The 65761-nt window shown below is 33.2% G+C and overlaps 2 protein-coding genes across 2 annotated transcripts; both read right to left on the minus strand.

Annotated features, from left to right (window-relative positions):
* Positions 1–27460: 27460 nt before the first annotated feature.
* LOC126889735 (calphotin-like) lies at positions 27461–40206 on the minus strand. Its single transcript, XM_050658284.1, has 2 exons — positions 40093–40206; positions 27461–27921 (listed from the first exon to the last, which is right to left on the minus strand). Exons 1-2 carry the CDS (start codon positions 40165–40167, stop codon positions 27574–27576), a joined length of 423 nt encoding a protein of 140 aa, XP_050514241.1. The 5' UTR covers positions 40168–40206; the 3' UTR covers positions 27461–27573.
* A 16889-nt stretch (positions 40207–57095) lies between these two features.
* LOC126889364 (calphotin-like) lies at positions 57096–59966 on the minus strand. The gene is made up of 2 exons (XM_050657608.1): positions 59819–59966; positions 57096–57586 (listed from the first exon to the last, which is right to left on the minus strand). The coding sequence occupies exons 1-2, from the start codon at positions 59828–59830 to the stop codon at positions 57161–57163; spliced, it is 438 nt and encodes a 145-aa protein (XP_050513565.1). The 5' UTR covers positions 59831–59966; the 3' UTR covers positions 57096–57160.
* Between the last annotated feature and the right edge of the window lie 5795 nt (positions 59967–65761).

The raw sequence follows: 65761 nt of genomic DNA on the forward strand, positions 1-65761 counted from the left end.
TGGGTTTTGAATGAGACATATGTATACCAAATATCAAAAAATATACAGGGTGGTTCTAAAGTTATGGCTTAGGGAAGAAATGGGCAAAATCGATAAAACACCCTGTAACTCGGTGATAAAAGTCGGTAGGGCAAAACATGTAGTATATCTAGAACCGGCTCGGTGACCTCTATTCACCGTTAAAGTATTTCTGTTTCCTAAAGTTAATGAATAAATACTCATTTTAAAAATAATCAATACTTATTTACCACATTGGAACGACCCAATCACTAATCACAAGAAAAATCCAGGTCCGGATTAACAAAAAAAAATATAAAGTAATTGTGACCTTGAAACAACACTCTGTATATTAAAATTTTGAAAATTTGTTTGCGTATTTTAAAAGAGCATAACAACTGCGTTAAAAGGTGCATGTCAAATTTTTGCGCAGATAATTATTTAATTACGGCAATTTTGAAATCATATTGATTAATTCTGTCAAGGTGACAAGAAGCTGCCAGAAAAATTAAGAACAATCCCAATATAATTAGAAAATCGATTCGAAATCTTTTAAAACGAGCAAGGAAATGGATCGAACAGAATGGCGGACATTTTGAGCAACTGTTATAGTTCAAATATTTTTAATTTATGTTAAATTGTTTAAACGAATTTTTTTAATAGTAATAGCTGTTTTTTTTTAATTATTTACTAAATCATTAAAATATCCCAATTCTCGCAATTCTAATGTCTAATGATGTGCAATCAGCTACAATTCCAGAGAATCTATGAAGCCAGCGTAGTAAATAAGTATTAAGTATTTTTAAAATAAGTATAGATTCATTAACATTAAATTATTAAAAGTTAATAATACAGTCGAACCCGCTTATTAGAATAGCCTTCGTGCCAAGCAAAAATATTCTTATAAGCGGGATATTCTAATAACCGATCATTGGCGGATGGTGAAATAAATGTACCTACCAAATATACGTTATAATAGTACATACTATGTCAATATGTATATGCATATGGTTTTAGGTCTATTTATATCAATAAAAATTTATAATTTATTTACAAAAATCATTACGAAACGATTAGACAATATATAAGGATCCCGCGTATGAAAAAAGTTGATTAATAGAAAGCTGAAAATTTGTTAATAGCTTAAGGGTGTCTAGTCGGACAAACTTTGATATATGGGAACACTGGAACAGGGGAAGTTTTAATTGTGGAACAGGTTAAAAATTTGGAACGGTCAGACCACAAAAACGGCACATGTATTTTTCCTACAGAACAGACTTAAACTCTCCGAACAGAGATTGAACTCTCATGCAAAAATCAGACTGCTATTTATCACCAAATGGGCGTTTTAATGAGTGGAACATGTAGAACATGTCAAATGACAGGAATTATGACAGGTGATAAATAGCAGTCTGAGTTTTGGATGAGAGTTTAATCTTTGTTCGGAGAGTTTAAGTCTGTTCTGTCGGACAAAATAAATGTGCCGTTTTCGTGGTCTGACCATTAAAAAATTTTTAACCTGTTCTACAATTAAAACTGCCCCTGTTCCAGTGTTCCCATATATCAAAGTTTATCCGACTAGACACCCTTAACCTATTAACAAATTTTCAGCTTGCTATTAATCAACTTTTTTTTCATACGCGGGATCCAGACCTAATAAATTGGAATTGGGTTTTAGAAAAGACCCCCAAACAAACAATCAACTATTGGTAATAAATAATCTTATAGAAAAATGCTGTTTCTAAAAACATCCAAGTGTGTGGCAATGTACCTATAGAAATTTGTAGACAAATGAAATTATTTTATGACCTTGTCGGCATACGATTGAATTTTCTGTGGGAGAGAAGCGTTTACTCATCATAACACAGTAATAAAGTGTTTATTAGGTAGGTACCTGAGAAACCGTAATAATATACAAAACGACAAACCATTAGATCAGGCAAATTTAAAATTTCTAGGAAATTGTACATAAAAAGTTATTTGTTGACTTGAAACATTTATTCGAAAAAGCGGTATTAGGTTACTAAACCATATTACAATAAACGGATAAATTTATTAAAGGGTAAATGGAAACGTTCTGGGACCTCGAATTTATATTACATAAACCGGGATATTCCTATAACCGGTACTCTAATAAGCGGGTTCGACTGTACCTGGTTTTTAATCTCAGACTTTAAAATTTCAATATAATTTCAAAATTGATGTAATTAAATCAACGGCACAAAAAATTAAAATGATCCTTTAATCACAGTTTTTATGCTCTTTTAAAATGCGCAGACAAATTTTCAAAATTTCAATATACAGGGTGTTGGTTCAAGGTCACAATTACTTTATATTTTTTTGTTAATCCGGAACTGGATATTTCTTGTTATTAGTAATTAAGTCGTTCCAATGTGGTAAATAAGTATTGATTATTTTTAAAATGAGTATTTATTCGTTTGAAGCTATTAATGCAAGAAGGTGTTAACCAGCAAATTACATAATGTGAGATAATTAAGTTCAAAGTTTATTGACTAGAACTTTTTGCTAATAATTCAATTTGCATTTTACAAAAACAAGTGTTAAGTAAATGAAACCACAATTTTTTGAGGATACATATAGTCCTATAAATCAATAAGACTAAGAGAGTTTTTATAAAAATTACGAAAAAAATGTAAGTTAACACCTTTTTGTACAAACATATTTTTACATTTGAGAATCAAATAACACATAAAAAGGAGTTCAAAAAAGTTTATTGTTAAAAAAACTAGAAAATTTGTGTAACTTATAGTTAATAAAACAAGGATTTAATTATCGTCTTCTTTTCTGAGGCCATGGTAAAAAGCCCGGAAGTTTTCTGGAATGTATGGCATTTGCTGTTGAATATTTTCATATTTTTTAGATGCTATTGGCCTACTTTTATTCACTGGCCATAAGATTTCACCTGTACTTGAAGTTGACTGGCGCGTTGCAGTTCCTTTACTTTTTAAAATGGAAACTTCTTTCCAATTGTCATCATCATTTAGAGAATATCTGTACTTTGTTTTACCAAATTCCGTAATTTTTATCCACTTTACATTCTTTAAATGATATTTTTTCACCATTGTCAGCTTTTTTTATTTATTAGTTTCAATTTATTAGGAATTGTTTTACATCCACAAACTTATCTTCCATTCTAATAATATGAAAAGGAGTTTTTCTCCTGCACTGTACCATGGTGTTTACATACTCATCCACTGTGTAAATATTCTGATGCTTTCTTACTTTTTCGAAAGCAAACAAAATCCCGATTGGAATCCATAAATGTATAGCCCACTTCAGGGAATTTTTATGTTCTATTGTATCAAAAACACCTTGTTTTATCAAGTAATGCCAAACACATATAATAAACCAGTTTTTGTTTTGACCACCTGCTGAGTCACTCCAGACTACAAGATGTTTTTGCTATGGTTTCAGAGTGGTTAAGAATGCTAGCAGGCAACTTCCAACTTCCTCAGGTCCACGACCTCCCTTGTCTTCTGTCCAAAGATGAAAATACCCCTTGCCGTTTGGCTGGTTTTTGTTAATAACGTACACTCCTAAGTTATAGAGCCATACCTACCTTAAATAAAAAGCAGTCTAGTGGAGATTTTAGGTAATGGAAGAGTTTTTTGCATGTCAAAAGTAATGTATAGGTATAACATCAGTTTTAGCCAACTCCATATCTTTTTTTTTTTGTTCTTCAAAGGCTTTCTTAAATTTCTCAGAATGTCCATCTGTTGCTTTACCAGAGTCGCAGACTTTGCGAGTATCCGATCGGGGAGTACCAAATCCCAAGTTAAAATCTTTAACACATATTCTCCTGTACATTGCTTCTGACACAACATTCTCCAGTTTCCTCCTGACACAATACGCTTCGTATAACTCGAACATCTTATTTATTGATAAGGTGGGTGATAAATACAGCCGAGAAGGGTTCTTATTACGAGCATAGTGGGACATTTCTGCTGAGAAAGACTTAATATGTTCATGAACAATCATTTTGGTTTCTTCTGGTATTGCTTTTGGCCGATTGTGATGACGACCTCTTTCGTCCTTTTTTGCAGTTAATTTATCAGCTGTTATTTGATTTCGAATTAAATCAAATTTTTTAGACCAATATCAAGCATAGATAAAACTGCGTCTTTACAAACCTTCCAAGATTCTCCATCTATTTAAAAAAATATTCGTAAGAATTTGTGCAAACAGCATGTAAAGTAGGCCTCTTTACTCCAATAGGTTTCATCAAACTAAACAAGTACAGATTTTTGTCGTCATTTTGTAATAAATAGTAGTGGTTAAATAGTAAGCTTCTATCTTCATCCGTAAAACGTGAATCACATTTTAGTCGACATTTTTCTTTACACAACAGCTTACCTACACTTGACTTTTTAGCTGACTGCACCTGACCTTTATAGTTTATTTATGATTTTCCAGCAGCCTTGTTGTTCTTTTTTTTTCATTTCTCATCTCTCACAACAAAATAATTGCACCGAAAACAAACACAACGGCATGTAATAACACCTGATAAACAATTAATGCTTGATTTACCGCGCAAAAATAGGCAGATGTTCTTCTGCATATTCTGCAAAAAGGTGTTAACTGCTCTGTTGACACCTTCTTGCAGATACGTCGAGAGTTATCACCTTTATGCACTTCAGGTCCTTTGATAATGGGATATTAACTCCTTTTTTATATACATTTTTAGGGCTATTAATGCCATCTTTTAACAAAAGGCTTTACTACTTAATAGAAATGGATGTTAACACCTATTTGCATTTGATAAGATCAAATTTACAAAAATGTAAGTTAACACCTTCTTGCATTAATGGCTTCAACTGTAATAATTTATGACTAAAAGTTAATAATACCTGCTTTTTAATGTGTTCTTAAAAAATTCAAATATAATTTCAAAATTTAAGTCATAAAATTGTCTGGCCGAAAAATTGAAGCGAACCATTAAACTTATTTTTTGTGCCCTTTTCAAATATGCGAACATATTTTCAAAATTTGAATATACAGGATGTAGTTTTAAGGTCCCAATTACTTTATAATTTTTGATTAATCCGGACCTGGATTTTTCTTATGGCTAGTATGTCGGTCGTTTGGGTTTTGAATGATACATATGCGTACCAAATATCAAAAAATATACAGGGTGGTTCTAGAGTTATGGCTTAGGAAAGAAATGGGCAAAATCGATAAAACACTCTGTAACTCGGTGATAAAAGTCGGTAAGGCAAAACATGTAGTATATGTAGAACCGGCTCGGTGACCTCTATTCACCGTTAAAGTATTTCCGTTTCCCAATGAAACACCCTGTATAAAATAAGTAAAATAAAAAACGACTGACTTCTTCTTCTTCTTCTTCTTCTTCTTCTTCTTCTTCTTCTTCTTCTTCTTCGTTAGTAATTCTGCTTGTTCATTGGAGGATTGATAAATATGTCTATGAAAGGTCTACTCTATTTTTGCGCAGTCGTCCGATAATTCTTCTGCCCATTGGTAATTTCTTCTTCTTCTTAGTCGTTAACCTTCCGTCGGGTGTAGCTGTTCCAGCAGATACAGCCGTCTTTATTTTGTGTTGTGTGCGACAACCTTTATAGTTACAATTTTCCATCTCTATATAGCTTCCGGTTTTTGTACTAGTAATTGATACGTCCGAGACAGTTTGTGTCAAATGGTCACATAAGCAGGTGACAAACAGTTTGATCTCATAGATACACTACGCTCCATTACGTAATATTCTAGAAATTGCAAATATTGTGTTTTGTATAAATTTTAAGTATTGTAATATCGTTATTATTATGCGTGTTTACATATAAGTTTAAAAATAAAGTATATTTGGCAATATTTTTATTAGAAAATTTGACTAAAAGAGGTCAAATTAGTGGAGGACTTATTTAATTTGATCTACAGGAAATGCTAAAGAGTTTAACCGCCTCAGAAAAAAGATGTGCCTCTGCACCACAAAAACTGGTATTAGACGATTATCTAGGCATGAGTGTAAAAAATGTCAAAAATCACTTTGTCTGCAACACGCAAATTTTGTGTGTGCGACTTGTTTGATTCATCATCCAGCCTCAAAAGTCCACAGTTGAACATAGGCCTCCTACCCTCGTTTCCAACCCCATCTATCCTGCGCCGCTCTCATCCAGTTTTTATTTACCTTTCTTAAGTCGCAGTCCATCTTGTAGGCAGTCGACCGACGCTTCCCTTGTCTTCTCTTGGCCTCCATTCCAATAACATCTTCGTCCATTGCCCATCTGTCATTCTGGCTATGTGTCCTGCCCATCTCCACTTCAACCTGGCTATCCTCTGGATGACGTCAGTCACCTATGTTCTTCTCCTGATTTCTTCGTTTCTGATTTTGTCTCGCAGAGTTATTTCTAACATTGGCCGCTCCATTCTTCTCTGCGTGACTCTTAGTTTGGTAGCCGAGGCTTTAGTTAAGGTAAGTGTTTCTGATCCATACGTCAAGACTGGGAGGACGCACTGATCAAATACCTTTCTCTTTCGGTATGTGGGCAACTCACTTTTAAAAGTTTCTCTCAGTTTTCCAAATGCTGCTCATCCAAGACCTTCTTTTCATGAGCTGAAGAGAAGAATAGGTCTTGGATGTTTGATTAATCCTATTCAAACTAACGAACAACAGCAATTACTTGTAATTAGTTTTTTGCTTCTTAACTCTTTCGAATGTATCATACGTGCTAATTTCGTGTGTGGAATAAAAAATATGTTTAAAAGCGTTGCCGCAAAATTTCGGACCTATACTTTTTCGTTTTATAACATTTTTTCGAATCCTGAGGTAACTAATAAATATTTTTGAAAAATTTAAACGCAGAATGAAATATTACATTTTTACCGAGGACGGAAACTCCCTTAGAATAAACAAAAAGGTTCTTTTGAATGAGACATTTGAAACTAAAAGTCACACTAAATTTTTCCTTTTTTTTCCAATGCGTGTAATTTAACTAACTAAAATAAACATTATAGAAGTCTTCAGGGACTTTCGGCCCTCGTTAATAATGTAGTCTTTCGTTCTGCGTTTAAATTGTTCAAAAATGCTTATTAGTTTTCTAATAAAAAAATAAATGCATTTCAATGATATTGTAAACCCACAAATACAGAGTCGGCCAAAGGAAACAGTCCACCTCGATATTTGGCAGTATTTATTAGATTTCAAGGAAATGACGAAACAGGTCGATTTTTGACCTAAGGGGGACACATTCTTACAGTACATATATCTGTCATTTGTCAACCCCTCCCTTCCACTTCCTTCACCCCTTATTTTTAAATAGGAAATAGGGGTCGTGTGCTACCTCATTTAACCTTTGTGGAGTGGTATAATTTTACACCGTTAACAAACGGCATAGGTACAATTTTACCTAGGTATTACATATTATTTTCTTAAAAATTCCTTAATCTAAAGGGAAATATGTGTTAGTTTTAAGATAATATTATTATTGCTAGTATAGCTGGTAAAAAATTGTTTAATATTGCAATAAATAAATAATAATATTCGGTAATTTGTTCGGGTATGAATTTACAAACAAAGATTGGAGCCACTTTTAAATGATCCCTGTTCTCTATCGTAAATTATTGAAATTACTGCAACAATAAACTTTTGGAAATAATGGTCGTAAACAAATTCTAGGAAGAGTAACATCGTATTGTATTTCAACTGGAAACATTAAGAGGTATAAATAGAATAAACGACGAAAATTTGTGTGAGATGGGGAATATGGAGTCTCTGCGACTCATACGTGCAGCTATGGTGCAGCTATATCTCGTGATCATCTCAAGACTATGCTAACATTTATAAGATTTGACAACGAAAATACCCGTCAATATCGCAAAAAAATCGGTAAGGCTGCACTCATACGACATATGTGGACAATGCTGAATAAAAATGTGCAACAAAACTACAAACCATCCCAATGCATAACCCTAGATGAACAATTGTTTCCGTTTAGGGGCCATACCTGCAAAATGTAAACAATTTATCTCTGTTTTCTGTCAGTAGTAGAATGTATTTTGAGTTAAATAAATTCAATACATTCTTCTTTTTGTGTCAATTAATTTAATGCAAAATAATTTTCTTGGACACCCTGTATAAGTGATTATGTCAATGTTAATTTTACTGAATAGAGAATTGAATAACCTCTCAAATGAGGTAGCACACGACCCCTATTCCCTATTTAAAAATAATGGGTGGGGGAAATGGAAGGGAGGGGGTTGATAAATGACAGATGTATGTACCGTAAAAATGTGTCCCCCTTAGATCAAAAATCGACCTGTTTCTTCATTTCCTTAAAATCTAATAAATACTGCCAAATATCGAGGTGGATTGTCCTCTTTGGCCCACTGTATATCTACAACACCGATATTGATGATCATCGTTAAATGGTTTTGATTGTTGTAGTTAGTCCTGTCAATCTCTGTTTATTTTAAGACCCATCGGTAAGCTTACTTCTTCAATTTATTGTAGCAGGTGAATCAGTTCCTTGGAACCTTGGAACTAGCGAGGATCAACGAGTAAAATCCTTTTCATGAGCATTTTTCAGTGCGTCACAAATAATAGAAAAAAGGTAAGTCCGTGATAATACACATTTATAACATTTATTCTAACATGACATTTTAGTGAAATCTGACAGTTGTTACATTTTATTTACCATTTGGCATACAAACAAATCAATTGTGTTTATTGCATTTATAAAATGGTATTTTCTTTGACTTGTATAGTCTTATAAATTGTACAGATTTTTTTCCATTATAGCGCCATCTATGGACAACTAGAATAAATGTTATAAATATCTCTACAATTTAATGCGTTAGAAAGAAATCGAAAAACTGTGACGCACTGAAAGATGCTCATGAGGAAAAAAATATCATCGGCATATTTCAAGTTGCAAATCTTCTTCCCGCCGATAGTGACGCTACATTTCCAGTCCTAAGTAGTTCCGAATTATCCACCCTCTTGAATTCTCTAGATTTGTCTATAATCTGTCGTATTTTTAACACTTGTTGTCTTGTACCACGTCCGGGGACGAAACCTGATTATTACTCCGCAGTTTTAGGAAGTAACTGGGCTTTATCCTCTCTAGAATTATAGTATGGTATAACTAGACCCAAACCCAGACATCCAAAGTGAAAGTTATCCTCCAACACCAAATTGTTCTATCTGGTCCTCATAATGTTCAGAAAAAAGTCACACCATTTTGAGCGTCGGGTTTGAGGGGAGAGGGGGGAGAAATCGGTAAATTCGTAGTTTTTATGTTTTTCGTAAATATTTCTAAAACTATACGATTTAGCATAAACAACCTTTTATACAAAAATGTTCTACATTAAAATTGAAATAAAAAAGGCCCTATTTATAATCCTTCTAATATGTACGGTTCAAAAGTTACTGAGGTAGTACATAATATAATTGGTCCAAAAAAAGGCCTAACCTAAACATCCAAAATAGAAGTTTTCCTCTAACAGCAAATTGTTCTATATGGTCCACATATTGTTCAGTAAAAAGTTACACCATTTTGAGTGTCCGGTTTGGGGTGGAGATGGGGGAGAAGTCAGTAAATTAGTAGTTTTTTATGTTTTTCGTCAATATTTCTAAAACTATGCTTTAGCGTAAACAATGTTCTATACAAAAATGTTCTACATAAAATTTAAAATAAGAAAAGTCGTGCACATAATTGTTATAAAATCAACAGTTCCAGAGTTACGGAGGGTGAAAAGTGGAGGTTTTCGATACTTCTTATATTTTTTGGGCAATTTCCTACTTATTTTCTTTAACAAGATAGCGTTTTATAAATAAAATTTGCTATTTCAGTGGCCGATGGTATGTTAGTGATAAGCCCTTGAAGAAACGTCGACCTCACCACCCAAAATCATCATCAATTGCCCAAAATATACAAAAAGTATCGAAAACCTCCACTTTTCACCCTCCGTAACTCTGGAACCGTTGATTGTATAACAATTATGTATAGGACCTTTTTTGTTTTAAATTTTATGTAGAACATTTTTGTATAGAACATTGTTTACGCTAAAATATAGTTTTAGAAATATTAACGAAAAACAAAAAAAAAAAGAATGTGTGTGTACTTTGTACGCACGTAAGATGTTATACTTCTATTATAATATAATTTCAACGAAATAAATATACCTACTTAACAGTTACAATACAAAAAATTAACAATAATTACCAAAAATTAACCAAAACTTAACAATGCCAAATATTAAAAAAAAAAGAAAAAAATGTGAATCGTCCGGGATTTGAAACCGCAATCTCGCGATTTTTTGATCTCTGGTCCAATGCTCTACCAACAAGGCCATCAAGCCGCATGCTACTTACCTTTCAGATATACATAATTATACGTCACGGTGACAAGTAAAATATAAAAATGTTTTATTATTTTACGCCCAAGGAAGACAAATCCACAGACACAAAATTATAATAAAAAACCTTTTAAACCACCTTTTTAAAATTGCGCAAGTTGTATTATTAATATTAATGTTAATAAATGAAATATAAATATATTGACGTTTCACAATTTGACAATTCACTTTTAACTGCAGTGCCTTAAATTTTTTAAAGCACTAGTGCCTTAAAGTAGCATTTTTAACGCTCCTATGGAGTCCTAAAAATTGCATTTTTAACACGTTTGTAGAAAAATATATTTAAAAACACTAATATATTCTTTCCACACCTTTTCTGTACTGATACATACATAAATTAAAACATTTTGAAGTATAACTTTAAAAATATATGAAAACTATTTAAAAAGGCAGTATAACTATTAACTAACCTTTGTTGTTTCTCTTCCCATAAATTTTAAAACGCAACAACCATACATAACCAAACCGTCAACCGTCCAAACCGCAGCTGCGCTACAGCTGCCATATTGGATAATTTTTGACATGTCATTTGAACATCCAATCAGAACAAAGTTATAATTCGCATGCGCCGGGATCGTAGGTTTTAACATATAAAAATTCACCCTCATATCGCGCGTAAAGAAGTATAACTTCAAAAAACTACTAATTTACCGACATCTCCTCCATCTCAATGGACAATGGACAATGGTGTAACTTTTTACTGAACCATATGTGGACCATATAGAACAATTTGGTGTAGGAGGAAAACTCTTTTATTTTGGATGTCTGGGTTAGGCCTTTTGGATTATGCATAGAACCTTTTTTATTTCAAATTTAATGTAGAACATTCTTGTATAGAAGGTTGTTCATGCTGAACCGCACAGTTTTAGAAATATTGACGAAAAACCTAAAAAACTACGAATTTACCGATTTCCTCCCCCTCTCCCCCACAAACCCGACGCTCAAAATGGTGTGACTTTTTCTGAACATTATGTGGACCATATAAAACAATTTGGTGTGGGAGGATAACTTTCACTTTGGGTGTCTGGGTTATGCCATCTTTTGGATAAATTCTATCATACTATTAGGTATAAAACTATCTTACTGTAGTACAAAATTAGAGCAATCATTGTGCGATAGTTGCTGCATAAATTTTCGCTTTCTTTTTATATAGTGATTTTGTTCAATGTTCTGCCATTTACCTATCACCCACACTATTTAACAAATTTAATGTTTTATATCCACTCCAACGTCATCTAGGGCCCAAATCATTTTAACAGGTATGTCATCTGGACCAGCAGCTTTATGACTTTTTTGCATTATAATTACTGCTTCAACTTCACCTATGATTACGTTAAATTCCGTTCCAAAACTGGTATCTTCTTGCTGTGATGAAGCATCTGTTCTTTCCTTCAGGTCCACAATATTGTTTCGTCATCATCAACAGCTATTCCATCCATCGTCAGATGTAAGCCTCCCTTAGGTGTGTCCATTCATATCTGTTTACTCTTATTTGCATCAATTCCTGGCCAGCCATTCGCTTGATGTCATCAGTCCATTTTGTTTGAGGTCTGCCTCTACTTCTTTTGCTTGCCTTTGGTCGCCACTCGAGAATTCGCTTTGTCCAGCGGTTGTCTTCCATTCTTCCGATGTGTCCTGCTCAGTTCCATTTTAACATGGCAACCTTCTGGATCACATCTGTTACTTTTGATCACCTTCTTATCTCGTCATTGGACTTGCGATCCCTGAGCATAATGTTGAGTATTCTCCGTTCCATAGCTCTCTGAGTCACTCTAGGTTTGTGGACTATGCTGTTGTGAAATGCGCAAGTTTCGGTTCCGTATGTCAGAACTAACAACACGTACTGATCCAACGTTTTTGCCTTTAAAGTGTTTGACAAGTGTGATTTAAATACTGTTTGTAATCGACCAAATGCTGCCCATGCTAAGGAACATCTTCTATTTAATTCAACCTTTAGGTTAAGCTTTGACAGTTTTATTTTTTTTCCCAAGTATATATACGACTCAACTTATTTCTATATTATTGTTGTCCAGAGTTATATTTCCATTTATATTTAGAGAGTCGTTGGTAAGATATTTAGTTTTTGCTTGATTTAATAATTTTAATCCTATTTCTTTTGATTTAGTATTTACGTCCAATAGCGCTTCCTGCAATTCTTCTCTGTCTTTTGCTATTAGCCTAACATCATCGGCAAATCTCAGATGGTTTAGGTTTTCGCCGTTTATCGTCACTCCTTTATTTGCCCATTCTAAAGTTCGAAACAATATCTTCTAGAGCTAAGGTAAATAAACTAAAAGGAAAGTTCCCTAAGTTGGCTGTATACCATATAGTTAAAAAACTCTAACAAGAAGTAAAACCAGTTCTATGTAAATTGGTATATTTATTAAAACTTAAAAAATCCCAATGGATTGAATAAAATATGTCCAATTCAGAACGTTTTCAGACCTATCGGTCCATCATCAGTGAATCTACAATAAAATAAGTAATCCCACTATTAGAATTGAAAGATGGTTGAAATTTTTAAAAAGCTAAAAAAGTGTGGTTAGATTACTTACGTGCATACTTGCTAAATAGCCCCAGAACCACACAATGGTTGAATTTAAAATTAAATTAAATTATTTAAAAACAATATTAAACAGGCTAAACGCCGATGTTAAAGGATATAGCCTATGGGAACATGGTGAAACCCTACCAAAACCTCAATCAACCATCTTAGGCCAACTTTGACTATAAAGTGTCACAAGTGTGTAAGGAACTGTTTGAAGTGACATTGACAGTAGAGAAAAAGGTAGTCGATTTTAAAAGTTAATTAACCAAAAGGTCATGACCCACAACAAATGATAAAGATTTTAATATCTGAAAATGTCTAACATTTTAAATCTATTGGTTTTTGAAAAGAAATTGTGATATACAAAATTAATTTAGAATATAAGATTATTTATATTGACTGTATACTATAACATTAGATTGATCAAATTGATAGAAAGAAAGTTAAGCTGCTGTCAGTAATGATAAAAAGATAAAAATAGATGAAGGTGAGAGAAGAGAAAGAATAAGTATTAGTTGGAATGTTATTGTACAAAATGAATAAATTGGTAGGCAAGTTAATCAAGTCTATATTGTATTGGTGGTTGTATATGTAAAAGGAAAATATTGTTATTTAAAAATAAATGCAAATTTTTGTAAATAATGGATTTGAGTTAGGATACAGTCAAATACTTAAAAGTGTGTAATGTGTGAATGAAAAGGAGTGTAATTATTATGAGATGTTTTATTTTTTAATTTTATTTTAAGAGTTTTGAGAGAATTCTTGTGACAAAGTGAGGGTATGTGAAGTTAGAGATAAAGAAAAGTATGATTATAGCTCTTGAGTCCAGTTGATACAAGAATGAAATTAAAATGAAAATAATATTGAAAGTGTACTGAATAAAATAAAACCAAAGTAAGAAAAAGAATATTGATATAATTTAATTGTAATGATAATGGATCTGAATGTGAGAACTGAAATTAAGTGATGGGATGTTAGTTGGAGAGGTAAAAATTTACTTGGAAAAAAGTCAAAAACAAAAAGTAGAGGGCTGTGGTGTAAGGTATAAAGACAAGAATTTTAAGGGAAAGAGAGGGATAAAGAAAAGACGAGGTGTGGAATTAAACTGAATGAAGTAATGAAATGAAAAAGAAGTGAAAAGATAGTAGGGTGAATTAATGAGGTGATGGTTAATAGGGTTCAGTAGTTAATAATGTTAGTTGGGTAAAGGAGTTTAGAAGCAGTGAAGGAAAGAGGAAATTTTGAAAAAAGAAGGGAGAGTAAGTTAAAAGAGAAAGAATAGTATAAAAAGAGGAAGTTGAAAAAATAGGAATTATGAGAATAATTGGCGGTGAATGGGGACAAAATTGCGGTTAAGGGATGTTTGTCTATTGACACAGTTGGGACTCTTCTTCAGGTCCTTGAAAATCTCCAAATCTTCGTATAAGTCTAAACGGAGTGTATTGTTTTGTTGAATATTGTATATCAACTGGACACCTTCAGGAATCTTAAGTTCATGTTTATTGACTTTTAAATGGTGTGAAAAGGCAGAAGTGGTATCTCTCTTGCTGTGTTCTGCAGATCGGGTAGAAAGGGATCTGTAAGTTCTGCCGATGTAGGTGGCATCACAATCTGAACAAGAGAGTCTGTATACCCCACTCCGGTTCATATAATGGATAGGATCTTTGGTATTAGTTAAACTTTTGCTGAGAGTGTTATTAACTTTGAAAGATATTTTTATGTTGTCACAAGAATTGGAAATGATATGTTTGACTCTTTCAGATAATTTGGAGTTATTGAATGGTAAGGAGGCATAGATGGGAGTAGTTGTGGATGATGTAGAGAAAGCGGATTGTTGTATTAACTTGAGTTCTCTTTTTTGTTGAAGTTTACTGATGATGTCTGGGTCATAACCATTATTCACTGCAATCTGTTTGATAATATTCAACTCTTTGTTGAATTCAGTTACGGATAAAGGAATAGAGTTTAATCTATGTATAAAACTGCGAAAAGCAGAGAGTTTATATGATAAAGGGTGATTAGAAGTAGAATGGATAACATGATCTGTCTGTGTTGGTTTACGGTAGATACCAAAGTTGAAGTGGTCATGTAGTCTGGTAATAGATAAATCCAGAAAGTTAATGGAGTTAGAAGATTCTAGTTCCATGGTAAAGGTATTTTATTAACCATCACCTCATTAATTCACCCTACTATCTTTTCACTTCTTTTTCATTTCATTACTTCATTCAGTTTAATTCCACACCTCATCTTTTCTTTATCCCTCTCTTTCCCTTAAAATTCTTGTTTTTATACCTTACACCACAGCCCTCTACTTTTTGTCTTTGACTTTTTTCCAAGTAATTTTTTACCTCTCCAACTAACATCCCATCACTTAATTTCAGTTCTCACATTCAGATCCATTATCATTACAATTAAATTATATCAATATTCTTTTTCTTACTTTGGTTTTATTTTATTCAGTACATTTTCAATATTATTTTCATTTTAATTTCATTCTTGTATCAACTGGACTCAACAGCTATAATCATACTTTTCTTTATCTCTAACTTCACATACCCTCACTTTGTCACAAGAATCCTCTCAAAACTTTTAAAATAAAATTAAAAAATAAAACATCTCATAATAATTACAATCCTTTTCATTCACACATTACACACTTTTAAGTATTTGACTGTATCCTAACCCAAATCCATTATTTACAAAAATTTGCATTTATTTTTAAATAACAATATTTTCCTTTTACATATACAACCACCAATACAATATAGACTTGATTAACTTGCCTACCAATTTATTCATTTTGTACAATAACATTCCAACTAATACTTATTCTTTCTCTTCTCTCACCTTCATCTATTTTTATCTTTTTATCATTATTGACAGCAGCTTAAATCTCTTTCTATCAATTTGATCAATCTAATGTTATAGTATACAGTCAATATAAATAATCTTATATTCTAAATTAATTTTGTATATCACAATTTCTTTTCAAAAACCAATAGATTTAAAATGTTAGATATTTTCAGATATTAAAATCTTTATCATTTGTTGTGGGTCATGACCTTTTGGTTAGTTAACTTTGAAAATCGACTACCTTTTTCTCTACTGTCAATGTCACTTCAAACAGTTCCTTACACACTTGTGACACTTTATAGTCAAAGTTGGCCTAAGATGGTTGATTGAGGTTTTGGTAGGGTTTCACCATGTTTCCATAGGCTATATTCTTTAACATAGGCATTTAGCCTGTTTAATATTATTTTTAAATAATGTAAATTGAATTTTAAATTCAACCATTGTTTGGTTCTGGGGCTATTTAGCAAGTATGCACGTAAGTAATCTAACCACACTTTTTTAGCTTTTTAAAAATTTCAACCATCTTTCAATTCTAATAGTGGGATTACTTATTTTGTTGTAGATTCACTGATGATGGACCGATAGGCCTGAACACGTTCTAAATTGGATATATTTTATTCAATCCATTGGGATTTTTTAAGTTTTAATAAATACCTATACCAATTTACATAGAAGTGGTTTTACTTCTTGTTAGAGTTTTCTAAGGTAAATAGTTTGAGTGAGATAGAATCTTCTTATCTAACCCCTCTTTGCAGTTTTTTCTTTTTTTTTCCTTCTGTTTTTATTTGTGATGTTGCATTTTCATAACAGAGGATGAAATAAGAAACGCAATAATAAAAGAGCTCAAGGTGAAGACGGAATAGTATTGAAGATGATAAAGTATGGAGGACAACACATCGTAAAAATGCTAAAAAACAGGCAGTATTCACAAATGGTTATAGGACCATAGACCACTTACAAGTTATAAAAACACTAATCGAAGAATCAAACGAATACAACATAACACTCTGGATAGTTGTGACAGATTACAAGAAGGCATTTGACTCAATAGAAATTTGGGCAATCCTTAATGCCTTAAGCAAAAATTGAGTTGATGACCCATATTCAAAAATCATTAAGTATATATATGACAATGCAACAATGACAATATGAGAATATTGTTTACACCTTTGTAAATTATCTTTTTTAAAAATGAGTAGAGTTCCTTTATTATCTTTGATAGCAAAGATTCTAGATTTCGTTATTACTTCTTCTTTTGTGCCAATGAACTTTTTCTATATGGAATTAATCTTAAGGAACTGTCTTAACACTGCTACTTCCATCATAGTTATTCGCCTCGAATTACTGGTCTATCCGGCACCGAAAAACAAACAGGTTGGATCAGTTTCATGATATGGGGCAAATTAATTTCAGAGCATCCGTCTCTAAAATACAAACAGCTATGATGATTACCGACCTCCGCCGCGGAGATGGCACTTAAAGGAGAACATTTTTCTTTCGAACCGGCGATGGTCCTCAAACAACTATACACATACTTTTGATACATGCTTATTGTTCTGTAGTTAAGTTTTGTAGTAGGGCGACAGGTCAAAAATAGTTTAATAATAGCATAGGAATGTTAAGATCATAATAAGTTGTATGAATAGGTAATAGGGCAGTCAATTAAATATGTGGCTCCGAATTCCATCCTACTACATCGATTTACGTGATATTTTCACAGTAAGTAGGGAATAGCCTAAGAAACAAAGTCTATCCTATGCCGATGTGTGCTTTTGTCTTGGGGGCGGTTCCCACCCCTCCTCGGGGGTGGAAAATTTCTTGCTTAAATAACTACGGAAGTTGCTAGAGAACCTAATACTAAGCAAAAACGGTTCTATAATTTTTTTTCAAAAACTCAATACTTTTTGAGTTATTCTTGGTTGAAAATTGGCCATTTTCATTTAAACATAACACCTTTTCAAACGGTTTCTTGCGAATACCTTAAAAAATATACATCTAACTAAAAAAACCATAAAAAACATTTTTGTAGCTTATAAAATAACAAAGAGATTTTTTCCTTTATGAATCTTCTAGTTATAACACAAAAAGAGATATTATGGTAAGTGGAAAAAACTTGTTTTCTTGGTGCATGCTCAAATCAGTGTATTTAACTTGAAATAACAGAGAAATGGTCGATTTTAGGTGTATAATGCTACCAATAACTTTTGTTGTGCTTGAAAAGACCTTTAAAATAAGCAATATTAAATGTCGATTACATTCAAACTATGCAAGATAAACTGTAAAAAATTTGATGACTAACGTATTTTAAGAAAAAAATGAGAAGTATATTTAACTCCTCATCCACAAGAATTTAAATGCATCGTTTTCCTTCGAAAATACATTTTACTCTATAGTGTTCTTTTTATGTTCAAAAAGTTGGGCGGGTTTAAAATGAATGGTTTTTGAAAAAAATAAGATCAAATTATTGAGCGCATTTTTAAATTTTCTTAAAAATCCTCATATTTCTCCATGTAATTCGAAAATGATAAGAGATACTCTTATAATAAATAAAATCAAAATGTTTATCTAGAAAAAACCTACATTTTTGTATGGCATCTTTTTCTTGGCATCTCTTATCATTTTCGAGTTACATGGAGAAAAAGAAAATTTTTAAGAAAATTTAAATATGCGCTCGAAAATTTGATCTTATTTTTTTCAAAAACCATTCATTTTAAACCCGCTCAACTTTTTGAACATAAATATAACACTGTAGTTAAATATATTGTAGAAGGAAAACGATGCATTTAAATTCTTGTGGATGAGGGGTTAAATAAACTTCTCAATTTTTTTCTTAAAATTCGTTAGTCATCAATTTTTTGCAGCATATCTCGCTTATTTTGAATGTAATCGACATTTAATATTGCTTATTTAAAAGGACTTTTCAAGCAAAATAAAAGGTATTGGTAGCATTATACACCTAAAATCGACCGTTTCTCTGTTATTTTAACTTGAATACGCTGATTTGAGCATGCACCAAAAAAACAAACTCTTTTACCTACCATATCTCTTTTTCTGTAATAACTGGAAAGTTGAAGAAGGAACGAATCTCTTTGTTTTTTATGAGCTACAAAAATGTTTTTTATAATTTTTTTAGTTAGATGGATGGTTTTTAAGGTATTCGCAAAAAACCCTTTGAAAAGGTGTTATATTTCAATGAAAATGGCCAATTTTCAACCACGAATATCTCAAAAAGTATTGAGTTTTCGAAAAAAATTATAGAACAGTTTTTGCTTAGAATTAGGTTCTCTAGCAACTTCCGTAGTTGTTTAACCAAAAAATTTTCCACCCTCGAGAAGGGGTGGGAACCGCCCCCAAGACAAAAGCACACATCGGCATAGGGTAGACTTTGAATAAGGAGATATTTTCAGGCTATTCCTAAAATTTCATTAAAATTAATGCAGTAGGATAGAATGTTATTGCTCTCATTGACTGCCCTATAATAGTTATTTATGTATTAAGAGCGAAAAGTGATACATTATTGCTTGAGAGTAATAGTTACCGCGCGATGTGTAGCGGAGCGCGGTAATTACTCGAAAAAAAATACATACAACATTTTTTCTATAATTACTTAATAAACTGAAACTATTTTTAGATCATTAACTTTATGAGTTTATATATTCAATTTGTTTGTATTGTATAGATCTATGGTTACTACGGACTACGAGCGTTTATGAGTATGAATGTTCAATTTGTTTGTATTGTATGGTGGTATGGTTGCTGCGGACGATGCGCGTTTTTCAAACTTTAACGCGCTAGAGCGATAAAGTGACGGTACTCAGTAAACGTCAACTTTTCGTTGCCATTTTTTTATATTTAAATTTATGTGTCTCGGCAGCAATGGCCATTGACACAAACAATATTGGTTATACAATAATTAGTTACAATAAGGACTTAAAACTAATTATTATAACAGTTAATTTCTAAATCTTAAATAACATTAGGTAAAAATTATGAAGAAAAAAAAATTGGATATACAATCATTGGATACTACAGAGACGTACAACTAATTATACAATTGCTTCGGTCTTCTTGGGATACTTCGGACGTTGTTTAGTCATAGTAGCAGTTGCATATGAACTAGTAAGATTACTGGAAGAATTGGGTCCAGACATGGTGTTGCTAACAGTGGGGGAACATTGATTTAAATTGTTACTCATGTAGTCAAAAGTAACTTGAATTTGTTTATATTAACGCTTTGGATGTCTGGAAATAAGTGATAACCTTGGATACATCACTGCAATACTGATTGTCTAACCGTTGCCATCCGTTTGGATGGGATAGCAACAGTGAAAAACTATCCGCACAGTTTGACACCGAATGTGTTTAAGTTGGAAGATTATTAAGTAAAACATCTCTTACTGACTGAAGTTACAGCTTGTTATTGATGATTAACACGTAACACAATTGTTATTAGTCACTATTGGAGCGAAAACTAATTTTAATAACTAGTATTTACAGTAATAATTACAAATTTCGCCACCAATTTACAGATCGATACATACACGTTCTGACGTTAGTTTGACCTTTCGTTGCCATTGATAAGCGAAAAAGTCTTCTTTATCAATTGATTGTAGAAAAAAAATATATTGATAGAAAAGTAAACCTAACTTTTTTTTTTATTGTATACCTATGAGCATTCGAGATTCTGAGAAAGTTCGGACTGCTGTAAAACCTAAATAAATAAATAAAATTAAACAACTTCAGAGTAAAAATTGTTCGTTGAAAAATCTTCTAAAAAATTGCTGTGATGTCATTTTATTGTAAAATGAACTGAAATAAAGTTATAGCCCCAAAAAGGAAACTCGTTACAAAATTTTCACTTATTTTTGTTTATACCTTTTTTATGTGTCACTTGACGATAAAAATTAATAGAAAACAAATTGTAGACAATTTGTATTGATATATTTATGTTTAATTCAATTTTCTGTTGGGTTGCTGGTTTACGAGTTACAGCGCGAAAACCCTTTAAACCCATTTTTCCAAGATGGTTGTCGGGGGACAAGGGTGGCGAATCCACAAACTTGAACTTAAGCTTCTACTGACCCCCCTACACATTAAAAAATAAAATTGCGCCCTCTAAAAAAATGCAACCCTAAATGCAACATTACTAAATTCGCAATTCTTTTTTTATTTTTCCTTGAATTTACGCTTAAATTATTAATTACTATAAATTGTCAGAGCCAGTAGTTTGCCAGCAAAATTGCGGTTAAAATTTACTAATTGTTAATATTTACACAAAAAATCTAGTGAATAATTATTAAAACTGATTTTGCTAATAGAGTTGCCGGATATTGCAGATAAAGAGCTTTCAAACGATCAACATTTTAATCGAAATTTTAACCTTTAAATACATAATCAATTAAAAGTCGAATATGTTAAATATTTTAAACCTGTTCATTATATGTAACAGATACAGATTTGTCCATTGTATTTCGATCAAAGTTTGTATAACAAAACGAGTGGTAACAAAGGACATTATGTAATTATTTAAAATGTTAATATTACATTATTTCAGAAAGGAAGCTGATGAAACTTTACAGATATCGAATCGTAGGCCAGCATTTGGGCTGAATAATTTTTGTTATACTCATATACGTTAATCAAAAATAATTGTTCCGTAAAAAATGCATATTAATCTAGACTCTAGACTCTATTAATATTGAATGAGATAAAAAAATACCTACGTAGTTAAGATTGTTGGTGCGTAAAATATTAATAACACATGCAATATTCTACCTAGTTGGCTATGACTTTGACACAAAAATTGCTTAAACATTTAACATTTTTATAATTCTAGCTGCTTTGTTTTGTTGCCATTATTGATATGATTTTTTCTAACGAGGACCTGTTTAATGTAGTTTTTGTGTTAGGATGTAACAGCAGATAACAAAAATCTGCTGCTAGTAATAAGAATTTATCATTAGAAATTCCCAGATAGACGAAAATTAAGAAGATAAACTTTTTAAAGTTTACTAGAAAGGTTTGACGGACTAGACACTTAGATTACGAGAATCATCATCATTATTAGGCCAGGGTAATAAGACAAAAATATACTCTGTTCGTGACACTTCAGCAGCCAGGGTACTGAAGCATTTTTTCGACAGGTAATACCTATAGGAACAAATTATAACTATTTTCTGCGTAGGCTCTGGCGGCCATTTTTATTTATAAACAATTAACTGTAAAAAAATGGCATTCTCCCCTTTTTTTTCAAATCAACGAAAAATAGTGAAACTTATGATTTTTTAGTACAAATATCTTCGAGATTATGGAAAAAGCTTTAAAATGACGTATTACAAAGTTTGATTTAATATAATTGGGAAAAAAGGTCGGAATTGCAAAAAAAATATTTTCTCAATAACTGTTTTAAAAATTAGTGTACAGCTTTGAAATTTTTGTCAAATGAGGGTTCTTTGGTGCTTAATATGTGATAAAAATTTCAAAGCGATTCATTCAATCGTTTAAATTTTATTCAAATTGTTTTTCCCAGCGAGCATTTTTTGCAATAACATAAGTCAGAAAAAAATGACCTTAGAACCATTCCACAGGTATCAAATGAAAGAGCATGAGCTATATTTTCAACATGGTTTAAAAAAGTGAATAAAAAATGCATTTATTAGTAATAAATAATTGTGAAAATGTATCGTCAATTTTTCTTTATAAACTTTTTGAATAACTTTTTGAATTTGAATAAAATTTAAACAATTGAATGAATCAGTTTGAAATTTTTATCACATATTAAATACTAAAGAACCCTTATTTGACAAAAATTGCACAGCTGTACACTAATTTTTACAACAGTTATTGCGAAAATATTTTTTTTGCAATTCCGACTTTTTTCGCAATTATATTAACAATAAATGAGTATATCAAACTGTGTAATACGTCATTTTAAAGCTTTTTCCATAATCTCGAAAATATTTGTACTAAAAAAACCATAAGTTTCCCTGTTTTCCATTGATTTGAAAAATAATGAAATATGCCATTTTTTGACACTTAATTGTTTATAAATAAAAATGGCCGCCAGATTCTACACCGGAAATAGTTACAATTTGCTCTTATAGGTATTACCTATCGAAAAAACGATTCAGTACCCTGGCTGCTCAAGTGTCATGGAAAAAACCTTATTACCCTGGACTATATGGCATCCGCACTCCTAGCGGAGTGATTGGCTGATTGCCGCCCTCTTTGGGCTCTTCCGATTCGTTTGTCGCAGTGAATCAATCCGCATTAACATTTTGGTTTTACAATTGGTTGTGTGACTTGGCATCTTCTACAATTTTTCTCCATTCGTTCCTGTTTTTGCTTATGGTTACCCATTCTCTGACTCCCATCCTCTTAAGGTCCTCGACTATCTGGTTTTCCCATCTAGTTTTGGGTCTTCCTCGTGGTCTGTCTGATACAGGTCTTCATTTGGAAATTTTATTAATGCTGGCTTCTGGATTTTTCCTTTCTATATGTCCCATCCATCTGAGTCTCTGTGCCTTGATAAATCTGACGATGTCTTCTTATTTCAGAAGTCCTCTTACTTCGTGGTTCATGAGCTTTCTAAATTCATTATTACCTAAGTTAGTGAGCCTGCTATCCTCCGAATTATTTTCCTGTCTAGGATCCTCAATCTTTCTTTCTCTTTCTGAGTCAGACACATTACTTCAGCACCATATGTGATTACTGGTCTAATTGCTGCTTTGTAAATTTTCAGTTTAGTATTCTGGGTAAGCTTCTTATCTTTGAGGAAGTTATTGTATTTCCAGTAGACTCTGTTTTTGCCCTGGATTCTTTCACTGATTACGATGCTTCGATCATTAGTTCCATTAACTGAAACTCCAAGATATTTAAAGTGTTCTACCCAGGGCCGGACTGGCACATAAAAAAGGCGCCACCCCAAATCCTAAAAAAGGCGCCAGACCCCCCTTATTTACATCAAACTTTTTTCAAATCCTAACGCATGTATTTTCAAGTAACGCTATAAATATTACTTGTGATTTTTTAAATTTATTTTAATTTAAATCCATAAAGTAATTTACTATTTTTATTGGAAAGAGTAAATTATATTAAGATAAAAATAAAAATATAGCTTCAGATTCCCAGTATCCCTTTTACTCCGTTACATTTTTTGGTGATCTCTGGAGATTTAAAACAAATTTTTGAAAAGTTTGAGTAGTTTTTCAACTGCATCTACAGAGGAATCTACTGGTTCAAAAACAATTAACAAAAATCATGATTGGTGTTCAATATAAGTCACTTTCTAAATTTTTTCAAATTTTTAGAGCGCTCTAACACTTCATATAATAGAAGAGTAAACCTAGATAAAATATCCGCAACCACACGGTGTCAGGAGATCCGTGCCTGAGTGGTGAATGACCTAGATCTGACAGCCGCAAACGGAGCCCTCAGAGAACTGACGAAACCCTTTGAAATTTGAAATTCAAGCCTTAACGTGGGGCTATCAGGACCAGGTGGATATATTTAATATAGACAGTGATGCCAAAAAGGAAGAAATCCTGAGACAGGTTCGCAGGTATACCGGCAGCAGAAAATCTAACACATCAAACTCGTCTCTATAAGGGAAAATAGAGAAGGCAACAGAAACGTTACAGTACTCACGCGCATCGCAGCCAAAAAAAAAAACACTTGAAAAAGAACATATTGGCTATAACTCGTGCAAGATACAAAAGAGAGACTGCATGTCCAGCGATGCTTCAGATGCCTACAGTTCGGTCATGGTAAAACCGACTGCAAGGGAGAAAACAGAGCGACCCCTGCTACAGATGTGGCCAGGGAGGCCATCAGGCACGAGAGTCCAGTACTGAGGCGACTTTTTGCCTCACTTCAGTGCCCGGAGTATAAATGGGATGTAAATGATTAATGGCCATTAATGTTCCAATATCGGCAAGCTCTTATTTTTAAAAGATGCATATCGAATTTCTTAAACATTTATACCAAACATTAAAATGGCCACTTTTTGCGCATTCTGACAAAGTTGCGTTTCTACGACGCCCACGGGCTTCATTATGTAGGATTCTAGGCCCCAACAATCCTACATGTACAATGTAGTTATGGAGCGCAGAAGAATGCACTCATATATTTAAAGAGCGGATATTGATACCTACGAAAGGTGCCTGAATCGTAAAATTGGTCTTCGAGGGCGCCGCGCGTCGTATCTGAGCCATTTGATTATCTAATACCTGATACAAGTTAAAAATTTGTATTTTGTTGTACCCAATGGCTTCATTATTTAGGATTCTGGGGCGCAGCAATCTAATACCTGATAAGTTGACAAGTTGTATTTTGTTGTACCCAATGGCTTCATTATTTAGGATTCAGGGGCGCAACAATCCTATATGTATAATGTAGTTATGGAGAGTAGAAAACTACACCTGTCTATTATAGGCCAATTGTGGGATGTAACACTGCTTGTATCAAGTATCAGATAATTAAATGGCTTAGATGCAACGCGCAGCTTACTCGAAGACCGTTTTTATAATAGAAACAGCGGAAATTGATACCCACGAAAGACGCGCGAATCGTAAAAATTATCTTCGAGGGCGTCGCGCATCGTATCTAAGCTATTTACCTATTATAATAGAAACAGCGGATATTGATACTTACAAAAGGCGCCAGAATCTAAAAATGATATTCGAGGGCGCCGCGCGTCGTGTCTAAGCTATTTATTATAATATAGACTAATATAAACAGCGGATATTGATACCTACAAAAGACGCCAGAATCTAAAAATGGTCTTCGAGGGCACCGCGCGTCGTATCTAAGCTATTTATTATAATGGAGACAGTGGATATTGATACCTACAAAAGACAAAAGAATCGAAAAATGGCCTTCAAGGGCGCCGCGAGTCGTATCTAAGCTATTTATTATAACAGAAACCGCGGAAATTGATAGCCACGAAAGGCGCCCGAATCGTAAAAATTATCTTCGAGGGCGCCGCGCGTCGTATAAATGGATATTGATACCTACAAAAGGCAAAGGGATCTAAAAATGGTCGTCAAGGGCTCCGCGAGTCGTATCTAAGCTATTTAATATAACAGAAACAGCGAAAATTATTGATACGCAAAAGGCGCACCGGCGACCCAGTCCGGGCCTGGTTCTACCTCTTCAAACTCATATTCACCAATATTTTACCTTGTCACATTAACTGGATTTTTTGATTTATTCTTAAACCCCTTTTGAATGCTTCCTTGCATAATTTGGATCCTTCCGACATAATGCTATGTCGTCAGCACACGCGACAAGTTGCGACGTCGATGTTATAACTGTACCTTTTATTTCTGTAGCTCTTATTGTTCCTTTTATTGCGACATTAAATAATGACGTTGATAGAGAATCACCTTGTCGTACTCCACTTGCTATTTCTTTATTTTTGGTGATACCTTTATCTGTCATTATTGCTGCTGTCGATCCTTCCATTGTTATTTTCGTAAGTTTTATAAGTTTTATTGGTATATCTAGGTTTTTCAAGTCTTCTATTAGATCGGGTCTTGTTAAGCTGTAAAAGGCTTGCTTGAAATCTATGAAAAGGATATGTAAGTCGATATCATGTTCGTAACATTTCTCAATTGACCGTGTGATTATAATGTAAACTGCGTCTATTGTTAACCTTATCTCTCTAAATCCGTGTTGGTAGTATCTCCTATTTTATTTTCAATGTATTTTGAGAGTTTTTGTCTAATTAGTGTTGTCAATATTTTGTAGCGGAGGTAGTGGAGGAGTAACAGTGTTACTCCTCTATAGTTGTTGCATTTTGTAATGTCCCCTTTTTTTAGAATCGGAAATATCCATCCAGTTTTCCATTCTTCGGGCATTCTTTCTTCTTCCCAAATCCTTATTATTAGCTCGTATATTTTCCGTTGTAGTTCTTCTCCGCCTCGTTTTATTAGCTTGTTTGGGATTTCATCTGGACCTGCTGCTTTCTTTTGTTTTAGATTTCTTATCACACATTAAAGTCCTCATATGACGGCTTTTCGATTTCGATTTCATCATCAAGCTCTGTATCCTCTGTATATTCGAGAGAACTTTCTCTCGCCTTAAATAACTTCATCAATCCATATCTTTTTTTTTGGTTGTACAGCATTTATATGAGTCTTTATTTTTTCTCCTTTACTCTTCCAAATCTTCTTCTCTGCCTGTCTTCAACTATTTCTTTCGAGCTAGATTTTTTCCCTGGTTGCTGTTTCGCAGTCGTCGTCATACTATTCCTTTTGCCTTTTTATTTCTTTGTATCCTATTACTTCTTCTGCTGCTATCGAAATGTGACCTTTTATTTCTTTCCACATTTTTTCTATGTTATTAGGGTTCGTAACTTTTAAATTTTCTTTAAACTCTTTAGAATAATCTTTTTCTACAATACAATATGCAACTTCTCTCACTACCTACATACATTCAAAACGAACAATTCCTCACACAGTGAGAAAATTCGGCCATTGTAGTGAGAAATATTTTTTCTCACGGATTCTCCTGCGGTCTTCCATACTATGATCGCCGTTTTCATGGTAACATGCACAATACAAACACAATTAAAGTTGTCAAATAAATGTGTTAAAGCAAATCTTACCAGGAATTACCTTTCAAAACTGTTCAAAAATAACTGTTAATTAGAATTAAAAAAAATAAAGTATGTAAGTTTTATTTTTTTAGTTTTATTTTAATAATTCAAATATAAATTGTATGCAGAAATATATATATTTTAAAATAAATAATAAAAGTACATTGGTAACTTTAGCTCAAGTCGTTTACCATGGAGCCGCCCAAGGTGCAGCTACGGGAGCAGACAATGGTGCAACTAAGGGAGATGATAATGGAGCAATGCCTCCCCATGGACCAGCAGAGTAGGTAGAAAGAACAGGTCCAACTGAAGGTGCAAGTAGTGGTGAAGAGACAACTGGTCCTACACTTCTAGTGAGTAGAGGAGCTGGAGCTGCTAGTCCAATGGGTAGAGATCTAGTAATGAGTGGTGATGATACAATGGGTGAAGGCACAACGGCTTGTGATACGAGTGGTGAGGAGTATGCCGAGATAACGGGGCTACCAGTTAGTACTCCAGCATGAGCGTAGGCCAAAATGGCGACGAAAGCGATAATCTGTAAAAGTTATAAAGTTTGTTAGCAATATAGATGAAATTCTTAGCGAATAAGTAAAAATTATGAGACAATATTATATGAGCAAGTAACAACTAGTGTAAGGAGCAACTTTAGCTGCATGTGTTATCTATATATTGGATCAAAAAATCTAGATCTCCACTTATAATCTTATAAATTTTAAGCTCTTAATGTTAATACACAATGGAAAGTATTTTAAGAAAACATGTTCACTTGATTCATTTTGGTCATATTAGCGTCTTTTTAAAATATTTTGTTTTTTCACCGCCATTTCAGTGAGCCTATTTAGTTATAATAATAGTGTGACAAAATTATTATTTGTTATTATTATAGTTATTGTCCTAACAAGTGCAGAAAGTCATTCTTTTCCGCACGCGACTGCAGTTTGCCGAACGACGCGAAGGTATGCACCTACAACAGAAGGAACAGAAGAAGAGGTAGAAGAACTATACCATAGCCATAGAAGGAAACCAATTAGTAAGTACGAACACCTGGTTTAAGTTACACCCAAGGAAACTGTACACCTGGAAATCTCCAGAGGATTCTGTGGGAAGGATTGTGAGAAATCAGATTGATTACATACTAGCAAATAAGAGGTATAGGAAAAGCTGTACATATATTAAAACATACCCGGGGGCAGACGTACATTCTGATCATGTACCAGTTGTAGGAAATTTCAAAGTCAGAATGAAGAGGGTTACAAGTAAGTCGATGAAGAGGTATGAGATTAGAATACTGAAAAATTCCAATGTTCAACTGAAGGTGAGTGAGAACCTCAATACAAAGATGCTAAAATGCAGAAATGCAGGAACTATAGATGAAAGTCTGATCATCATACAAGAAACAGTGAGAGAAATAAAAGAACAACACCTAAATAAAGATACAGAGAAACGGAAATCGTGGATGACCGATGAAATACTCGAGCTTATGGATCAGAGAAAAAAAAACAAAGAAAATCTCAAAGAATATAAGAGAATACAAACCATCGTCAGAAGAAAGATAAGAGAAGCAAAAGAGAAACAAAAACAGAACAATGTCAAGAAATAGAGGAGTATCAGAGTCGATATAATAACTTCAATGTCCATCGAGAGGTGAAGGAAATAGCTGGAAAGTTCCGAAAACGCAACAGCCGAAAAATAACATATGATGAAGAAAATCTTGCCATAACCAAAGAAGATAAAAAGAAAGTATGAGGAGACTACTTGGGGAAACTTTTCCACGACCTTAGAACAGGACAAGAACCCACCATTGAAGATAATTCAAGTCCCGAAATCCTACCAGAAGAAGTAACCGTAGCCATCAGACAAATGAAGGATGGAAAGGCACCGGGACTTGATGAAATTCACTGAGATTTAGCAGTTCTGCATTAGATAAATAAAAATAATAGCTGAAATATTTAATGACATATACAAGGCAGGAAAAATACCATCGGAGTGGCTCAAATCTGAGTTCGTACCGTTGCCCAAAAAACCAGAAGCAAAGGTTTGTGAGGACTATCTAGGGCCATAAGCCTAATGAGCCATCTTCTCAAGCTATTTTTAAAAGTGATCCACAGTAGAATTTACCGAAAATGCGAAGAACAAATTGCGCCCAATCAGTTTGGATTTGTGAACACCGTTGGTACGAGGGAGGCTCTATTTAGCGTGCAGGTGTTGTTTCAGAAATGTAGAGATGTCAACTGTGATGTTTTTGCATGCCTGATTTACTACAAAAAGGCTTTCGATAGAGCCCGAGATGAACAAATAATGATGGAAGTGCTAAAGAGGACAGGGATTGACGGAAGAATAATAATTAACTAACCTGAAAATAATAACTAACCTGTATTGGAATCAATCAGCAGTGCTACGAATAGATGGAGAATATACAGATCAGTTAAAAACCTTAAGGGGAGTGAGACAGGGATGCATAATTACACCGCTGATATTCAATCTGTACTCAGAACACATTTTTAAAGAGGCTCTAAAAGATACTGATGAAGGCATCTCAACAAATGGAGTCAAGCTCAGTAACCTGCGGTATGCAGATGATACAATAGTGTTTTCCAATATCATAGAAGGGCTGCAAAACTTAATGAATAAAATAACTGAAACAACTAGAACATAGTTATGAACTAGATATAAACACCAGCAAAACCCAGCTAATGATACTCAGCAAGCAAAACATAACTGGAGCAAATCTGTATGTATTCCAAATGAGAATTGAACGTGCCTTACAATACAACTATTTGAGAACTATAATCAATGAGTCATGGGACAATACCCAAGAGATTAAATGTCGCATCTGAAAGGCAAAGAGTGCATTCTTGATTGTGAGCTCTGTATTCAAGAGCCATGACGTCAATCTAAAAACAAAAATAATGCTCCTTAAATGTTACGTGTAATCAGTGCTTCTCTACGGAGTAGAAACGTGGACATTGAAGGCAGAAACTCTGTCGAAACTTCAAGCTTTTGAGCTATGGTTGTACAGAAGGAACCTGAAGATACCATGGACAGACAAACTCACCAAGGAATAAGTACAATGGAGGATAAACACAACCGCAGATTTAGTCAACATCGTGAAGGGCCGTAAGCTGCAGTACTTGGGACATATAATGAGGAATCAAGGCAGATACGAGCTACTCCAGTGAATTTTACGAGGTAAAATTGAAGGAAAAAGGGCCCCAGGATGACGAAGAATATCCTGGTTTGCTAACTGTATAGAAAGACCTCAACAAAACTCTTCCGTATAGCAACCAACAAAGTCATCATAACCAGAATGATCGCCAACGTTCGGAACGGAGAGGCACCCTAAGAAGAATACTAAAAAATAACTCAAGTCGGACAACAGGTTTAGTAAATTCGAGACGTCTAACGTGTACAATTCAGCGAGTGAGTCGATTATTTTGCTCTCAAGTGTAGATACTATCAAAGTTTGCAATTGTAGTAGTTAATCTCCATTGCGGGGAGGACACTTTAAGAAGAAGAAGAGCTCGGAATCCTTATAAAAATTTCCGGACAATATGTGAGAGTTGTGTCCAAAGTTTGATCATTTAATATTCTGTACATAATAATTGTGGTAAAATGTGGTGTTACAGAAGAATGTTGAAAATTCAGTGGGTCCAAAGGATTACCAACGTTGAAGTGCTACGACATTTAAATAAGGAGTTTGAAATTATGAACAGTATAAAAACAAGAAAACTAGAATATTTGGGTCACATTACCAGAGGAGAGAAATATGAGCTGCTGAGAGTTATTATGCAAGGAAGGATCCAAGGAAAAAGAAGCATAGGAAGAAGACGCATCTCCTGGCTGAGGAACCTTAGAGAATGGTTTAACTGTAGTTCATTACAACTGTTCAGAGCAGGAGCCAACAAAGTAACCATAGTCATTATGATATCCAACCTCCGCTAGGAGATGGAACTTTAAGAAGAAGAACATAATAATTATCAGGACCATATTGGATCCTTGTCATACAAGATTTCCAATCCTTACGTTTTTTCTGCTATGTATTTTCTACGTTATTATACGGAGTAGAGGCCTGGACACTTTCCGAGGCTTCGTTGAGAAAACTCGAGGCATTCGAGATGTGGTGTTATAGGCGCATTTTGAGAATTTCGTGGGTGGATCGTGTGACTAATGTTGAGGTTCTACGTAGAATAGGCAAGGAATGCGAGATTATTAACACAATCAAAAAGCGCAAACTAGAATATCTTGGCCATATCATGAGGAATGAACAGAGATATGGCTTGTTGCAACTCATTCTTCAAGGCAAGGTATTTGGAAAGAGAGGACCTGGGAGAAGAAGAATATTTTGGCTTCAAAACCTGAGAAAGTGGTTTAATACATCGACAACCGGACTATTCAGAATAGCAGCTAGCAAAGTTAGGATGGCCACGTTGATCGCCAACATCCGGAACGGATAGGCACCTTAAGAAGAAGAAGAATATTTTTTTCACTCTTACTTAAAAAAATTGTTAATATGATAAATTAAAATTTTATTTTTGTATGTACCGTAAACTCGGGCAACTTTGGCCCATTTATTAAAACCTTTTAAATCAACTCTCAATAAATCTTAGCATTTTTCTACTACTAAGCTGTCAAAATATCTTAAATAACATGCATAAAGCATTTTAGTGTTTTTTTAAAAAATATATAAACTTTTTAAAATTTTTTACCTGGGCCAATGTTAGCCTTACGTTAGGGTTACTTTGGCCCAATATGATATTACCTACTTTAAAGCATTATATAAATAGTTAGGGTCAAAGAAAGACATGGGTTTATTTATTCAGTATATTTATATGACAGAAAAATATATTTCGAATTATGTTTTTTACAAAAGGTACAAAAATGAAGCTCTAGCAAACAATTCATGTTTTTTACAAATTACTGACGGAAAATAGTCCTCTTTTTAACAGTTTTGGAGGTTGGATCTTTTTCTTAATAGCGCTCCATTTGTAAAACAAAGAGTCCTTTTCTTTTGGCCACTTCCAACACTTGTTGGTACGTTCCATGCATTCAACAACAGCACCTTCTTCTGACACATTCACAGCTATCCCAGGGAACAGTAGCTTATTCCATTCAACAACAACGAAGTTTCCTTTTTGCAGATTTGACTTTAATTCTTCTTCTTCGTTTTGTTCCTGGGGTTTTTTGGCACTGAAAGAAGTAGATGCAACTGGATCGACTGTTATGTGATTTACCTGGAGACCACGGATTGTTTTAATTTCCTCTTCCTCTTCTTCGTCCGTTGAAAGAACCATGTCACTATGACCGGATGAAACGACGCTGTAATTGTCACTATCTTCTTCCGAAGTCGAAAGTTCCATGTCTTTTTTATTCATTTTTCTCTTTTGTCTCTTAACCTCTTGTTTCTTCTCTAAAACCGTCTGTCGCTTTTTTCAAGTTTTTCCCTTTCTTTTTCTCTTTTTTTCTTCTCGTTTTTCATCTTTTTTTCTTTCTTCTTTTGACCTTTTTGATTCATTTGGTGTTCTTGATACTTAATAATATCGTTAGCTGTTATGCTTTTACCAGCAGGAACGTCTATTTTTTTTTTCGTTTTATTAATCGGGGTTTAACAACTTCTTGCCTTTTCTGTTCCAAATGGCGGATAAATGTTTGTCCTACCAATTCCAAATTAACTGTCACATTGTTGGAAGGTAAGCGCTTCAATACTTCTTCTTTGTCTAAGGGATGTATGCCGGCCTTTTTAAAACCAGACTTTAAGTTTTCCTTTTGATGAAGCTCCAACTCATCCAAAGATTTTTTCAACAATCTTGAAAACATATCTTTTGGTAATGTGGCAACAGTTTTGCCACTATCAGACTGTTTCCATTCGGTAAGAATCTGTCGCCACTTACTTTTGAGAGGTCTAAAATAGGCCACATCAAGTGGTTGTGTTAGGTGCGAGGAGTTTGGAGGCAAGCATACGAATTGGATATTGTTCTCTTCGCAAAGCCTGACCACGTTTAAGCTTATATGTGAGCTAAGATTATCACCGATAACTACTTTATTACCTTCTTGTTTCTTTAAGATTGGAAGATGTGTAGCAAACCAATCTTCAAATGTTGCTCCGTCGATCCAACCTTGTTTTGTCCTGTTGTAATGCGCTCCTTCGGGGCCACCTTCCAACCATGTGGTCCACAAATGTTCAGCCTTATAAATAATATAAGGTGGCACAGAGGTACCATTGGCATTACCACAAAACATATCGCTAATGTTGGACTTGGTCGAATTCATGATACGCTCTGGGTACTTTGAACCCCCTACGACAGATTACTTTCTTCCTGCCTGGATCGTCAGACATGCATGTTTCGTCGTAGTTATAGATGTTTTGAGGCGGTACATTCTCAACTACTTCTTTTAAGTGATCGAAGTAGTCTGAGATTATTTTTCTATCAATCTGAGCACGATTTCTTTTTATATTTGATGCAAACCTGACTGTGAGCTGAGGATGCCTTTTTAAGAAAGACTTGGTCCAGTCAGGGCCAGGCAAATTATTGCAAAAACACTGTATTGTCTTTCCTTGTCTTGTGACATAACTTTTTATAATATATCTCAAATCCAGTTCATCAATTGGAAATCCGAATTCACACATTTTGTCGATGTAACTAGCAAATGCTAACTCTTCTTCCTGGGTAAAAACTTTGGGATGACCCGGTGAGCTCGAAAACAAATTTTTTAGTTTGTTTTTAATAGTGCTTCGTGGTATTTTAAAAATATCTGAGGCTTGCCTTTGTGTCATTTCACCAGATATGATTGCTACTAAACAGTTTTGGAGATGATCTTGACTGTAGTCGGCATAACTCCGGCTTCCTGGTTGGCGCTTGTAGTTACAGGGCATCTTCCGTAATCTAAAAATAAATTTATTCAATAAAAAAACACCCAGAATGTTGATTTAGAGCAGTAGATAGGTAATAATGAAAAAATAAAACAAATAAAACAAACATCAGACCTACTTTGGCCCAAATATAAGTTGGGTCAAAGAAGGTCATATTTTTGAGGTTATCTGAACTGGTTTTATTATTGAATTGTAAAATAAAAAAGCTGAGAATAATGCAAATTATAACCATTCCACTGCATTAAGTATTAAATTCTGATGTTAAAAAAGTACTCACCAATATTGTAACAGACGTAAAACGGTTTTTGCAGCTAAAAGTTTTAGACATTAAAAAATCACTTGTTGCACATACAACATCAAAAGTACTCATGCTGGTTCTAGGAGGCGATACGTGAAACATTTGAAGGTCGTTACGAGTTGCGCAAGTCTGCACTCCGTCGGAAACTACCCACATCGGCTTAAAATCTACTCTCTCGAGATACTTTGAAAACGTTTTATTTTATTTTTAATTTGGGCCAAAGAAGGACCCCAGGGCCAAAGTAACCCTTATTTACGGTACTGCTTCTACATTTTTAACACTATCGTGTAATATTTACAACCTGTATTAATTATATGGCAGGCAAAAGGCAAAAGTAGAAGATAATCAAATGTTAATTACACATGTTGCACAGCTAACAATTATTTAACGGTTTTGTAAATCTAAAATGCAATTTACTGATGTTTATTAATTTGTAGTCAAACTGTAATTTACATATTTGATATGGTTCTAACAGGAGCATCATACATAACCATTTAATACGGAATAGAGCAAACTTTTATTTACACGAATAATACAGTAGGACTTGAATACAGTTCAATAATTATTAATATATTGAAATATTTGGTATCCTTAGGACATTAGCCCAAGTAAACCACAATAAACTAATTAAAAGCAAATTTATTGAAAATATTTTTCTTAGTAAAAGGTATATTTATTTAAAAAAACCTTAAAAAGCCACAAATATTACAGAACGTTTTCGTTCTCTAAAAAGAGCATCATTAGTGTTACAGGCTTGACATGCTGAGCCACCCAAAAATACAGAAGTTAAATGCCCCAGGGCTTTATCCTTGGGGATTATATCCATCCTTTGAATTTTATAATTAATTTAGCAATTGCAATTTAAGAGATTTAATCAACATTTAATAAGGTTTTAACATCTGTATTTTTGGCTGGCTCAGAATGACAAGCCTGCAACACTGATGGTGCTCTTTTTAGAGAGCGAAAACGTTCTGTGATATTTGCTGCCGTTTTAAGGGTTTTTAGATAAATATAACTTTAACTAAGAAAACATTGTTCAATAAATTTACTCGTAATTAATGGTGTATAGCCAACTCCAGGAAATTCTTCCTTGTGGCTGAATAAACTAATTAATATTAATAGAAAAACCGGCATTAATGATAAAGAGGTGGGGCTCATAGTAAATGCATACGCAAAGCAAGATAAAAAGGACAAAAAGTATTTAGAAAAATTTAATTTTTCAGAGTATTCGAGAGCGATGTACTTCGTTATCTAATTACTCAATAACTACTTTAGAGAAGTTGTGGCAGAGACTGAAGATATACTTCTGTGCAATTTCATATAATATAACTTTCTTTGGGCCACGGAAGGCAAGTCAGAAATACAGATAAAACTAGTACAAAAGGATCTGTGCCACAATCAGATAGAAGGCAAAATATGCAAAAACACTACTTCATGAAAAAGAACGTATGATAGTGAAATTGAAGAATGTGAAAAGAAACACGATACATTTCACCTGAATAATAAATTAAAATAGATTAACTTAAGGTTCAGAAGACAAAAACGGAACATTAGAGATATCAGTGAACACTTAAAAGAAAGGAAAAACTACATTTTTAAATTATGTGAAGATGAGTAAAACAATATAAAGCGTTTGCCAGGTTCAGGTCCACCTATTACAAAAAGTGAGGTTAAATGGGAAAAACAAAATATAAAAATGGAAAAGCTCTTGACCCTGATGAAGTAAATGTCAAAATTCGAAAGAAAAAGTGGAAATAAAGCAACGTGTAATCTCTTCAACAAATTTTATGATGCTGGGATATTACCAACTGATTGGATTTAGTCGAAATTTGTAGCAACAGCAAAGAAACATCGTGCAAGAACCTGCAATGATTATCCTAGAATAAGTCTTATGAGTCACGCTTTGAAGGTTCTCCTGCAAATTTTATATTGCAGAGTATATTATATAAATAAGATATGAGAGAAGAGAATAAGTAATACTCAATTCGCTTTTAGGAGTGGCTTGGTACGAGAGAAGCCTTGTTCAGTTAAGTACTTACTGATAGCTTCAGAGATATTTTTGAAGAGACTAATAATATGCTAGTAATTTTAAAAACAACTTGATTTTACGATAAATATTTACTAATAATTAAATCTATACTGTCATCAAGTGACAAGAATAAAAGCTGAACAAAGACTGTCTACATATAAAAAGAGAAGTTAGACAAGGTTGCATATTGCCACCTCTATTCTTTAACTTGTATTCAAAGGAAATAAGGAAGGACTTAAGAAAGACTTAATGGAGACCACAAAAGGTATTATTGTGAATGGTGTAACCGTCAACAAAACTAGATAAGCAAAGGATAAGAGACTAAATTTTCAATCTAATTGCATATGAAATAACATAATATTACTCTATATCCCACCAGACTGCAAACAATGGGAACCTTCTCTGGTTACACCTTCGAGGCTTCTACAATTTGCAAGCCATAATGGATGCTGAGACTAAGGAAGATGAGGGAATTTTACAATTTATAATTAACGTCCCATCTGCTCAGCGCGGTAAAGTTCCAACGAGAATGGTTCCCTTCATGCTCCAATCAGTGTAAACATGTAAATCAAAAATGAATAACCAATTTCAATTTCGTTGCAACACGAAATTACAGCCGCATCATATTCTAGTTCAATCAGAGAGTGCCGCAAGCACCTCTACCAGTTTCGAAATTTATTAGTCTTTTATCAGGAGGCGCATATTATGCTGCCTTTCGTTTTGCAACGAAATTGAAAATGGATATTCATTTTTCATTTTTGAAGCAAAGGATACTTTAGTGCTTGCCAAATGCGGTCAATACCTTCAAAATTTAATAAATAAAATAAAACAGACTGATCAGTAGAGATTAAATCTCAAAGTTAAGGAAAGTAAATATATAATGATATTAACCAAATTACATACAGGATGATGAAGTAAAAATCTTACTGGATAGAGTACTGGAGATGCCGTACTGTACAAAGTTCATAGAGAAACTCGTGTATCTCGGCAGTAATATCAAATATCAATGAGAGCTAAATAAAACGTAGTTTGAAGCCGCAATATTAGCCGCAGCCGTAAGGTGGCCATATGGCTGTATCTTATACTGTATTTTTTATTAACAATAAAATAAGTTTTTATTGTTACTGTATCAAGCGGAAGCGTGGACTGTACATGGAAGTGAGGCAATGCTGAAACGTTTGGAAGCTTTTGAGATATGACTATTAGAATTCGAGTACTTAGTTATGTATGTATGCCGTGGACTCTAATCGAAGCAAGAGCACAAAAATATCAACGATCTGAGTGGGATGTTATTTCAGGCTGATCCAGATCCACTAATTGACGCTTGTGCGTTCTTGGCAAATAAGGTAAGTTTGCTGTGACTGATCGGGTCAAAGAATTTCTCGATATATAAATTTAGAAAATGGCACGTTTTTAGATGCACTTTAGATTACATGGAAAGCTAACGAAAAATATATACAGGGTGTTTGGTAAAGAATGGGCCATATCTTAACCTTAGATTCCTGCACTTAAAATAGGTCAATTTAAGCTAACTTACCTTAGTAGAAAAGTTGATAATAACCGAAATACAGGGTGTCAAAGTTAAACTTTTATTTTATTTTTTTATTTTTGAATATTTCCTGGGAGGCATGGGACAACAACACAACATTTGGTAAGTGGTGCTGGTATTGTAAAATCTACTAAATTATGTTAAACAAACGTTTCTAGCTACTATCAGAGGCGTACGACGGGGGAAGGTGAATAGTTAACCCTTCCGAAATTCTACGTCACTGGCGGAATTGATATTGTAGTGCAATTTTTTGATTTTCCAATACTTTCTATGTAAAAAATATACTTCCTCATTCTTAACGATAAAGCCATTAGTTTTCGATATATTTGAAGTTAAAGCGAGGGAGCATAATACATTAATCAAAATAAGGGCGCATTTTCATTTTTAACTTCAAATATCTCGAAAACTCATGACTTTATCATTACGAATGAAGAGTGTATTATTTGCATAGAAAGTATTGGAGAATCTAAATATTATGCTAAAATAGCAGTTTCATCAGTGGCGTAGAATTTGGGAAGGGTCAACTATTCACTTTCCCCTGTCGTACGCCTCTGGTAGTAGCCAGAAACGATTATTCAACATAATTTATTAGGGTGTACGTACAGTGCCTACACTTTCTGAAAAGTTTCACACGGATATGTCAAATTATTTTAAAGTATTCTTTTTTCTTAAATAATTTATCCTTTATTTAAAACTTTAAGAAATATGTGTGCCCGATATTATAAAACTATTTGACATATCCTTATGGTACTTGGAATAAAGTGTAGGTACTGTACATCCTACTAAATTATGTTAAATATTCGTTTATGGTTAATACCAGAGGCGTACGATAGGGTAAAGTGAATGGTTGACCCTTCCCACATTCTACGCCACTGATGAAACTGGTATTTTAGCATAATTTTTAGATTCGCCAATACTTTCTATGCAAATAATATACTCCTTATTCGTAACGATAAAGTCATGAGTTTTCGAGATATTTGAAGTTAAAAATGAAAAGGCACACTTATTTTGATTAATGTATTATGCTCCTTCGTTTTTAGCTTCAAATATCTCGAAAACTAATAGCTATATTGTTACGAATGAAGAGGATGTTTTATACATAAAAAGTATTGGAGAATCAAAAAATTACACTAAAATAGAAATTTCGCCAGTGTCGTAGAATTTGGGAGGGGTCAACAATTCATGCTCCCCGTCGGACGCCTCTGGTAGTAGCCAGAAACGTTTGTTTAACATAATTTAGTAGATTGTACAATTCCAGCATCACTGACCAAATTTCGTGTTGTTGTCCCATGCCTGTCAGGAAATATTCAAAAATAAACAAAATAAAAGTTTAATTTTGACACCCTGTATTCAGGTTATTATCAACTTTTGTACTAAGGTAAGTTAGCTTAAATCTACCTATTTTAAGATCAGGAATCTGAGGTTAAGCTATGACCCATTCTTTACCAAACACCCTGTATAGAACTAGGTAGACCACGACTTTCGAAGCTAATAAGTATAATAGAATATACTAGTAAATCCCAATTAGAACTATTCAGAACCGCTAAACTTACTTACTGGCTCATCATGGCTAACAAGCAATGAAGATTATGGTAATACAAAAAAGATGATAACTTTTGGATACTACGGAATTTGAATAAAATGTTAAGAGAAAAATGTCCGCGATTATGGAGGAAATAGCATCAAGCAACAGACCAAAAACATATGACGGAAATAAGTAATAAAAAGGCAATGAGGAATATAGAAATATGAAATTTGGAAAGAGGGTGAAATATAGAAAAAACCAGAAATTATTAAATAAACAATACACACAATAGATTAAATATTTAGGAAAATATAAATTTATGATGAAACACATAGTTGTAGATATTATAACTTCAGCTACAGATAATATTTAGAATAAATTAAGAAGATAAAATATAAACAAAACCTTAGTACCTTTGTCAATAGTAATTCACTTACTTTAGAAACCATATTGATAGTAGTTGTAGTTGTAGTTCTGTAGACTGAAGCAACTGATACAGTTTTGATTTTCATTTCATCTTATATACGCATATTACGAAAACCATTCGCAGAAGATTCTAGGTCAGGTGACAAAAAGTGATTATGAATTCTAAATTTTATTTAACTTAAATTTAATTTATGACAAATTTATTCAAATATTTTATCAAATACTGCAATATTTCTTAAGATCAATAACGCATCCTTTCTCGAGGACAAGTTAGGAATATATCTTTTTTAGATAATTGAAACACAAAGTCGGAAGTGTGTGATTTATTCAATTTTTATAGCTAACTTGAATAAAAATTAGGTAGTTTTGGTTGGTATACGAGATGGTCTGATAATAGTAGGGGAGGAAAGTATGCTAAATGTGCAGTCACTCGAGCGTTATGGGGACCTATTGGGTTGTGAATATTAGGTCCTAAAACCAAAAAAAGTTAAGTTGAGTTTTCCATTTTATTGAGGACTTTCCCCATTATAGCGCCATCTATCCATAATTCGAAAAAATGTCTTAAATAAAAGTTACTTATTTTTACGTAAGGGCTCCAAATATGCAATAAAAATGGGGGCTCCTATTTAAGATTTTAAAGTTACCCCCCACGGAGGTTGGTTGGTGGTCGTGTTTGGTGTCATTCGATAGATTTTTCAAAAATATTGTATACGCGTATTTTTCCATTCTTCGATCCGATGTTCATTTGGCAAAATATAGCGGGGTTCATATTTAAAATTTTAAATTTACCCCCACCCTTCTCCGTGGGGCTCGTGTTTGGTATCATTCGATAGATTTTTGAAAAATATTGAGCACGCATTTGTTAGTTTTTAGATCTATCGTTCATTTCGCGAAATATTTGCTTTTTTCTTTGGAAACTTTGTGACTCCTCCATTTCCTTATGCTCCGCTAAAATCATCAGATTTTTGAAATATACACTGATTTGCATGTACTTAACTTACCTTATTAGGGGAGTGGCAGGCATCCACAAAATGACGAGGTACTAACCACGGAGAGGTGAATGGGCAATTTTAGTCATACTGTATGTTTTTGATGATGCTGAAAACGAAAATGAGGTTTAATTTAAATTTTATGTGGAGGAACACTCTCAAAATCTCAATTTTACCCTAAAAATAAAAAAAAAATTAATAAACCACGTTTTGTTGCGTTCATATCGTTACAAATCTGTTCTTTTTAATATTTTTTTTTCTGAAATTTTTACAGTACCTATATATGTAGTTCTAACATTGCTGAAGACAGTGGTACCTGTTTCAAGCTTTAGATCTTATCGTGATAAGGGTTATGATTTTTTAAAGTAAAAGGTGCATATTTGTGCATTGCAAAGTTTAATCGCAAAAGTTGAGTTTATTTACGAAATTTGAAATTTAGCTTTTTAATCAAATTTATGTTAATTCAATATACAGTACAAAGAAGTTTTTTAGAAAGTTTTCGATCAAAATGTTTTATAGAAAAAAATAGTGCAACTCTTAATATCGACATTAGAAATCCCACAACAACGCTTATTTTTCGACATACTGACCATTGGTGGTGACTGGCTAATTTTGGTCTTCAATTAGGTTAGGTTAGGTTAGGTACATGATATGAACGATTAGGTTCATAAAATGTTGTATGCACCACGTCAGTAAAGACTCATTATTGAAATCGTCTGTTACACGACTCGTCACTGACTTGGTACATAAATAACAATAGAGATAGAAATAGTTATTTTCCTAACTAGTGCGGAAAGTGATACTTTCACGCAGGAGACTGCCGTTGACCCGAACGACGCGATAGCGGAGTTCGGGCAAGCAGTCGAGTGCGGGGAAGACACTTTCCGCATGAGTTAGGAACAATATTTTTTCTAGGACCGTACGTTTGGAAAAAAAGCCACAAAAAATAAAGTTATATCAATTTTTAACCCGTGTTGAGCTGGCCCCCCCCCACTTGCAAAAATTAAAAAACGAATAGCCCTGATTTATGAGCTTTTTATGAGCTCTCATATTCCGCGAACTAAAAATTTTGAGCTCGTTCCACTGAGCAGGAATTTAATACTTTAGTGGGGGGGGGGGGGGGTTGAGTCAGTAAAATAGGAATATTGAATCGGTTTTTACGGCAGAATTACGAGCTATTTATGAGCTCTTGAAATTATATAGTTTCGATTTTTGAGCTCATCCCCTTCACCCCAAACAACCCTTTAATCGATTTAACTTAAGAGAAAAATGCTGAGAAAACAAAATAAATCGTATTGAGGATATAATTCCTATAGCGTATATACTCTAAGAATAAACTATTAAATCACGTGCATTTCGATTATTGAGCTACAACCCCTTCGCAAGAAAACCACCCTATCTTCCCGGCTTAAGAGGAAGTTGTACTTGAAATGCATTAAATTAATTATTTAGCGACTACATATCATTTAATAATTTATAAGCTTTCAAATTACGGGCATTTAAATCAGTAAATTGCAATTTATTTTATATAGTGCAGTCACTGAAAGTAAAAATCAACGATTACCTTCAACTTCGGTGAACCTTCATCTATTTTCACGAAAATTGGTCAGTGGTTAGAGGATACCTCAAGAAACAAAGGTGACATGATACCACCTTGCGCCTTTACCCTGAGGGTGGATACCGCCCCTTCTCGGGGGTGAAAAATTATTTTATAAAAAATAACTGCACAAATCTATAAAAGAACAAATTATAAGCAAAATGTATTATATAAAGGTATTAAAATAAGTCAATATTTTTAAATTATTAAAGATCAAAAATTTTAATTATTCGTGAAAAAAATGCATGTTTTGAAGCGGTTTCTCGTAAATCACTGAAAAACTGTAAGTTTTTACAAAAAAGTTAATAGTAGTTTTATTCGTATAGCTTATATTCTAAGAATAAACTCTTAAATCACGCGCCTTTCGATTATTGAGATACAACCCCTTCGCAAGAAAACCATCCCATATTCCCGGCTTAAGAGAGAGAGTTGTACTTAAAATAATTTAAATTAATTATTTGTCGACTATATATCGTTTAATAATTTATGAGCTCGCAAAATATACGCATCTCAATTATTGAATTGCCATTTTCTTTCTATAGTGCAGTCACTGAAGGTTAAAATCAACTATGACCTTCGATTTCGGTAAATCTGCATTCATTTTCACGAAAATTGGTGAGCGGATTTTGATGCTATCAACTTTTTCTGGAGCTCATTTTGGATAGGTATTTCTAAGTACTTTGATAAGTATTTAGTACCTACCTAAGTGTTATAAAATGCATCTCTTTCCCGTTATTTAAGCTTGAATACTTAGATTTGAACAGTCGCAGAAAAAAATATACATTTAATTACCAATAACTTACTTTAAATTAACATTAGAGGGTTTGTCAAGTAAGCAATTTATTATATTTTTTATTGGCTTCAATTTTAGTGATGAATATTTTTTTGTAAAAACTTACAGTTTTTGAGTTATTTATGAAAAATCGCTTTAAAGCATGCATTTTCTTTCACAAAAATTAAAATATTTGATCTTTAATAACTCAAAAAGTATTAATTCATTTTAATCACATTATATAACAAATTTTGCTTACAATTTGTCCCTCTCTCGATTTGTGGGGTTATTTTTAATAAAGTAATTTTCACTCCCGAGAAGGGGTGACATATACCCCAGGTTAAAACCCCAAGTTGTTATTGTTAATTCGTGAAAATGAATGGAGATTTACCGAAATCAAAGGTCATAGTTGATTTTTACCTTCAGTGGCTGCACTATAGAAAGAAAATGGCAATTCAATAATTGACACGCGTATATTTCGCAAGCTCATAAATTATTAAACGATATGTAGTCTCCAAATAATTAATTTAAATTATTTTAAGTACAACTCTCTCTTAAGCCGGGAGTATGGGATGGTTTTCTTGCGAAGGGGTTGTAACTCTATAATCGACAGGCGCGTGATTTAAGAGTTTATTCTTAGAATATAAGCTTTACGAATTAAACTACTATTAACTTTTTTGTAAAAACTTACAGTTTTTCAGTGATTTACGAAAAACCGCTTCTTAACATGCATTTTTTTCACGAATAATTAAAATCTTTGATCTTTAATAGCTTAAAAAGTATTGACTTATTTTATTAACTTTATATAATAAATTTTGCTTTTAATTTGTTCTTTTATTGATTTGTGCAGTTATTTTTAATAAAATAATTTTCACCCCCGAGAAGGGGCGGTATCCACCCTCAGAGTAAAGGCGCAAGGTGGTACCATGTCACCTTTGTTTCTTGACGTATCCTCTAACCACTGACCAATTTTCGTGAAAATCGATGAAGGTTCACCGAAATTGAAGGTAATCGTTGATTTTTACCTTCAGTGACTGCACTATACAAAATAAATTGTAATTTACTGATCTAAATTCGCGTAATTTGGAAGCTTATAAATTATTCAATGATATGTCGTCGCCAAATAATTAGTTTAATGCATTTTAAGTACAACTTTCTCTTAAGCCGGGAAGATAGGGTGGTTTTCTTGCGAAGGGGTTGTAGCTCAATAATCGAAATGCACGTGATTTAATAGTTTATTCTTAGAGTATATAAGTTATAGGAATTATATCCGCAATACGATATATTTTAAGTTTTCTCAGCATTTTTCTCTTATGTTAAATCAATTAAAGGGTTGTTTGGGGGGTGAAGGGGATGAGCTCAAAAATCGAAACTATATAATTTCAAGAGCTCATAAATAGCTCGTAATTCTGCCGCAAAAACCGATTCAATATTCCTATTTTTAAGTAGTGGGGGGGGGCTGACTCAGCCCCCCCACTAAAGTATCAAATTCCTGCTCAGTGGAACGAGCTCAAAATTTTTAGTTTGCGGAATATGAGAGCTCATAAATAGCTCATAAATCAGGGCTATTTGTTTTTTGATTTTTGCAAGTGGGGGAGGCCAGCTCAACACGGGTCAATTTTTATTTAGAAGTGAAAATACACAAATTAATTCTTTGACAAGTTTGTCAAAACCAAACTTTCAATATAATGGGTTACCACGACGACGATATTGGTTACCATGACGACGATTCAAAACCATTGTAATTTTCTACTGATCTGACTTTTAAATATTATGTCAAAATAATTTTATTTCATCGAATTATCTCGCTAAATTCATTAAAACATGAACACAATAAGATAAATTTGAAATAAATTAGTAAATAATATCTAAATATTTGTTTGTTGCATGTATTAAAATATATTTTAATGCCATATTACAAGGTATTTTACTTTCCCGCACGCCGTGCGGGAAAATTTACTTTCACGCACGCCGTGAAAATTTAAAAACATAATGGATCAAAGGAGACCATAAAGAGAAAGAAAACTAGTAATAAGAAATCATGTAATTATAATGAAAACTCTAATTACAATTATTATTATTGATTCAATATCAAGGTAGGTATTAATAATACCTTGATATTAAATCAACAATTCTCCATTAGGTCTAACGACTTTCGCATGCAGATAATGTTTTTGTACTCTCCTGCATAACAACCGATTTTTGTTTCCACGCACTTCAGTAAAAATATTTTTCCACCTACCTCTACCGAAAGTATACTTTTCCGGGCCTGATTGTAGGCAGCAAAGTTGTACTTTGTCAAAGTGACGTCATGGTATTTCATTCATGAAATATAACTTATTGACGCCCTGTACAATATTTATTTTCTATTACGTAAGTGTCTATACATTTTAACGTTTATTTATAAAACACCCTATATTTTACAGAATGGTAAAAAAGAGTATATTGTTATTTTTATTTAACAATGTTTACATTAATAATTTGACTTATATTTGACAGTTGACAGTTATATTGTACCTACTTATTACCTACTTGTTAGTTTTAGTTCTAATAAATTTTGTTGGTTAGTTACATAAATAAATTAAGTAAAAATGAAAAAATGACTTGTTATTTGAGGAAGGTGGAAAAACCATATGTATAACATGGGAGTAGAGTGCCTTTTCCTCCCTTGAATGATTACTGCCCTCCGCTACACGTCGGGCAGTAAACTTCATTCTCGGGAGGAAAAGTAGGACTTTCCTTCCTTGTTATACAAATAGCTATTTCATATTTACGCACTTGTACTTGGACAGTAACCATGTCTCTATGGAAAGTCGTATGCACTTTACGGCATACACCGCCATGAGTCTAAAATACTTCCAGCTTCTGGACGGCATATGCCGCTCTGTCCATGTATACAGGGTGTCCCCGAAAATAGTGCGTTTCTTAAAGGTATATGTAAAAGGCACAATGTAGAGCAAAATGGTCTTATAACATTTTTTTCTAAATTCATCAGTGTGCTCAAACAACGAAAATACATTTTGATATGCAAATTGAAGTCTGGCAACAACGCGCAACTCAAAAATCTAAAGATTGAAAAAGTAGGTTTGTAGGTCACTTGCATTTGGTACGTAGAATAATGTAAATATCAACCAAACCCATATCCATTATTTTGCAGGTAGGTACCTAAGATGTCAACAACTCCAAAAATCACACCTTAAATTGTAAATAAACAAGGGGTTATTAGGCTAAATTTCCACAGTCACAGCAAGTTTTTCTAGGCCATGTCATTCAAATTTATGAAAATAAAAATTCACTTATATGGACAACAATGTAATTTTTTTTTGGAAACGGTTAACTTTAGAAAAAAATGTTATAGGACTTTTTTTTTCTAAATTGTGTATTATATCCATACCTTAAAGGAACGCACTATTTTCGAGGACACCCTGTATAATGCGGCTTATGCCGTTTTGTACGGAAACGTGTGTTTTATTTCTTTTCAAATAAGAAAATTGTTTTGATTTTCCGTTACACAATTTAATGTATTGGTTATTACGATGCTTCGATAGAATTCGCATATTTTATATTTCTGTCTCCTTTTTAAAACTTAGTTGAAATATTTCTTACTATTTAGATAATAATTTTTGTTTCCTGAGACTCTGAGACACCATTCAAATGTTCAGCTATTTATAAAGGTTGTTATACATTATACATATAGGGTGGAAGGCACTTATGGAATAAAATTATTTCTGTCTTTGCTTAAAAAAATTGTGAAAAATGCTGAGACCCATCGATTTTTAAATAAAAATTTGCACTTTTTAAACATAAATTCAAATGTACAGGGTGATCCTTGCAAGTCTAGCAGAGTCCATAAGCTTTATTTTTAATAACACACCCTGTATATTCTTATATTTTTAAAATCTGCTTAATAACCTGATTTCACCGAACTATATCATGCAGGGTGTATTATCAATAATACAGGGTGAAATTTGGAAATTAACAAGTATGGAAAACACATAAAATTGTTTGTTACCTTATTTTAAAAAATTATAAAAATACTGGGACATGTCAACTTTTAAATTCAAATGGGCGTTAAGTATACAAACATAAATTAAAATATACAGGGTGATTCACGCAAGTACAGCATAGTCCATGATCATTTAGTTTTAATGGACCACCTTGTATATTTTTATATTTTTAGAATCTGCTAAACAACCTCATATCAAAAAAGTGTACACCTCTTATGTAGGACCTATTATGAATAATACAAGGTGAAATTTTAAAATTATATATAATTTTCTTCAAGATACTAATAGGCTATTGATTATGTATTTTAGAAAAGAACTACAACATTAACGTGGTTTTACTATTTCATTTAGTCGATGGACCTCTAGGTATGAAGAAACCGCGGAGTTCTACCATTTAAAGGGATGCGTTTTTAAGAAAGGGGTGAATTAGTCCCTAGGCACATGACGAATTAGTGTGAGTTCTATGCACTTTTCGTACAAACACATCTACAGTAGAATTGTTCTAGATTAAATTTACTATCGAAATATCACATTTTAAAGTCAAAAGTAGTTTTTTTTACAAAAATATATTCAAAAGAAAAGCAAGAAAAAAACACGAAAGATAGCAATCTTGTTTTTTGCCCCATAACTTTTTTCCACAGGGATATAGGTATAGGCATTGCTTCAGGAAAAAAAACTACCATCTTTTTTTTTTCAAATGGCCTTTAGTAAAAGTCTCTGTGATTGACAGTTTCCGAAATATGATTTTTTAAAATTCGCCGCTCACAGCATTTTTGGGCCATTTTCCCCATTATTTCGCAAACATTGTTCTGTAACTTTTTCTACGCAGCTTTAGGTACGTGCGATGTTTGAATTAATAGGAAGAAAATTCAATTACCTTTAAAATGGTCTATTGTAGAAGGCTGAATAATTATTTTTAAGCAAGATATGGTTTTTCAAAATTTTATACATTTAATGAATTTTGATATATTTCACGACTATTTTTAAATTTCTCATTATATCTTATTTATTGTATATTTATGTATATACATTGTGCAATAAGAAAGAAAGCTTATTTTTTTACTTTACATTGATGTATTGTAAAAAATTCTAGGACTATATTTAAACAAGATATGCTTTTTCAAAATGTGACATATCCACATGCAATAGATCCCACTAAGTTGGAATGATAATATGGAAAACTTTTTTATTATTAACTTCATGAAAAAAAAAACATTCTTTATAAAATGCTCTGCATAGTCTGAAACCTACGATGCAATCATCAGATATAAAATTTTATCAATAGTATACGAGGTATGTTAAAAAATATGAAGTTCGCTTAAGAGTAAAGTACCTTTACATTTCACAATATTGAAAAGTGTTATGAAGAAAAGTTATTTGGAATTATGGTATAATATGAAATTATCTTCTAATTGAAAAAAAAAAAATTTAAAATTTTTCTCAAATTACGGATAGGTACCCTTGGATATCCTACTGATATATTGTTTAAAAATAGTACTAGAATTTTTTTCAATACACCATTTTAAAGTAAAGAAAATAAGATTTTAAAATCCACAATGTAAATACCTAAATGTAGAAGAAAAAAAGTCATAACGAGGAATTTAAAAAATAATCCTAAAAAATATCAAAAATCATTAAAAGTACAAAACCTTGATAGAAACTTTCTAAAGCATAACTTGCTTAAAAATAGTCGTATAACCCTATACAATAGACTATATAGAGATGCGCATGTATACCTAGAGATGCGCAGAAAAAAGTTACAGAACAATGTTTGCGAAATAATGGGGAAAATGGCCCAAAAATGCTGTGAGCAGCGAATTTTGAAAAATCCTATTTCAGAAACTATAAATCCTAGAGACTTCTACCGAACAAAGTTTTACAGAGTAAGGATGAAAATTGTTTTTAGCTGAAGCAATGCCTATACCTATATCCCCGTGGAAAAATGTTATGGAGCAAAAACAGAATTGCTTTCTTTCGTGTTTTTTCTTGCTTTTCTTTTGAATATATTTTTGCAAAAAAATATTTTTGACTTTAAAATATGATATTTCGATAGTAAATTTAACCTGGATCAATTTTTCTGTAGACGTGTTTGTACCAAAACTTCATAGAACTCACCCCAATTTACCCTGTGCCTAGGGACTAATTCACCCCTGTCTGAAAAACGCGCACCCATTTAAATGGTAGCACTCCGCGGTTTTTTCAAATCTAGAGGTCCATTGACCATAGGAGACAATAAAATTCCGTTAACGTTGTAGTTCCTTTTAGCTTTCTTATTTTGAACATAATCAATAGCCTATAAATCGGTGCCGCCCAAAATCCCGACAGCCAAAATCCCGACAGCCAAAATCCCGACGGCCAAAACACCGACACGCCAGAATCCCGACACGCCAGAATCCCGACAGGCCAAAATCCCGACATGCAACAATCCTCGCATAAGTAAAAATTCCGACTTTTGTTTAACACTTTTAATACAAAATACTTTGGTTAGTAACAAAAAATAAAAAACAGATGGCCATAAACAAAAAACAAGAAATAAATGTAATTATATGTTAAAAAGAAACTTATCAAACCTGTCGGGATTCTGGCCTGTTGGGATTTTGGCCTGTCGGGATTCTGGCGTGTCGGGATTTTGGCCGTCGGGATTGTGGCTGTCGGGATTTTGGCTGTCGGGATTTTGGAGTAGACCTCCTATAAATACAGTCGGAGAAATGAAAGAATACCCATGAACGAACAGATAAAACACGCTGTAATTTCCTGTCACCGTGTCACACAAAAAATTGGCCAGCGCAAGTACACGTAATAATTATTGTTACATGTACTTGCACTGGACAATTTTCTTTGTGACACGGTGACAGGAAAATACAGCGTGTTTTATATGTTCGTTCATGGGTATTCTTTTATTTTTTCTACTGTACCTACTTCAAATTTTGAACGGGATAATTTATCATGCTTTAAATAACAGTATTATTTTTAAACTAGCTAAATAAAGGCATACTTTTCTAAACTAAGTATTAAATCTATTCTTCTTATCCGTTACGGATGTTGGACACTAACATGGCTATTCTGACTTTGTTGACTGCTGCCCTGAAAAGTCCGGTAGTGGTTAAGTTAAACCATTTTCGCAGGTTATGCAGCTAGGATATCCTTCTTCGTCCTGGACCTCTTTTCCCATGCACTTTACCTTGAAGTATGGTCCGAAGTAGGTCATATCGTTGTTCATTGCGCATTATGTGGCCCAGGTATTCCAGTTTGCGACGTTTTATGGTGACGACTAGTTCGCGCTCTTTACCCATTCTATGTAGAACTTCTTCGTTGGTAAATCTATTGGGTTTTGTATTTAATGTCCTGACAAAATTTATAAATACAGTCGAACCCGCTTATCGGAATAGCCTTTGTACCAGGCAAAAATATTCTTATAACCGGGATATTCTAATAACCGATCATTGGTGGCTAGTCGAAATAAGTGTACCGAATATAAGTAATAATATTATTTACATACTATGCCAATGTGTAGTTTTACATACTATGCCAATATGTAGTTTAATATACTATGCCAATATGTATATCATATATGTACCTACATAATCAGTATAATATGTAAATGTTTTTAGGTCTTTTTACGTCAATAATACAGTAGTGTAACTACTACTTATCTATGTATGTGTTAAATACCAAATTACATATTATATATGTGAATGAATACAGTAGCAGTAGGTAATTAATATAAAATGTATGCAATATATTTTCTTATATTGCATTTTTCTTATATTCTATAAATATTTTCTTACTAAAATGCATATAACAAAATTACTTATTTTTTCTTGAGAAATTATCGGTAATTATAGCTTTTTTGGTGTTAATCCCTGTGGTCATCCTTAATCCATTGGTTGAATCGAACTTTTATTGGCGGCAAGAAATGGATGAATTTAACAAAGCCATAATTCACATCTTGCAAACAAGTAGGTAAATACTCTCTGGGTGAATTCTAAATAAACTGCTTCTAACAATTTTATAGCAGACAACAGTGCCTTTGTGTAGAGAAATAAAAATTACTTTATGACCCATGCATTTGTCGGCTAAAGGTCGAATTGGTAGGTACTCGTAACAAAGTAATTATGGAGAAATCTGACGACTAGGTCGAAGCGCGTGTTGATACGAGCTTCAGGTATTTAAAAATTTAAGCGTCGTTTAAACACAACGATAAGTCACAGCAACTAGTTGTGATGACAAGTTGAAACGCTGTTTAGACGCTGCGATTCAATGCGATACCACCTTCAACCCAACTCCAACTTTGATAAGTTGTGCGATGCACCGTTTACACACAGTGATAAGTTGCAACAACTCGATTGACCTTGATAAGTTGTTTGATTTATCGCTGTGTTTAAACGACCCTTTAGACGTCGGCAAAGAGAGATAATAATATATATAATAGTGAGAACGACAGAGAGCACAGTACAACTCCACAGGGCTGTAAAATTAGTAATATTTACTTTGTGATAAGATGGACACATGGTTGGACATCCTACCTTCAAGAATATTTATTACACCGCGCCAGTGGGGCCGTTAAAAATATTAGTAGTTGGTTAATTCACACAATGATAAAAATTAAATCCCAACGTAATTAGACCACAAAATTACGACGACACTGATGTATTCCCTGGTTTACCCAGCTGAAAGGGTTTTTGAAATGTATACCTGTACCACCAACCCATGTCACTCAACGCTCACCATAAATAACCATATTTATTTGTTCAAGGATCGTAAACACAAAATTTTGGGAGGAATTTCTCTATTTCAAATTGCGTTTACTGTAGTTCATGTAGAGTTGAATCGCGTCTTCAGAGTTTATCTTTTTCTGTTACATTTTTTTATTTCACTCAGAATGTCGCTTCACGCGCTTCGACCTAGTCGTAAGATTTCTCCATTACCCTAATAATATCTAATCCATCACTACAGGCGCTTCACGATTGACAATAATACCAAACATAATTTAAATTTTTAGTAAATTGCAAAAAAAATATTCGTTGACCTGCAAAATATGCTAATAAGCGGTATTATCTAATTAGAACCTATTCCAATAAAAGGATAAATTTATTAAGGAGTAAATGGAAACATTTCGGGAACTCGAATTTATATTCCATAAACCGGGATATTCCTATAACAGGGATTCTAATAAGCGGGTTCGACGGTAATTTCTAAATTTCCCCTTGTATTATTCATATTATTATGGACCCTACATAATACACTTTTTTGATATGAGGTTGTTTAGCAGATTCTAAAAATATTAAAATATACAGGGTGATCCATTAAAACAAAAGATCATGGACTATGCTGTACTTGCTGTACTGAATCATTTTGTATATTTAAAATTAGATATGTTTGTAAAGCGCCCATTTAAATTTAAAAGTTGACGTGTCCCAGAATTTTTTATAATGTTTTAAAATAAGGACACAAACAATTTTATTCCTTAAGTGGTTTCCATACTTGTTAATGTATTTCAAAATTTCACACTGTGTTATTCACAATACAGCATACATGATATAGTTCGTTGAAATCAGGTTGTTCAGCAGCTTTTAAAACTATAAGAATATACAGGGTATTCTATTAAAAATAGAGCATATGGATTCTGCTAGACTTGCACGGATTACGCTGTATATTTAAATTTATATTTAAACAGTGCACATTTTTATTCAAAAATTGACGGGTCTCAATGCTTTTTGTCTCAATGTTTTTTATAATTTTTTTTTAAAAGGACAGATAATTTTATTTTATAAGTGCCTTCCACACTGTATATTTTTCTAGCCAGTGTAGTGTTATATTTTAGAACTCCTCCTATAATACACTGGGGTGCAAAATTAACCGGACACCTTAAAGATGGGTCATTTTTTATGTCTGGAATTTCCTAAATCTGTTGTCCGATTTAAGTGATGTTTTTAATATATTATAGCCTTATTCTTTAACAATATCTCTGTAACAGTATTATTGCTAAACAGTTAAATTTTCAGTGTATACCGGGTGTACCAATCAAACTGTGTTTTTTTTCTAAAATTTGGTATCACCCTGTGGAACATTCTAGCATTTATAAAATACTGAAATTAAATTCCAAGGCTCCATAGGCTCATGTTTTCTCAACATTTTGTTTTTTGATTCATTCGTATACATTGGACCATAAAAAAGTTAGGTACTTAAACAACTAGCCATGTTTTTCATCAATACAGGGTGTTTTAAATAAGTATGGCCAACTTTAAGGGGAAATTCTGCATAAAAAATAATGAGAGTTTGCTTTATAAACGGTATGTCCGAAAATGCTTCGTTTCCGAGATAGGGGGTGTTGAAATTTTATTAGAAAATGACGATTTATTTATTACTTTAAAAGCGGTTGAGATATTTAAATGAAATTTGGTCGGGTGTAAGACGTAGTTATTGCACATTTTTTGACATACAATTAAGCATTTAATATTCACCATTGGCGCGCATGCGGGTAATATAACCGTCATATTACCCGTATTCGCGCCAATAGCGAATATTAAATTCTTAGTTGTATGTCAAAAAATGTACAATAACTACGTCTTAAAACCCACCAAATTTCATTTGCATATCTCAAGCGGTTTTAAAGCAATAAATAAATCGTCAAAATGTAAGAATGTCAGAAAAATTTCAACACCCTCTATTTCAGAAACGAAGCATTTGCCGAAATAGGTTTATAAAGCAAACTGTCATTATTTTTTCATGTAGAATTATCACTTGAAGTTTTCCACACTTGTTTTAAAACACCCTGTATTCATGAAAAACATGGGTAATTGTTAAAATGTCTAACTTTTTTATGGTCCAACATAAGCGAATGAATCAAAAAACAAAATGTTGAGAAAACATGAATCAATAGTTGGGTTTTAATTTTAGTATGCTATAAATGCTAGAATATTCCACAGGGTGATGCGAATTTTGAGAAAAATACACAGTGTCACTGGTACACCCGGTATACAATGAAAATTTGCCCGTTTATTAACAATATTATTACAGCGATATTGTTAACGAATAAGGCTATTAGACCTGGATCCCGCGTAAGAAAGAAAAGTTGATTAATAGCAAGCTGAAAATTTGTTAATAGCTTAACGGTGTCTAGTCGGACAAACTTTGATGCACGGGAACACTGGAATAGGGGAAGTTTTAATTGTGGAGCATGATAAACGTGTCGTCCTGACAAGTTTATGATTGTGAAAAATAGCAAGTTGTTTTTAAGTTTATTCGATAGCCAACGTTATGTAATATATGCGAAAATGTTTGTCCGACAAAAATGTTGGGCATTTTAACGAGTCCGACACGTAGAACATGTCACATCACAGGAATTATGTTGGTGATGAATAGCAGTCTGATTTTTGCATGAGCGTTTAGTGAAAGGTTAAAAAAGCAATTGGAAGTTCTGTCCGACAAAATTAATGGGAAGTTTTCGTAGTCGGACATTCTAAACAGGTAAGATATAGACAAAAATGCTGGTGATAAATAGCTTTCCGACAAAGACGAAATTTAATTAAGTAAATTATTCCTTACCAAGAATGACTGTTGTCGGAAAAAAATAAGGGGTAGATTTTGTAGTCGGACAATTTAAAAAAATAATTTTTGAAATTTCAATAAGGGGTGATTATTCTATGTCAAAAGTACCTGCAATCAATTACAATCGATATCTTTCGATTTATCTCAACATCATTTATATACCTCACTGTAATACATTTATAGTAGATCAGGCAAATTCTATTATGGATTGAGTGGTCTAGCTATCTTTGTCTGCCACATGCGCGGGATCGCTTGGTTAAAAGAGATAGATAGACCACCTATCGACTTTTTGCACTGTATTCCCTGTCTACCCTTATGTCTATGAATACATTTACATTTAAGAAAAACTGTCACTTTTGACAATAATTCATAATAAATTGCAATCGTAACTTCAAATTTAAACTAATCGATTTATTTTGGCAGCAAATTATTTCTTGCCATGTGACATATTAATTACATTATTATTTCATTTGTAGAAAGTTGAGAAAAATTACGTTATACAATTTTAGTAATAATTTATTTAGGTACCCTTTTTCAATCAAGCAAAGAATTATAGCACGAAGAATGATATTCAATAGGACTTTCACAATTATCTGGCAACTGAACCTCATTGAAATGACCAAGTATTTTACTAACTTTGTAAAATGTTCGAAAATTACTCAAAAATGTTCCGTTGAATGGTTTCACTTTTGATTTGGTGACTTAAAATTTAAACTGTTGACACTCAAAAATAGACACAAAAACACTCCATAGTTAATATAAATTTTAATTCCCAACACACGTGGCAAACAGAAACTCAGAGACCATGTATGTACTTTCAAGTGTCACACTGACAAATGCAGCCTTCTAATACATACTTCTAAGCATAATGTGTCATATTTACGTCTATTCTTATAAGCACCGAAGTTTTAGGCTCTTCACATTTTTCAATGTCGTTTACAGGGTTAAGATTTGAGTATGGAAAAAAATGTATACAACGTTTTTTGTAGGAAATTTTTCGTACTTTCTGATGCGGGTAATTAGAAAACCCTAAGAGATTGCTTTCACATGTTCTTTGACATTTTTTATTGTCATTTTGAGAATATCTAGAACAAAATCCACCCAAAAAAATAATCGTTTTGCAATATATACATGCATTGATACTTACCTCATTGTTTTCGGAGTGTGCATGTATATATATGCACACAACTAAAATAGCTTTATCAATATGTGACTAAGTCATTCTGAAAAAATGTTTTTTATTTATTTCCTTCGATTTTCCCAAACTTTTTGTCCGACATATAACTTTTTGCGTTACAAAATATAATTTGTACATAAACAAATCCAAATTAGCTTGCTATTTATCACCAACATTTTTGTCTATATCTTACATATTTAGAATGTCCGACTAGGGAAATTTCCCATTCACTTTGTCCGACAGAACTTCCAATTTATTTTTTAACCTTTCATTAAACTCTCATGCAAAAATCAGACTGCTATTCATCACCAACATAGTTCCTGTGATGTGACATGTTCTACGTGTCGGACTCGTTAAAATGACCAACCTTTTTGTCGGACAAACATTTTTTCATATATTATATAACGTTGGCTATTGAATAAACTTAAAAACAACTTGCTATTTTTCACCATCATAAACTTGTCAGGACGACACGTTTATCATGCTCCATTGTTAAAACTTCCCCTGTTTCAGTGTTCCCGTGCATCAATGTTTGTCCGACTAGACACCGTTAAGCTATTAACAAATTTTCAGCTTGCCATTAATCAACTTTTTTTTCTTACGCAGGATCCAGGTCTATATAACATATTAAAAAACCATTTAAATCGGACAGCAGACATCAAAAATGACCCATTTTTAAAGTGTCCGGTTAATTTTGCACCCCAGTGTATTTAGGTATATGTATTGTTTTTTTAATTTTTCTTTTAATAAGCTAATCGGCTTATGATCCCTGTAAGGTATGTTTTGCATGTGTTTTTTCTTTAAATTCTGATTGTTCATTTTTAAATTATTTAATTTTTCTAAAGCATGAGCATTAACTAATGATTCAGATACAATAATCGGTGATTCATTTTTTTTTCATTTCAAGCATTCAAAGATAAATTGTTTGCAGAAATATATTTTAAAATAAATAATAGCAGTACATTGATAACTTTATCTTAAGTCGTCTACCATGGAGCCGCCCATGGTGCAGCTACTGGAGCTGATAATGGTGCAGCTAAGGGAGCTGATAATGGAGCAATGCCTCCCCATGGAGCAGCAGAGTAAGCAGAAATTACAGGTCCAACTGAAGGTGCAAGTAGTGGTGAAGAGACAATTGGTCCTACGCTTCTAGTGAGTAGAGGAGCAGAAAGAACAGGTCCAACTGAAGGTGCAAGTAGTGGTGAAGAGACAACTGGTCCTAAGCTTCTGGTGAGCAGAGGAGCTGGAGCTGCTAGTCCAATCGGTAAAGATCTAGCAATGAGTGGTGATGATACAATGGGTGAAGGCACAACTGTTTGTGATACGAGTGGTGAAGAATATGCTGAGATAACGGGGCTGCCAGATAGTACTCCAGCGTGAGCATAAGCCAAAATGGCGGCGAGAACGATAATCTGTAAAATTAGTAAAGTTCTATGATTAAAAAGATAAAAATTAATACACTATATTATACATTGCTCTTCAGATAAACCTATCCACTTTAAATTACTTTTGAACCACTGATTATTAGGAGAAGCGCAAAAATACGTCAAATAATAATAGAAGGGGGAGACATTATGCCATATTTAAGCTTGCTGGGAAAGTCACCCTTCACACCCCGTACATCTCTTAATTTTTTTTTTAAATTACTATCATCTTTTTTTATTTTATATTTTTGGATTCTCCTCGTTGTACTAATTTCAACAATGTATAACAGGTGATACTTTTATAGTGATTAGTTTATGAGAAAAATAAATAAAAAAGCAAGAATACTGGATTGAAAAAAATAATATTTTAAAAATTTTATTCCAAACATATACAATATATAATAATATATTGTTGATTATTTCATTCATAGGAGATTCTGACCAATAGACAGCTACAGAAATAAAAATTAAAGTGATAGTTTTTGATAATATCCCGTCGTCAAGTATATTACGTCAGATGCCCTTCGTTGCTACGAAAAAATATATTCAGTGACATTAATGACAATTATTACTGTTTTAATAAATATAAAAGTGATGACTTTCAACCGTCAAATATTTATAACAACTGTGTGTTTAACTGTAGTAATTTGTACTTACATAAATAAATTACAATAAAGTTTTGATTTTGAACAGTTTTATTCATGAAATATTCGCAGCAAAATGCACTCGATCTCTAAAATTATTATCGAATTGTTTCCCTCGTGCCATTTTGACATAATTTCACTCCCCTTCGGGTCGTGAAATTAAAACTCTCAAAGCGTCACTTGGAAAAAATTCGATAATTTTAGAGCTCTGGTGCAATTACTACTGAAAATGTCTGCCGTTTATTATAATACCATTGTATGGAGATGAATGGCGGTCATTTTGAACTATTTTATTCTAAAAATTTTAGGTGGTGAAGTGTTTTTTTTTATTTGTGGCTTTAGCACTTAGCTATTTAGCCAGATACTTTAATACATATTTATATGTTGATAATAATAATTATTACTAATGCAAAAAACAAACTATTAGTAGTGAAAGGTTTATTCTAAGTATTTGTAATAAAATTGTTAAAAAAATAATTTTTTTCAATCTTGTTTTCTGGCTTTTGTATTTATTTTTCCCATAAACTATTCACTATAAGCCTCATGTGTTATACGTTTTTAAAATCAGTACATAAAGGAGAATCCAAAAATCAAATCAAAAAAGTAGTAATTAAAAAAAATAAGGGATAGTACGGATGTCACAGGGTCCTTTTCCCGGCAAGCTTAAATACGGCATAATGTCTCCCCCTTTAATTAGTATTTGACGTATTTTTGCGCTTTCCTTATAAAGCAGTAGTTCAAAAGTTATTTAAGGTTGATAGTTTTATCTGAAGAGAAGTGTATATACAGACATACATATATTTACATACATACATACATACAAATAAATAATAAAATATATAAGCTCTTGGACGATTCTTGGAAGTCTTATATTTAGTAGTGGAGTGCGGAATTAATAGATCGTAGGTTACAAAAAATTGCTTGCATTTAAGAAACTAGATGAAACGGACAACAAGCGCAAGAACTAGGTTATGAATGGTGTAAATGGAAAAGTGACACTAGGAATGGAGTTGGTATAATTTCTGATATTGAAATGAAAGATAACGTAGTAGAAGTTGTAAGATCAGATGATAGAATAATGTCAGCGAAATTCGTGCGTGATAAAGAAGTATTGAATGTGTGCATGTTGTTCTTCTCAAACAAGGCTGAGTGAGAATCAAAGAAAAGCTTTAATGGAAAAACTGAGACACTTTTCATATTCTAAATTATAAAATAGATTTTAAGATTAACAGAATCTAGAATTTAGAGTTAACAGATAAGGCAAATTTTGAATAAAATGGAATTTGAACAAATTGTTAAAAGAAAATATTCTACCATTATGGACAAGGTAGTAATAAGATAATGACGGGAATAAGTAATAAAAACTCAATAAGAAACATAGAAATAAGAAATATGAAAGAAGGGAGAAAAAAATAGAAAGCGAAAAATAAACACAATATATTAATATTTAAGAAAATCAAAATGCATGAATTAACACGTAGTTACAGATATAACTTTAGATATAGATAATATTTGAAATAATAAACCAAAAGGATAAAAATATAAACACAACCTTTGTCAATAGTGATTCACTTACTTTTGAAACCATATTGATAAATTGTAGTTGTAGTACTGTAGACTGAAGCAACTGATACAATTTTTGATTTTAGTTTCGTCTTATATACTCATATTACGAAAAACATTTGCAGAAGATTCTAGGTCAGGTGTCAAAAAGTGGCTATTAATACCAGATTTTATTTTACTGAAATGTAATTTATTAAAAATTTATTCAAATATTTTATCAAATGCTGTAATAATTATTACGATCAATAACGCATCCTTCAATGAGGACAAGGTAGGAATATAGATAAAAATAAAACCGAAAATCTGCAATTCTAACATAGTTAACTTGACTAAAAACTGAGTAGTTTTGATGGGAATAAAATAGTATTGGTAATCTGATAGAGTTCTGTACTTTATGTCTTTGCTTTTCGGAGACTTATGCTATAACGTTTATCACTGTTACTTCTCTAATGAATTTCTTGTTTAGATATTTAATATTTATGCACCATCAGTAGAAACAGAATTGATATGTCAGTTAAATATTCGCGCTTAAGATATCTTCATACCATTACACAGTTGCCAATGTTATCCACCTTGCATCTCCGTCATATATCTGGACTTCCAGCTCTGTCCCATAGAGTCTTACCATCGATTTTTCGAAGGGTTTTCATCCTCCGCTGTTTCGAGTAATCTTTTTGTCCTCTCTGAGTCAGGTCGTGTTTCTGCCGCGTATGTCATTATTGGTCTGATGACTGTTTTGTAAATTCTGCCTTTCATTTCTTTTCCGATATTTTTATTTCTCCATATTGTGTCATTCAGGCAACCTGTGGCTCTATTTGCTCTATTCACTTGATCTTTCACTTCTGTTTCGAGTCTTCCGTAGCTAGATAGTGTGATGCCTAAGGCCCGCTTGCTCATTCGGAGTTCAACTCAAGTTCGGCGCCATTACCGAGTTCACGGCATGAAGTGCGTACCACCGTACAATGCACTTCATGCCTTGAAATCGGTTATGGCGCTGAACTTGAGTTGAACTCCGAATGAGCAAGCGGGCCTAAGTATTTAAACTTCATCACTTATTCTATTATCTGACCTTCCAGCTCCAATTTACATCTTATTGGATATGCTGTTATAACCATGCATTTTGTCTTTTTTGGGGAAATTAACATGTTAAATTTTCTGGCGGTTATGTTAAATTGGTGCAGCATACGTTGTAAATCATCTTCACTTTGAGAGATTAGTATTGCATAGTCTGCATAGCAGATTACCCCCTCTGTGGCTCAATGGTAAAAGCGCCTACGTCAGAGATGTTTCGTTTATTATAAATTAATAAATGAAAATAGTTTCTGTCCTTGTGAGATCGGTATCTACTCACCGGAGTGACAGCAGTCGTTCGGATACAATTAGCGTCTCTTTGCAAGTCAATGACGTCGACTTTGCAAAGTAACAAGACACTTACTCGACACACACACACACACACACACCCTCACTCACACGCACACCCACACCCCCCCCCACACACACAAACACACACAACACACACACACACACACACACACACACACACACACACACACACACACACACACACACACACACACACACACACACACACACACACACACACACACACACACACACATTACTCCCCTGAGTTAGTGATAAGTTATAGTCTAGAAAATCATTATGAAATTGACTGGCCAGTTGGTTGTGAAAACCAGTGCCAATAAAACACAAAACACACACATAGCAGATTATTTTTACTTACTTTACTTACTTTTTTTATTATTTCGTCCATGATCAGGTTGAAAAATAAAGGACTCAAGGAATCCCCTCTCTTATCCCATTGCTCGATTCAATTGGGTCAGTTAGTTCATCTTCCACTTTTACTTTTATTGTGTTGTTTTGGTAGATGTTTTCGATCGTTTTAATTATTCCTAGACGTACCTCTCTCGAGTAACAAATGGATAACGTTCTTTATTGTGACCCTGTCAAATGCTTTCTTAAGGTCCACGAAACATAAATATACCGGTTTGTTGTATTCCAACGATTTCCCTTGAACTTGCCTCATTATATAAGCACTTGCCTCAATAGCACTTTGTATAACAAAGCAATAACAAAAATAAGCAATTCACTAAAACAAAATCGTTATGTAGAAAGAGTAAACTTACTTTAATAAATTTTTTTTATAAAGATATAGATATTTATTTTGACAAATTTAGGAAATACAAAAAAAAAATACACGGCCCCACATAAGAACTATTAATACTAATAATAATCAATAATATTTAGTTCAAACATGGCATTATTTAACCTACACATCTTTGTTTATTTTTTTCTTTTTGTTAATGAAATATTAATTATTTATCTGTATAATATTAGTCACACAATAAACATTGTTTAGCTAAAACAAGAGGGAAAATATAACCAATGTAAAACATTGAAGCAGACATAATAATATGTAATTTTCTTAATTTTTATAACCTAAAAGAGACAGCATACCTAATCTTTAAGAAATTTTATTACGGGAAAGTATTATTAGTTTACATCTAAGTCATTTAATACATATAAACTAATTCACGGTTTTCGGCAATAACATTTCTTAACCATAAACATATATTTCTTTTACACTAACTGATTTCTTTATCTCAAATAAATTAACAGAAAACATCCTCAGCGTTGCGCCCGCCATGTTTGATATAGCGTTGTATTGTATATTTTTATAAAAAACGATACATTCAAGAAACCTATTATAGTTGATACATAAGTATACACATTTTTAAAAAGGTACTTACATGTATGAAGTTCTACCATTTCTGGAAGGCCCCGCAGTTGGTTAATAACTCCTTTCTTAATATTGTTCTGAAGCTATATATATATATATATATATATATATATATATATATATATATATATATATATATATATATATATATATATATGTTTAAAAACATGAGATGTAGATCCTTGAAACACACTCAGTGATCAAAAGATCCAAGGTTAATGGTTTGACGACCACTCGTACGAAATCAAACAGATGAAATAGAGAATGTGGAAAAATCCCCTTACGAACAATTCACACATCCACCATTTCGGGTTGGGAAAAATTTTTTGAATAGAATCAAAGATCCAAACACCAGTTCTTAGAAATGTGTTTCGCCCTCTTCAACCTCTCTGGGCTTATCAATAAAGATGAGAGGTTGAATATCCTTAGACACATTCCAATCAAAAAACAACATTCGAGACCTAGACATAGCAGGTGCGTAAATCTACGGCAAGTCCGACAATGACAGTCTCAAGTTTTAATTCCCTAATTACTTAAAGTAAGTAAAATATATGTTTAAAAACATGAGATGTAGATCCTTGAAACACACTCAGTGATCAAAAGATCCAAGGTTAATGGTTTGACGACCACTCGTACGAAATCAAACAGATGAAATAGAGAATGTGGAAAAATCCCCTTACGAACAATTCACACATCCACCATTTCGGGTTGGGAAAAATTTTTTGAATAGAATCAAAGATCCAAACACCAGTTCTTAGAAATGTGTTTCGCCCTCTTCAACCTCTCTGGGCTTATCAATAAAGATGAGAGGTTGAATATCCTTAGACACATTCCAATCAAAAAACAACATTCGAGACCTAGACATAGCAGGTGCGTAAATCTACGGCAAGTCCGACAATGACAGTCTCAAGTTTTAATTCCCTAATTACTTAAAGTAAGTAAAATATATGTTTAAAAACATGAGATGTAGATCCTTGAAACACACTCAGTGATCAAAAGATCCAAGGTTAATGGTTTGACGACCACTCGTACGAAATCAAACAGATGAAATAGAGAATGTGGAAAAATCCCCTTACGAACAATTCACACATCCACCATTTCGGGTTGGGAAAAATTTTTTGAATAGAATCAAAGATCCAAACACCAGTTCTTAGAAATGTGTTTCGCCCTCTTCAACCTCTCTGGGCTTATCAATAAAGATGAGAGGTTGAATATCCTTAGACACATTCCAATCAAAAAACAACATTCGAGACCTAGACATAGCAGGTGCGTAAATCTACGGCAAGTCCGACAATGACAGTCTCAAGTTTTAATTCCCTAATTACTTAAAGTAAGTAAAATATATGTTTAAAAACATGAGATGTAGATCCTTGAAACACACTCAGTGATCAAAAGATCCAAGGTTAATGGTTTGACGACCACTCGTACGAAATCAAACAGATGAAATAGAGAATGTGGAAAAATCCCCTTACGAACAATTCACACATCCACCATTTCGGGTTGGGAAAAATTTTTTGAATAGAATCAAAGATCCAAACACCAGTTCTTAGAAGAGGGCGAAACACATTTCTAAGAACTGGTGTTTGGATCTTTGATTCTATTCAAAAAATTTTTCCCAACCCGAAATGGTGGATGTGTGAATTGTTCGTAAGGGGATTTTTCCACATTCTCTATTTCATCTGTTTGATTTCGTACGAGTGGTCGTCAAACCATTAACCTTGGATCTTTTGATCACTGAGTGTGTTTCAAGGATCTACATCTCATGTTTTTAAACATATATTTTACTTACTTTAAGTAATTAGGGAATTAAAACTTGAGACTGTCATTGTCGGACTTGCCGTAGATTTACGCACCTGCTATGTCTAGGTCTCGAATGTTGTTTTTTGATTGGAATGTGTCTAAGGATATTCAACCTCTCATCTTTATTGATAAGCCCAGAGAGGTTGAAGAGGGCGAAACACATTTCTAAGAACTGGTGTTTGGATCTTTGATTCTATTCAAAAAATTTTTCCCAACCCGAAATGGTGGATGTGTGAATTGTTCGTAAGGGGATTTTTCCACATTCTCTATTTCACCTGTTTGATTATATATATATATATATATATATATCAAATAGATGAAATAGAGAATGTGGAAAAATCCCCTTACGAACAATTCACACATCCACCATTTCGGGCTGGGAAAAATTTTTCGAATAGAATCAAAGATCCAAACACCAGTTCTTAGAAATGTGTTTCGCCCTCTTCAACCTCTCTGGGCTCGTCGGTAAAGACAAGAGGTTGAATATCTTTAGACACATTCTAATCAATAAACAACATTCGAGACCTAGACATAGAAGGTGCGTAAGTCTACGGCAAATCCGACAATGACAGTCTCAAGTTTTAATTCCCTAATTACTTAAAGTAAAATATATGTTTAAAAACATAAGATGTAGATCTTTGAAACACACTCAGTGAACCAAAGATCCAAGGTTATTGGTTTAACGACCACTCGTACGAAATCAAATAGATGAAATAGAGAATGTGGAAAAATCCCCTTACGAACAATTCACACATCCACCATTTCGGGCTGGGAAAAATTTTTCGAATAGAATCAAAGATCCAAACACCAGTTCTTAGAAATGTGTTTCGCCCTCTTCAACCTCTCTGGGCTCGTCGGTAAAGACAAGAGGTTGAATATCTTTAGACACATTCTAATCAATAAACAACATTCGAGACCTAGACATAGAAGGTGCGTAAGTCTACGGCAAATCCGACAATGGCAGTCTCAAGTTTTAATTCCCTAATTACTTAAAGTAAAATATATGTTTAAAAACATAAGATGTAGATCTTTGAAACACACTCAGTGAACCAAAGATCCAAGGTTATTGGTTTAACGACCACTCGTACGAAATCAAATAGATGAAATAGAGAATGTGGAAAAATCCCCTTACGAACAATTCACACATCCACCATTTCGGGCTGGGAAAAATTTTTCGAATAGAATCAAAGATCCAAACACCAGTTCTTAGAAATGTGTTTCGCCCTCTTCAACCTCTCTGGGCTCGTCGGTAAAGACAAGAGGTTGAATATCTTTAGACACATTCTAATCAATAAACAACATTCGAGACCTAGACATAGAAGGTGCGTAAGTCTACGGCAAATCCGACAATGACAGTCTCAAGTTTTAATTCCCTAATTACTTAAAGTAAAATAT

The sequence above is a fragment of the Diabrotica virgifera genome, chromosome 8 (assembly GCF_917563875.1).
Source record: "Diabrotica virgifera virgifera chromosome 8, PGI_DIABVI_V3a".
Classification (NCBI taxonomy): Eukaryota; Metazoa; Arthropoda; class Insecta; order Coleoptera; family Chrysomelidae; genus Diabrotica; species Diabrotica virgifera.

Excerpts from the sequence above, each read along its gene's own strand:
- LOC126889735 (XM_050658284.1), bottom strand. The coding sequence starts at position 40,167 with ATGAAAATCAAAACTGTATCAGTTGCTTCAGTCTACAGAACTACAACT. Across the intron at positions 27,922-40,092 it reads CTATCAATATGGTTTCTAAA|ATTATCGCTTTCGTCGCCAT; the intron begins GTAAGTGAATTA and ends TAACTTTTACAG.